This window comes from Cyprinodon tularosa, unplaced genomic scaffold (assembly GCF_016077235.1).
Source record: "Cyprinodon tularosa strain WSP-4 unplaced genomic scaffold, ASM1607723v1 ctg611, whole genome shotgun sequence".
NCBI lineage: Eukaryota > Metazoa > Chordata > Actinopteri > Cyprinodontiformes > Cyprinodontidae > Cyprinodon > Cyprinodon tularosa.
The window spans coordinates 134,791-198,346 of record NW_024039354.1 but is presented as its reverse complement, the minus strand read 5'-3'; the positions used below and the strand labels follow the sequence as shown (position 1 = coordinate 198,346).

Genomic DNA, 63,556 nt, shown 5'->3' with positions numbered 1-63,556 from the left:
CATTCAATTCATTGACACTTTTATTTCTCCATTTTACATTTGTTTTTCTCTCTTTTTGTTTCGTTTTGCACACTTTTTGGATATGCCCCCTTCTGTTGCACTGGTTACAGTCTTTGTCTTTGAACCAACATTAATCGGGGCTGTGGGATTTCTTTCCACATCGGAAACAAGCTGTCATCTTTTCAGCACGTTTTGTTGTCATTTTGTTTACTGTACATTCGCTAGACGAAGCTGTCTTCTTTTGTAATTCAACTGCATCCTTAGCAGCGGTCTCCACTGAGATGGCTATCTCCAGAGCGCGCGCAAGCGTCAGATCCTTCTCCGTAAGGATCCGCTTCTGTGTGCCCTCGTGCACGAGACCACACACCAAACGATCACGCAGCGCGTCTGACAGTCCCTCCTTGAACTCGCAATGCTCTGATAGCCTGCGTAATTCAGCCATGTAGTCTGTGACTGACTCATTTTTCTTTTGATTTCTATTGTGGAATCTAAATCTTTCTGCAATGATTAGCGGTTTGGGGTTTAAATGCTCTTGCAGCAGTTTCACAATTTCTTCGTATGATTTACTTGCTGGCTTATTTGGTGACATCAAATTCCGAAGTAAATTGTAGGTCTTTGGACCCATTACGCTGAGAAGCACGGCCACTTTCCGATCATTTTCGATTTTATTAGCCACAATGTACTGTTCCACTCTTTCAATGTATGTAGCCCAATCTTCCACTGTACTATCAAACGCACCAATCTGTCCCACAAATCCAGCCATTTTCTTTGAATCCTGACGGTTTCACTAGTTAACACAGTCCTCTTTTATTTCGTGTAAAGTTACTTCCGTTTTTTTTTTCTTTTTTTTTCAGGTTACTCACGACCTCGAATCCTTTTGTTGTCCTCCTTCCTTCTTTGCGAGAAGAAGAGGTAGAAGCGTCGCTTGGGGGTAGGCAAAAACAGCCGTGGAAGGTTGAAAGGAGACAATTTTCACTTCCAGTTAACATCCACTTCACGTTAGGTTCGAGACTGGTCGCCAATTGTTGTGTTCTCATCAACAAAATAGACGGGGAAAGTAGCGTGCCATTTAGGGAACTTTTTAATGGCTACTTGAAAAGATTCACAACTGATACAGCCTTCATTCCTAACTATACATTGTATCAATACGCGCAGTGCGCGACTAATTACTGCCGTATTACTACACAGAAAATAGTTCCTTTTAAACACAACAAACCGAAGTACCATCCCACTGAAGCAACTTTTTGAAAAAGTCGTTGGCCTAGTGGTTAGAGCAGTGCACTTGTGCTCTAAGAGATTTCAAGTATCTGGTTCGATCCCCACCGCCAGCACTGTGGGTCTCTGAGCAAGACTCTTAACCCCACACTGCTCCCTGGATGCCGTACAATGGCAGATCACTGCTCCCCAAGGGGATGGGTTAAATACAGAGAGTTAATTTCTACATTGTAAGATCAATAAAGTTCAATTTTTATTTTCTTTTTCTTTCAATGTAGGTGAATTTCTTTTTATAATTACACATTGCGCAATTTAAATGTTAATGGAAACACACTTTTTGGATCTGATCTTGATCCCCATGACCAGTTAGTGCAAAAAAAAGGGCACAAATCAAACAAAAATTAACTTATCCATCGTCCTTCTATCCAGCTGTTAAATTAAAAAATTCCAAATATTCCATTTGAATATTGTACTTAAAGTTGAGGCCGATTGCTGGTTGATTTGAGGTCTTTAAGTGTGGTTTTGACCATTTCTTGATTTGCTGCCATCTGATTAGCAACTTTGCTTTTTATAGCATAGTAGTACGGTATCTAAACAGCTGTAAAAATTGCCTGGTGTCGGCTAAAACTTAAATAAAGAGGTTTCAAGTAGTTGGGCTCCAAGTGAAGTTATTCTTTCACTTATGGGTCAGGTTTCATGCTCCAAATAAAATCCAACATTGTATTTAAAGCTGTTTCAGGTAAAGAAACATGGTTCAGTCATAAAAAAAATGGATCAGAATTTCTATTCACTATAATCATCTCAAGATGATTGATGTAAACATTTGCACGTCAGGATGAAAAAAAAGTTGTTTTCTTTCTCTCAGCATATTTTGGCTGCAAGTCTGACCATGCCTTATAACTGCTGTTGTAGCTCCTTCACTGCCACAGTTTCCATAGTCTTTCATTGGGACATACATAGTTATTAATAATGGATTCACAGCTGCCATTTTGCATCAGGTTTGTAATGGAATTATGATCAATGGGAACTAAAGAAGAGTCGGTTATTTTCCATCAACAAAGTTCTCTACAAAGGAAAGCTGGACAATTTTCAAAGAAGGACTGGATTACAAATATGTTTGGAATTCCAGTCAGGATGCCACAGTTTACAGAGCTCCAAACTGTTGACACAACGCAGAACCATCATTTATCCAGCTGCATTCTGGGATTCTCCTCAGAGAAGAATTGCATCCTCACGCTCCCCCTGAAGTGGAACAAAGCATACCGTCTTCTTTCATCTGTGTCTCTTTTTTTCAGTTTTAATTTCAAAATAGCAACCATATGTCCAAGAGGATCCCAGCATAAAGTGAACACCTTGGAAGAACAAAGCTATTACGTATGACTGTATAATGACAGACAGTGCATGTAGAGATCAGATTATTAAAACGAAAAGGTTAAGAGGGGTGAAACCTCAGTGGATTTGTTTGCATGTGGCTGTGTCTGCTTGTCTAAGTTTATCCATACATTATGCTCCACAGTCAAAATCTAAATCCTGAAGGAAGATTGATTGCTCTGTAAAGATAATCTTTCCCAGACATTTTGAACTCCCCCCTCCTTAAACCCCCTCCTTCTCCGTCCTCGTCCTACTCCTCCCTTTGGCATGTCCTTTCTTACCCATGCCTACCTTCCTTATCCTTTGCTCTTTCACTTACATCATCATCCTGTCCTTTCGTTTCTAATATATTTGTCTCTCTTAGGTTCTTGCACATACTTTTTTTTTTTTTTTTTTGTGACCAGTTTCTTTACTAGCTCTTGAACTTGAGGCTGTGTCTGAAGAATTCAAAGCTGGCAAAATACCAAGATGTTCCCATCTGGCTTTAACCTTTTATTTTAAATGGATCCTTTGACAGACAAAAGGAATCTCCTCCTGGCCTTCATGCTCAATTCCGATTTTTTTTGCGAAATCCAATTTATTTACGTCGCCGTTCTTATTTCCAAATATATGCAACTTGTATGTAATATCCTGTGTGAACTGCAATCATACAGCGCCAGTGTCCCGCATGCGCAGTAGAGGACGCAATGACATCACAGGCCAGCATGCACTTTTTTCCGGAAGTAAACATGGATGGTAGTGCCGGCACGCATCTAGCAGTCTTTTCCAACCATAAAAACACAATATTTTCAATATGGTTAAACATAAATACTGCTCTCTGCTTCATCATCTGCCATGGTTGTTGTTTTTCTTGCCGCTTCTGCGTAGCAAGACGCATAATAGTGACCTTTGTTGGGTATTAATGACGTCATTAATACCCTGTGGGCCGTTCACACACAGGACGCATTTGAAAAGATAAGATTCGTATCGGATTCAGGACCAAATAGCCAAGTGGCCTGTGTCAGATTGGAAAAAATCAGATCTGTGTTGTTCAGACAGCCATGAAAAGATCAAATTCAGGTCACATATGGGCAAAGAAATCGGATTTGGGTCACTTCAGGCTGCAATGTGAACGTAGCCTTTCTCTCCTGATACGATTCTGAAACTTGTGCTGTGAGTATTGGCTAATACTGAGTACCAATGACAGTATTTCACAAAAAAAAAAAAATATATATAATCATATCACGCCTGCATGACTGTGATACAATTATCATTGCTGAGGTTAAACCCTTGAATTGAAACATGAATGAATACAGGATGAACTCATCTTAAATGGTACTTGACAGTTATTGTTGAAATTTAAAGTGGGCAAAGACTTTACAGGGGTTCTGGGCTTGAGATACTCATATATTTTGAAAGATCGTGGGCAGAACGCACTTAAACTTGTTGTTGACTCCTCAAGTAACCAAATAAATTCTATAGTTCTTGTGTTGTAAGCAGAGTCCATAACACAATGTTTAAATTAGATGGAGAAACATAATGTTGCAAAGGGATATTTTTCAAGTTCTAGATAGAAGAACCACTTTGTCTACACTCTGAGCAAAAAGGATTATGCACTTTCTAAGATCACTACTTCAAGACCGGAGAAAGTGAGTGAGTTGTTTACTGGGCAGGCATGGTGCGATCAATGTAGGCACTTCCTGGAGTTGGAGGGTAATCACTACGATGCTTACACTGGTAAAGGCCACTTGTTTTCCAAAACAAGAGTTCTGATCAGACAGCAGAATTTATGGGGAATACTCTGATATGCACAAATCAAACAAAAATACCACTCTGTGCATGATTTTGACGAAAGAATATAATTTCAACATGTTTAAAAGGTCAAAAATTTGATTTTGCTTTATTACACCAAGATAACTCCAAACCAATTTTGTTTGCTTGATGTGGCTCAAAAAAACATGAATTAGTTCCAAATTAAATTAGTTTGGGAGGGATTGTAGAACTTTATTATTTATAAACAAACTAGCTTAAGAAAAGGCAGAAGTCAGATCAGTAAAACCTCTCCGACATAGATGGATTAACTTTATGTCTGTCACAGCTTAACAGAAAGCCGTGCTGCACCTTCTCATATAAGCAAACTGGTTCAGGTTTTTGTGTTTTTAGTTTCTGACTCAAAAGCATCACACTATGGTAAGTTTATACTGGGCTATCATCAGGTGAGGATGTAATACTGGCCTAAGTTGAGATGTGACCATATTACAACTTACAGCAGTATCATGATTAAGGCCTTTGCTTTTGACTACAGGGGACCTCCGTACTTACTGGAAGACTAATTGTGAAAATGAAGCCCTGCTTCCCTTGAACTCCCCCTGAACTTAATCCCAGACTTTAAATGATGCCCCTGTGTTTGTGTCTGACCCTGGTGTGGAAGCAGTACCTTCGTTATCCCTGGAAAATTGTAGGCTATGTGGGGAGCATACTACTGCCATTAGAGTGTGACTCTGCCTTTAACAAACAGCAGATGGGTTCTGGCATGTTTTATGTTCCCCCTGGTAGATCTGCGACAATGTTGATACAGAGATCCAAAAGTGGCAATTAGATTTGCTAAATAGCTTTTTAAGCTTGGTTGATGTTTCAAAGGTTTAGATTCTGTTTAACAAGATCGCAGAAACAGACTCAGTAATATTCAGTTTTTAAGTGGGAGCTTATTTTTATTTCCCATCTGACAAGCTCTGCTTTTTAATTTGAGACGCTGCATTAGATTGGTATACATTCACAATTATAGACCAGGATATATGTCAGCTTGTAAGAATAAGACATGTCAACATGTGTAGTCATTAAAATGCCGTTTAAAGTTTTATGGGAATTCATGTGGGTTTAAAGGCACATGTATCAGAGAATGAAGACATATCTCAGCTCCAATTCCAGTTTTGGGGGAGTTTGAAATCTTTCCCACCAGGTGTGCAGAATGAGCCATATGGATTGCATTTACTGTTGATTTTGCTCAAATAATAAAAGATCTGTCATGCAGACAGAGAAAGCTGCTTCCAAAAAAAACCCCAGATATATTCTAAAGATGAAAACGAAAGCATGCTGAGGTTAGATAAGTTGACACGCAACATAATCTGATTTTTAAAAAAAAGTCTCCTTCTAGTTGATCCCTCTTTCACACATGTGGTTTCAATTCTTTGGAATATGCACATTATTACTTTTGAAGCTCAAAAGGTGCAGGAGGATTATTTTTATCCTTATCTCATGATCCACATGTGTTCGAATAAAAATCATACCAACATTATTACAGCTTTGATGCAACAAATTACTCTTGAATTCCAAGTAGCCCTCTACTGGTAGGGGATAACTTATGCTGGCATGGAAATGTGTTTAGTCTAAAGCACACAATCTCTAAAGATTGTAGACTTGGAGAAGGGGATTTTCAAGATAACTCCTTGTTCTGGCCAAAGTTAAAAACTGTAACAAGGAATGTATGAAAAAAAAAAAACCTACTGAGTGCGGATTTGTAAAATACACAACCTGTCAAATGTTATTCCTTCAACATCAACACTGTCCAAGTTCTGCAAAATCTTATCTAAAATGAAAGCGAAAAAATCCACAAGGTCATTGTATTTCATTCATACTATTTAAGATTAAATTTAACCCCCTCAGCAAATCGATCCTGTCACAAAAACTGACAACATGATGACAATGTGTCTTTGGATTTTTTTTTCAAGAAAGGGGAGGCACCCTGTTCTGCACTTATGTTATATATTGAGGACAATCTAGGGCTGGTTTGTAAACTGTCAAAAAAAGGAAAACTGGGCAAGAGATAAGAAAAACAGAGGGATTTCATACCAACAAAATGAATGCAAGGGTTTTTTCCACCTTATGATAAATTATAAAGGGTCTCATCGTTATTTTTTTCTTCTTCAATTTTTCTGACTCAGTTTTTGTGTATCTTTATATGTATGGCACTTAAATTACGTAGTACTGTATCGTCAATGTCAAAGCAAAGACAGAGTGAGATCTGCTCACTAAAACATCTGAGTCCTTCTTGTTTTCCTGTAAGTCTGGTAATATAAGTAGGAAAACACAGATTTGAATGGTCGACTTCCTTGATTTTCAAGCAAGTGTAGGATTTCCAATAAATTGGCCAAATCCACTTCTCTGTTTCATAAAATAAATTTAGTAAACACATTGAACTAAATCATTTGAGTCAGCTGTGTTTTGAAAGAAGTTTCTCATCATATCAAGCCAATTTCTCATATTGTGTATTAAAAAAGATGTTTCTTACATTGGAAATAATAGAAATTCAGTTCATGGTTGAATGAAGTATTTGTGCATTTATTGCAATGGTGTTTTTCAGTGCTATGAAATGACATTGCTGTAGCTAGGCATATTTCACATTCTCAAGGAAAGTAAAGAAAGGCATCTTCACATAATTTGGATACATCTGCCTGCTCTGAAACTTTGTTCATATTCCTTAACTCCTCAAATACTTGGGCTTGTCAAAGCCACCTGTGCGTCACGTACTGACGAGACAGACATTGCCATATATTGACATTAAAGAACATTGTATAACCTGAAACAGGGGAGGGCAGCCTAGTGGTTAGGGCATAGGGCTTGGAATCCTGAGGTTCTGAGTTCGGGCCCCACTCCCACAGACTGCAACTCTAGGTCCCTGAGCAATGCCCTTAACCACACCTGGGCGCAGGACAATGGGAGCCCACTGCTCCCAAAGGGGATGGGTTAAATGCAGTGAGTTCATTTCATTGCATTGTACTTGTGACAGTTTAATGACAATACAAGCTTGAAATACAAATGCAGAAAAAAAATACAAACAGAAACGCATGTGACGAAATTCTTTTTTGATTTTAGACTCCAAATTTATTGTTAGTAGCTTTAGGACTGTATGGTAACATGTATGCTAGTGTTTCTTTACACATAGGGTTATAGTAAGGGATTGGTTAGTGTAGCTTTTTTACTTTACAGTTCATGGGAATTTTTTGCAAGTTCCAACAAATAACCATCATGGACCCTGTGCGTCAATAATTGACAAGAGGGGCACCCCTCGTCAGTATCTGACGTGCAGGTGGCTTGACCAAATATTAATATTAGATGAGTTGGGAGTGAGAATACATTGTGCAGTAACACAGACCAGAACCTTTAAAAGCTTTTTTATATGTTTTAATTAATACAATGTTGCACTAATACATTTGATTATAAGTCATTTAGCTACAAGCATTTCTAAAAATCAAATTTTCCTAAAACTCCTATGTATCTGAGGTAAAGCTAGGAGGTGAGGTGTCCAACCAAAAGAGTGAGGGTTTGTTTTTGACACAGACGCATGCTCAAATATATTTTATGCCAGGTGCTTAAGCCAAAATAGGGTTTCCATTGAAAAAGAAAGTTTGATCAAATATTTTATATTTAGAAAGGAGCCAGGTAATGTTTTCAGTATCCAATAATGTTAAGTATGGTAGTCTATTTTTGCGCCAAAAAATCTTGGGGAGGCGACCAACACAAACATTGACATGTGTCTGATGCTACAGGTCAAGGGGAACGTTTGGTAGCTGCAGTTGTTCGGTCTTGGAAGGAGGAAGAGGATGGGGCAAGGCAGGGTCTTGTGCGTGCCTTGGCCCTCCCTGTTTCTTATGGTACATTCACTGCAACCACGGTGTCCAAGATCATTTCCACCTGCAACGCAAGGATTTCACTGCACTTTTCATGCATCATCAAATAGGAAGAAATTGAGCTTCTATTTGATCTCAACATGGCAGACCGAGGTTTTATGGAGCGAGTGACAGAGCTTGCTTTGCTGTGGAAAGCCAAACAACGCTGTTGGGGCGATGTCTATGGCTCCACCTGATTCTCCAGAGACGGAAACAGTTTGGAGAGTACCACCAATTTCTCCAAGCATCTGGATGCAGGTCAGATTCTGCAGTACTTCCTTTTATCTAGCCAGGCAGAAAACTCTAGTTCTGGCGAAAGGCAAGGGTCTCAAGTGAAGGACAACAAATGGTAAATGATTCAACAGTTCTTAAAAGAGCTTTTTTCAAAAGCCTAAAACCACTTAAGAGCATTCCTTATTTCAGCCTTTGTCAACATTATTTTCTCTATATTCCATGTTGAAAAAAGCTTTGTCTTGGCTGCATTCTTTCAACCGAGGTCCAAACCAGTCCCTGATTGGTTGTCGTAACCAGATTTCACAGAAAAGTTCAAATTTTTTAACTTCAGCTCTCGCCCCTGGAACTTCAACGCTCTTGCCCATGCCATTTTCATAGGGATTTTATGTAAGGATTTACATACTATACAGAATTCTAAGAACCTAAGTAAATGAATATAAAATATTTTAAAACTTGTTGGCCAATAAATAACAGAGAGTCTAATTTTATTTTCAAATATTAATGCATGAAGAAAGGACGCTTTAAGCATCTATGGTAAAAGGGGCCGTGTTTGGACACTATTAGAGATGTACTGTATCGTTTGCATGACTACATCAATACATTGCTGCATAATATTTTAAGGAACAATTTGATCGAAGGCATATCGGATTTTATCCTGCTCGTTCGTGCTGTTTTAAACAATAACTAAGCCTTTGTGACATTCATAACAGTTGGACTCTCTTTCACTTCGATCTTGTCTATTGTTACAAAGGAATCTGTCCTCAATCAGCATTGCCCTGGAAGGGTTGGTTCATGATGAAACTGAATACTCAATGGTAAAACCTCAAGCCAGAAATGATAAACATCAAAAAACGCTTGTTTGTTTACTTGGCAGACAGATCTTGAACATGTGGCTGTGGTATTGTGAATTTGTGATACTAAAATGAAAAGAGCCCGACGCCTGTGGGAAATGGATTATTTGCAGATTTCCTCTTTTCCGCAGCTTTTTTCCTGCACATACAAATATGCATACCCTCACCACTGGCCACCAACATCTTCCATCAACAGCATTACTGAAGCTGGTCTTGTCATCTTTAAAGTAGCTGTTGTTACTCTATTCAAATGGCAGAGCTGAACTCCTATTCAATGTTTGATTCTGACTCTTTACAGACGACCTGTAAAATAAGACTCCCAGGCGGCAGCTATAAAAGGCAGGAGTTGGAGGGGAGTGTTCTTATATGAAATGGGTCTCACTTGGAGCATGAATATGACAGACACTTCACAAAACTTAAGGACCTCACAGTAGTTTTGACCTATATGTTGCCCACCAGAACTATGGTTGGAGGTCAGTGATTGCTCATAATCTGTAACGATTGACAAGATATTTCCATATAAGAACATATAGTTTTTTGACCACAAAAAAAATAAATAAATAAATAAAAGCTTTGACTGTAACTGAGTATAGTTAATTTTGAGAGTGGCCAGTCCTGCAGAGATACCAACCAGATATTTTATGCAATATGTTCACAAGATACTTTGTGGTTGTGCAAAAAACTCCCTGCTTACTTTTATGCCAGGAGAATGAATATCTGCAACTGGGCAGTAGTTTCCAGTACAATTAAGGTGAGTTATGTTTTATATGCATATTAGACATACTCTGTTTTACATTGAGGTTGGGGAAAAAACTTACCACAATGCATGATGTAAGGGTATGCTGCATTTGCACTTTGATGTCAGAGTTTTGAAACAATGATTTATAAAGCTGATTGCAATATCTAGACAACTGGATCCCATAATCCTGTCAAACTGTTTTGCAACCTCCTGTAGCCAAATTTTTTTATAGCATCCACAAAATGCTGGGAAAAAGTTTGTAATTAGTCTCTTCACTGGAAAAAAAAAAGGTAAATCACATTAATCACCAATTGTAATTGGAATTAAAAAAGGTACTAATTATTACACTTTAGCTGCCATTTTAAATATTACTCAAACACACTTTAATTCTTATACATGCACGTCTAAAAATTTAACATTCAAGGTACTAAAGAATCCAATATACATTCTCCCTTAAATGCTCCTGCAGCCCCTTCGTAGCTCGTTTTACTCAGAGATCTGATAATCATCTTAATCCAGTGAACAGCCTGGGCTTGTCTACTCTTACAACTTGTACACTTGTAGGGACATCAGTGCGAACCTACTGTATATAGTTGTCTGTGTGGGCCAGTTCTGGCAGAGGCAAAAAGGCACGTGTAAGGCCAGATCGCACTGCGTTGATCACCTGACCCACACTACCACGCTTGACTGGAAGTGTGGGAATGTGCCATCTGATATCATACCTCCAGAAGGACCTGCAAGGACAAAGAAAATCCTCGGGAGGAGGGTGTGGATGTGTTGATCTGATCAACAAAGTTAAAAGGGGTCTAAATCAAACGGTTCTATCATAATCTACATTGCATTGCTCTGCAACTTGCTTCTTCGAAGCTGGTTCCTGTTCAAGCAAGCTGAAACAAAGGAGATGTTAGACGCAGGAACTATGCACTAATTTACATTCTTTAACAGAGTAACAGCTGCTTCTTTTGGCATCTTGAGTTTCTGTGGAAATAGTTGCCTTCCTATGCTGGACCACAGCCCAAATTGCAATCAAAACTGTCAAATGTTCCTCGGTTGATATATGAAATTTTGTCCCTTTTTTTTATTTTAATCACATATATATGTAGCACCTCTGGAAATATGAATACCACTTTTTTTTTTACATTTCAACATGTTACTTAGCAAATACAGCTTTAAATCTGCTAGATTCTCTATGTATATGTAGATTCATTCTTATACGTTTTTTTTTGTTTTGTTTTTGATTTTTTTTTTTTTTTTGCCACATTCTTAGTTGGTTTCCATTATTTTGTCATTCTGGAAAATTAACTACTCTCAGGTCTTAAGCCACACTCTGAACGAACGGACGAACGAATAGAAGAAATTAAATCTCATCAATACGGGCAAATAAAGTAGCGTTATTAGACCGTGATCTAAATGGCATCATGTCAAAATCTAGGTGTTAGGGGTGAAAAACCTGTCACAAGTTTAACAGATACATTTTTTAGTTGCACCTAGAATAACACCAGGAATAGAAGCTCACAAGGCAAAAGTGAAAAACAGTGACATGTGTTGCATTTTTATGTGTTAAAGGATATTATACAATGGAAAAATACTTCAAATCAGCAGAATTAAATAAAAATTCATTATTTTCTAAATCTTATAACCAAAATAAGTCATTTATAACTTTGACCCACTTTTAATAAAATGTAGGTCAAGTTTGCTTTCTCATTGTGCAAAGTATTATTTAATAACATGCCCCTATAACATCCTGTGTATGTGTTTGAGATTTTTAGGTCATTTTATCTCTCAGGCAGAACAGCAACCAAGGTGGCGCCTAATTTGTTTTGACTGATACAGTAAGTGATGGTTCTGGTAAAATGCTTACTGTTTTTGTTTTGGGGATATTCTGCTGTCAGGTTTTGGTTTGGAAATGCTGTCCTATTTCAAGTGTTTTCCTGTTTGATATTAAACACACCTGCACACAAAGATTAACCAAAGTGTTTTTACTTGTCCCTCTCATAGTTTCACCATGGGACCATATTAATAGTAACTGTCCCGTTCTTATTTAGCTCTTTTTTCATGTCACGAGACTTGACCAAAGCATTTTACTCCACATTCAGTCAATCACCCATTCATGCACACTTTAATTGGGGCAAGTTACTTTATAGCTACAGCTTCCGTGGGGCAGACTGAAAGAAACAAGGCTGTTTCTCTCTGACCACCATCAGTAGGCAGTGTAGGTGAAGTGTCTTGCCTAATGACATTGAAAGCCAGAGCTGGGGCTGGAGCCAACAACTTTTCGGATTCAGTGCCACCTCCTGCGTTCGATGCCACTGTCTCACTTATTGCTCTTACAGGCAGGAATTCTGTGGTGGAAGATATGTCCAGAGGCTTTTTGTGCATTTTTGAATTGTGTGCATGTGTCAGTGCCCCCTCCACAAAATTCCTCTACACTGGAAATTAGTGTTGCACCGATACCGATACCAGTATCGGACGGGGCCCAGATACTGCCCTAAAATGGTGGTATCGGTATCGGCGAGTACCAACAAAAAGGGCACCGATACCATTTTGAGAGCCATACGTTTATTCAACTATTGTCACCCACTCCTGGTAGGCAATAAAAGGTTCTATTGGTTTCACCTTGTATTAGATTTTTTTCCTGCTTCACAAAGGTAGGCAGCAGCTTGACAAAGCCATGATGGCAATTATTTTACATTATTATGGTATCGGTATCGGCCGATACTGCACAGCCAGGTATCGGGTATCGGTATGTCGGGGCCAAAAAATGGCATCGGCACAACACTACTGGAAATGCCTTTGCCGGTGTTCTGTCAGATGACCATACCCCATCAGACCAGCATACCAGTCAATACGCATGCGCAAGATTTGCATTTATCCCTTTAGTTTTGTATGAAAAATAGACTTTAAACTATTTCAACAGGCATGTATCCCTTTAGTCATGTACAAAAAAAACTATTTAAGCTGAAATCACCATACGCTTCAAAAAACACCAAAAAGTAATTAATTAAATTATTGCTGTCATGAACTCTGGTGTTAGGAGAGAACGTTTATCTCCTTTAGCTCTTCACCCAGTTATTTGACACAAACGTGCATCCTGCAAATTGCACCCTAGACTGCCTCTCACATGAGACGTATTTTGAGACAGAGAAACACTAAGGGCAAAGTTACTGGAGCACATTTTCTTAGCTCCCCCACTAAAAGTGCAGCATTTGTTTATATCAAGAGATTCAACAATATGGAAAAAATATTTCAGATGTGGAATCAGACAGCTTTGTTTTATTTATTATTGAGATCTACAAAGTGGTTATGTTTTATCACTCCAAACATTTATGATAAGCAGAATTCGTGTTTCTCTTTGTGAGGCCTGTGTTGCTTTTGCTGTGAGCCAATTAAATTCAACCCCATCTGTTTTTTCTGTGCTCTAGAATGCCACCAGATGAATGTTTTTGTTGATTTGTATTGATGAATGATTTATCCTACTTCTGTTTTCTTCTGCTAACTGGACCAAGTCCATTTCCTTTGCAAAAGACTTTAAATTTTTCAGGCGACCGTACACACGCAGACACACAAATGCACATCAGGTTTTTCCAGATGCTCTCAAACAAAGGCTCAATTCTTGGAAAATTCCCCCTAACTCTAAATTTGATTAGACATATAAACCGGTTCTGCTTCCCAGCCCCTTTTTGTTTTTTTGGAGATCTGTGCTTCATTTGCAGGCAGTTAGTGTCATATTAGTGTGCAGCTCGGTTGAGTCATGCTTTTCTTTAATGGGTAAGAGAAGAAGTTGGTTCCACATGCTGTGTCTTGCATAGGATTATTTTTTCCAGGATCATAGTGCAGAATGCATGTAATCTAAATACAGTGCGGCTGAAGTGGGATACAACAGAAGCTGTCACATCATTATCTTTCTTTATGTCCATAGCAAAAGTCTGTTTAAAGCAGATTTAGAAATTAAGCGTTAATATTTTTAATTATAACAGGTCATAGTATTTATAAGCCCAGCTAAGGAAGAGGCTGAACACTAAGGATTTTCCTGTGTGAGACCTTTTATAATCTGGATGGAATTTGCATTTAGTGGTTGAGAGGAGCCAGTAGGTATATTTTGACCGTTCTATTATTAAAAACACTCTTTCTTAGCCCTTCTGCTGTATCATAGAACATGATGATAACAGATCCATTACATTGCTCATGAGTTAGGAAGATTACATTTTTAAAATCCAGTTGATCTTTACAGTTAACTGTCCCTAAACAAGCGTACTATTGCAGTTTTTACACAAAAGTACCAAATTTTGTTTTTTTTTAAGACTTGCAAAAAATCTTTAGAGATGTAACACATATAGTATATTTTATGGACAGTGAGCTTTCTCAAAATTATGTAGTTAAAAACTCTTTCAAAAAAAAAAAAAAACATCATTTCCATAAGAACATGAATCATTTCATTGATCCATATTGTAGACTCACAGAACTTGAATTGGAAACTGTTTTAAAGAGAAAGGTTTGAACACTCATAATTTCACACATTATCAACAAAAAGCACTGACTGACTTTGAACATAATAAATCTATTGTTATTAAAGCCTGCTAAAGGAGGGGCCATTATGGTAATGATTGGTATAATTATGAGAAGAATGCTCTAAGACAATTAGAAAATGTAAAAAAAAATTTAATGTGATCCCCCAAAGAAATATCTCAATAAATTCATATTGATACTTAAGGAGGGGTTCTCACACAATGAGATCTCTCTGAAGGAGAAAAAAATCCTAATGAATGAACACCAACTCAAAGCTTTCTTGTATATATATTACCAAAAATCCACAAAACCAAGAACAACCACCTGGGAGACCTATTATGTCAGGAATTGGAAATATAACTGAAAGATTGTCAAGTTTTGTAGATTTTCATAGTAAGAATTTTGTACCGACCTTAAAATCTTATATTAAATATAGCTTTTACTTTTTGCTCCTTCTTAAATACTTCCCACCTACTGATTCAGATGAAATTATATAAACTTTAGATGTTGAATCTCACAATATTATCCACGAACAGGGCTTGAATTCATCAGATTTTTATTTCTAGACCTAGACCTTCACTTGCCTTTTTAATTAAGGTAATTGCATTTGTTTTTGTAAGGGTTCTGGTAATTTTGTGTCTTTGTAGTGGCTTTCTGGCAGTGTAGAGTTTTTGTGTTACTCTTTGTTGCTCCCTTGTGTCAGTTTCTATTCCCCCTGGTCTCCCCTCTAATCACTTCTATCCACACCTGCTCCATATCAGCTAATTACCCCAGTTTTTGTTCTGCCTCCTATATATACTCTGTGCAGTTCCTCAGTGCTGGTTTGTTGTTGCTTTATTGCTGTGCTCCCCATGTGTTGTTTCTCTCTGGTATCTCATGGTTTCCTTTTAGTGTTCTTGGATCTATGCTTCTGTTGCTATCAACTTCCCATTAAATCAGCAAATTCATCTCTTCCTCCTCTGCATGTTTTAACAACATACCATAACTTCAAGTTTCTGGAAGTGCAATAGTTACAAAATGGCTCCCAGTTTTGCCTTCCTATTTATTGGTCAACTACAAGAGCAAATTTTATATGACCACAAAAAAAAACCTTCCTACCTTTCATTGTGTCTCAGAAGAGGTACATAGATGATGTTTTCTTTTTCTTGAAATTACCAATTGCCACCCTAACGCAGTTTTTAGAATTCTGAATGAAAACTTTGCAGGCTTATGTTTTACTCTTGAACAAAGCTATGAGGCATTCAATTTTCTTGAAATTAAAAGTCACAAAAACACGCAAACAATTGTCTTCCTCTCTTTACACAAAATCAACTGATCGGAATATATTAACTTTGCAAGTCTTTTTTTCACCCTGTAAAAAGTGTACCTATAAGTCAACTCACCAGTGATGTATTGTGAAATCCTAAAATATTACAAGAGCGAAGAAGAGATGTTAAGGAAATTCAATGAAAGATATTACAAGGAAGAATGGTTCTGCATAGAATAATATGGATTTGAGGAATTTCTATTTAGAAACTAAAAACCCAAAACAAGGAATATTTAAAAAATAATTTCAATTTTTTATCTTTCTTTTTCAACTATTCTAAAAGCAATAAAAACTTTTAAAAAATAACTTTTCTTATTTTTATTTTTCAAATTTCCTATTATTTATAAAAAAATTAACTTTTAATGTTTATTCATGTCTTTAATGTTTCTATGGTTGCAGTGTATATCAGATGATCCCTATTTGTATTTTTGTATTCATGGTTATTTTTGTGGAATGACGTACCTCTTTTGAAGCCAAAAAGGCTCTCTTCCCAGAGCCTTGTTGGCCACTCATTGTAAATAGCCAGGAAGTAATACGTCTTTATGCTTTGTCAGTTAATGTGTGCATATAAGATTGGTTCGTTAGAATTTTTTTCAGTATTATACCCTTTAATTGGACTTGGGGATGTATTCGAATTATAGAGGGTTAACATTTCTCAGCCTCCCTGGTAAGGCCTATGCCAGGGTCCTGGAGAGGAGAGTCCGGCTGATTATCGAACCTCGGCTTCAGGAGGAACATTGTGGTTTTCACCCTGGCCGTGGAACAGAGGACCAGCTCTACACTCTATAGGGTTTTCCAGGGCACTTGGGAGTTTGCCCAACCGGTCCACATGCGTTTTGCGGACCTGGAGATGGAGTTTGATCTGTATTGCCGGCATTAAGTCTTGTTCCCGGTGCATACTGGACTCCGACGGCTGCCCTCTGTCACCGGTCCTGTTCATAATCTTTATGGGCAGGAGTTCCAGGCGCAGCTGAGGGCTGCATGGGGTCTGGTTTGCGGACCAATGGCTCTCACCCCTGCTTTTTGTGCATGACGTGGTTCAGCTGGCTTCTTCCTACCAAGACCAACAGCATGCATCGGGGTGGTTTGCAGCAGAATGTGAAGTTGCCGCGTTGAGAATAAACTCCTCCAAGTTCGAAGTCATGATTCTCGATCGGAAAAAGGTGCTTTGTTACCTTCAGATGGCAGGAGAGTATCTTGGGGTCCTGTTTACGAGTGAGGAGAAAATGGATCGGGAGATCGATAGACTGATCGGTGCGGCTGCTAAAATGGTGCTCTACATCGGTTTGTTATGGTGAAGAGAGAGCTGAGCAAAAAGGCAAAGCTCTCGATTTGCCTGTGGGTTCTTACCCTCACCTATGGTCTTGAAATCTGGATCATGACTGAAAGAACGAGATTCCGGATACAAGGCTCTCCGTTAGAGATGTGGTGAGGAGCTCGGTCATTCGGGATGGGCTCAGAATAGAGCCGTTGCTCCACCACATAGAAAGGAGTCAGCTGAGGTGGCTCGGACATGTTTTTCAGATGCTACCATGGACGCTTCTCTCTGGAGATGTTCCAGGCACATTCAACGGGGGAGGAGGACCAGGGGACAACTCAGGGCACGCTGGATGGACTATGTCTCTTAGCTGGCCTGGGAGTGCCTTGGGCTTCCCAAGTAGAGCTGATGGAGATTTCTGCTGAGAATGCTGCCCGCCCCGTCACCCGGTCCAGAATAAAGTAGAAGATGACAGGCTGAGACCTTTTCAATGCAAACTTTGTGGTGACTTGTAAATGACCATGAAGAAGGCCACAGCCGAAAAGCTTAAGCCTCCAGTCTTGCTGATGTTTTTCTTCACCAGTGCATTAAAACGGTAACAAAATGTATATCATGCATAAAGTTCTGATAACCTCAGATGTTCATTCTGTTTCAAATTATGACATTGGATAATAATCCAGTACTATGGATGTTCATTTTGCTTCATCACAGTGACATCGGATGTTTGTTCCAATATCACAATGCGATTTCAATCCCTTATCACAGGAGGTTCAGGGAGGCATTCTGGAGCCCAGCTCCCGCTGATTGGTTCAAGGCACTGACTTACTGAGACTCTAAGCCAGAGCTGCCAGAGAACGGAACACTCGCTAGGCAGGTGTATGTCTGAGTTCTGTTAATACCTAAATGCGATGCTATAGTGACCCCTGCCTAAAATATAGGTGTTTATTAGCAGATGATGTTTAAACGAATCAGAAAATTCTACTGCAATGGACGCCGTTCAATCACTAAAGGCCAATTTATGCTTCTGACGCATAGCCTCTGCAACCTTCAAATCTGTCTCTGTGCGCGACCACGCCCCTCGCACAGAGATTCTGCAACCGTCATCGCACACCTCAAAAAAAATCCTGAGTACTTATCGGACGGTCGCAAACCTGCGCAGACCTCAAGTGGAAGTGCGCAGTCAAAAAGCAGCCGTGATTGGGCCTTGGCATGCCTTTTACGACTGTCTGCGTTATCGTCCTTCTCGATTCGGTGCCGGGGTGCACCTTTTTTTAAAACCGAGGAACAACTACAATGGACAACTACGACGAAAGGTTAATCTGTCTTTTTGCCAACTCCATTAACAGAACCTGTTCCTCTTGGATGTCTAGCAACTCTAGATCCATCTCCTTGACCGTGATATCTTGCAGACGCACCATTGTTGTTTTGGAAAATGAACACTCCTGCCGGAGCAGCCAAAATTCTCATGACCATCCACCAAAGTTCTCACAAGTTCTCAAACTGTGCTTTGGTGGGAAACTGCTGTGCGACTGTGCAGAATCATACGAGCAAAACTGGTTCGTAACCAGACCCAACCGACATTTGATGTGTGCGGTTGCAGTAGTATAATCTGCCCTTTAGGCGGCCCTGAGAAGGTTTTGATATAGAACTAAAAAAATCTAACATGAAGATGTAAGGAAATGCAGAGCCATATTAAAATTTTTACCCAAAAAGGTTAATCTGTTTATTGTCCCACAATGGGGAAATTCACTTTCTGCTTTTAACCTATCCCCTTGGGGAGCAGTGGGCTGCCATTGTGCGGCACCTGGGGAGCTGTGTGGGTGTAAGGGTCTTACTCAGGAACCCAGAGTAGAGGCTGTAGGGATCGAACCGGCTACTTGTGACCTTCTCAGAGCACAAGCGCACTGCTCTAACCACTAGGCCAACACTCCCCCTATATTTATACATTTAATGCAAAGGTGAGTGTGAGATAATTGACAAAAACAATGTGGGTATTTTATTTTTCCACATTTGCCAGTTTGCTTTTTGATATTTTGTTATCTATTATAAAGGAAATCGTTATATGAAAACAGAATTTTTGCACGGTTTTCATTTTGATGTGAAAATTTTCTTGATGATCTAATAGATCAAAGAATTAAAGAAATATGTTTGTAATATTTCAGAATAATTTCCACGTACTTATGCATTTATTTCTACTTCCTTAATCTTATACCTTCAAAACTGCTTTCAGCTAAAATTATTATGAACATTTTAACGTGTTTATGACTTTAGTAGGTGTGGAAAGGACTTGCAGAATGAACTGATATAAAAAGCAAACCCTAAATACAAAAAAATGCAATTATGCTTTTTGTGTTTTCAAAGAAGACATTGTATCAGCTCAACAGTGTTTTATTCTTGGATTTGGATAGAAAACAGGTAATGTGCCTTTTTCTCTCGAACAGCCGAGAGACGACATTAAAAATAATGAGCAAGCTCTTTTGCAGCCAGTCAACAGATTGTTTTACTTTGGCAAAAGACTGCTCACTTTCACAAAGCAGAGGTCTAACGTTTTTTTTTTTTTTTTTTCTGTAAGATTGAACATTGTGAGAAAAATTAATGGTATATTAGCGCACGGACAAACAGTTAACCACATGCCTATTTGGGTGGATTGGTAGTGGCGTTTGGGTAGGTAACATCATGGGTCACAAACAGGGCAGGAAATTGGCATTTTCCACTGACTGTAAATGATGCCTAGCTGGCCCTATAGAATACCCTCCCCAAACTCCAGATGTTTCACTACTTTTTCTTGACAGATTTTATTTGAAAAAGAAAACTTGTTGGTTTTAATCAGGGATTCAGAACCTGATTAGATCCATATCCAGAAAAGGAATGTGGCTAATGGTTACAACATTCATTTTTCAAACTGGATGAATTCCCAGTGTGCAATAAGTGATATTTGAATGTACTTGCAGGTAGGAAATTAACTATGTGAAATGTAATTTATTTTCATGTCCTTGTGCGCTTTAGTTGCACGTTCTGGTCAATGATTTTTAGTGGACGCACAGTATCCATGCTGCCAACACACTGCAGCAATAATGAAAGCATTAATCAATTTTTTTTCATTCAGATCTTTTTTTTTCTTCCTGTTTCCACTTGTCAATAGCACAGCTGCAGTTATTATGTCAGTGTATTTTCCACAGGCAGTATGTGGGACACTGACTAGAGTGCACTAAAGCGATGATCGGGTAACTTCTGGGCCAGAATAGAGGTCAAATGGTTTTACACAGATCAAAAATGAAAAAATCTAAAGATTAAAGACTTGCTTATACATCTATCAAACAATATTCTATCTTTATCTTTTTATGTAGGCGAACAAATATGAAGTTTTAAGTAAATGGAAAGGTGATTTCACCTTTCTACACAAATGTTACCTTGGCTTAAATAATAAAATCTCTAGCAAAAGCAGGATAGCACAAATCTTAAAAAGAAATTCACCTGCTTGAGCAATTAAATGTATTACATAGCACATATATGCACCACTACCTTGGAAGATATTTATTAAAGGTATAGTAGAGGATGTTCTTTTTCTGCGTGGTTCATCAAAATAAGTGGTCCTCCTAATTGTAAATCATTCTGGTGATATGTTTATGTAAGGCCGTCCTACGTGCTCGTTTTCAATTTCACTTACCAGTGGTGAGTCTGACATAGTGGAAAAATTGCCAATCTTCTTTTGGAAAGTAACCATGTATGAGCGATGCAAACAGCTACTTTTAAAAAGAGCGTGCATGAGGAGAAAGGGCTCGTGCACGCTCTTGCACGTCTAAACAGGTGTTCCCTCTCAGGAGAAGGTACAGGGTTGTGCATGTGCACTTTTTTTTTTAAGTGGAGAGGGTGGGTCTTTTCAGAGATTCTTGAAAATCCTCCACTATACGTTTAATATTTGATATATTTTTGTATTTCGCCAAATGTTGCAGCATTAACCCAAATAACAACATTATTCCACCAATTACCATCCAGACTCTTTTTCTACTAAACATACCTCAGCATGCAGAATACTTGAATCGTCAGCGAGATGGGATCTGGCTGTATTTATTTAAAATTTTATCCATGCTTTCTTTAAACATTAATATCAAAATCTGCTGTTGATCCAAAATGCATCAATATAAAGATACTTAATGTAAAAATAGAACATAGAGAAGACATTAATTCACATACTTAGTGTGCAAAACTGGAGAAACCAGGCATAATTTGGCAAAAGTTTATAATAAAAAAAAGAATCAACCAACAAAATGAGAAAATGCCCTATATTGGGTGCTGTCAACACAAAACCAGGCACTAGGTATCAAACAAGCCTCTTGATAAGATAGAGGTTTCCATTCTTATGAAGAGGCAGCAAAACCTACAAAATTTCAAATTTTTTTTTTTTTTTTACATAACCTCTGCCCTGTGGCAGTTGCATGTGGAACAGAAATATTGAAAGTTTACAACAATAACCTGCAGGGCATCATGCAGACAATCTTTCTGCATTTATTAAGATTCCCTCACCTCACCGTGCTGAATGCTTGCAGTGCCGGACATGGCGGGGAAGGAACCTTTGTCCTAAATGGTGAGGCAATCTTTCAGTCTTCAGAGTGAAGTATCATGTAAGGCATTGCAAGATTACTTCTGCTCAAAGTGGAAATGAGGTGGCTCTTTTAGTTGCAAATCAGCAGAGGGAGAGGAGCTGTTTTTTTTTTTTATAAAGCTATAGATAATATCTAGGTCACCGAAATGTGTTTTTGGCTTTGAAAAGTCTTAACCTTTGTCCAGCCTGCCTAAATATAGCCTTTATTACCAGAAGTGTCTGAACTTTGCTACTGGGAGCACTCTAAAAAATATGCAAGCTTATTTTTCTATGTGACCTGTAGAGCTTGATGAACGTCGGCCTGAGATGAATTTTTAAAACTGTCTTGATTTCTACAAACAAAAAGACTCGATGAGGAGTCCAAAGAAGCAAATCCATCAACCCTTGCTTAAATGTAACAATACTGTCCACTTAGCTAAATATAAATCTGTAATAGTGTGCACTACAGTTTCAAGCACACGTGTTTTTGTTCAAACTAAATAACTTGTTATGACATGCTATGTATGTAGGATGTCATCATGACAGGGGTGGGAAGGTCTCACATTGTTGGAAAATGACACCAGATACAGTAATAGTCTATAAAACCAAATGCAATGTTTCTTTTAATGTTTATCCATATAGTTGACTTTCGAAGGCTTTAAAAACACTCAGTTGCATCCCCAAAATGTTATAGCCTACAATAAGCATGCAAACTGATTACAGCAGATGAAGCAGGACTTGATAATGAAAAAAACGGGTCCTTTACACTAATTTTAAGCCAAGTAACAAAATACAGCACCATAGGTAGATAAACAATAGTGTGAATGGAGCATTATAATTTGTCTCTACGCCCGTGTTCAGTTTCAAATTTTTGAATATGGGACAAATTGATTTTTGAAAGGTTCATTTTCCTTAATACTTTATAAACCAATGAAACATGTCTGACAATTTGGCAAGATGTGTTTATTTTTTGGAATCAGCTACTTAGGCCTGGATAATATCAAAATCATTTCGAAAATTTTCCAAGGTCTGGTTTTAATAAAAACTCTGCTCCCATTTGGTCTTTTCCTGGCAATCAGGAGGCCGAAATTCCAATACAAGATTATATGTATGTCCAATTTTTAAACTCAGTTTGTCATTTAAGTAAATGGGTTGAACAGATGCATGAAATCTATGCTGTAATACCTGACATCCCAAATCCCTTCACTTCTTTTTCTTTAGATGACAGGTGAAAAATGAAGTATTACGCTAAAGATCTGCAGGGATCTTTTTCTGATGCCGCCTAAAATCAGTTTTGGTCGTTCACAGCCACTTTGTTTACACATTCTGTCATGTCTGGACAGTACTGCGCTTTGGCTCCTGCTCCGACACGGGTGACAGGACCTGGAAGCAACAACAAACACACACTCACACTTTACTTTCAGCAGGCAGAGACAAGCTCAAAACACAGAGGTGAAACGTGAGTAAAAGTTTCTGCACAGGTAAGAACAGCAGGTACGGGCTGATGATCAGCTGAGGCAACTCAGACAAGATGAAGGCCTGCAGATTGTTTTGGGGATTTACCATTATTGTTCATTCGTACTTTAACCTTTTTGTAACAGGCAAACAACAATAAATGTAAGATGAAACTGGTGCTTTTGTACAGGTTTACAAGAATAATATAACTATATATTGTGTCTCTTAAATTATTTTGAGTTTATGTTTAATTAATGTAAACAAATAAATCCCACAGTCAAGACGAACACATTTATATGCAGAATTTATTCATTAGAAATGCAGATGAGAGACAGACTTATATGGAAGTGGGCACATGTTTTAAAATCTCAACCCTTATTTGTAAGACCCAATAATTGCATTATTGCACACATTTTAAATTTTGCATCAATTCAGATCAGATTTTGTGCTTTAAAAAATAATTAATATAATATTAACCTTAGCTAGTTGCTTTGATGATGTCTGCAAATGCAAATCCAACAGAGTAAAGTTCTTTTACAATTTCTTACATCCATTTGCTTTGCTTTCACTTTCACTGGGTCAATATTTTTCCACCACTGGCTGGATGAAAGATCTTCGCCAGAGGCGAAAGCGAAAGCGGAAAAAAAATCACTCCCTGTCTGTGTGTATAAATTAAGGGTGACAAAAATATCCTCCATTCAGTTTGGCCTGGAATGTGAAATTTGGATTTCGCATTTTTTTTAAGGGAAACGGGAATCAGACTTTTACAGATCCTTCTAAGCAAATAAATACCCTTCTAACCTTTCAAATGTCATGTAATGGCCACACTTGTGAATGTGTTATGACAACGTTTCATTGAGCTGTCTCTGTAAAGATGAAAAGTCAAAAATAGAAAAACAAAGTTGCACATTATATTGAGGTAAAAGGAAATGTACGATACAGAATCAGAAAACAAATGTGGCTCTGATATTTTAGGAAAATTCTGCTGTATTTCTTAGTTCAATCTGTTATGCTCTTTCTGCCTTTTCTCAACAGAGTAGCTTCATCCCGTGTGTTCTTGTTTCACTGTGACACCATCCTGTAGGGAAATAGCGGTTGTGCTGCTGCCATCAACACCTTTGTTTATGGGTTTTGGAGATTGGCCTGTTTTTCAGTATAGTCCTGTTTCACTGACTGCACATGCTCTCTTTCATCCTCTGACATGGGAGCTGGCTTGGAGCTCGTCTGCCTGGCTGTCTTTCCTGGGCCGGGCTGCCTGTGGAGCTGGTTGACAGTTGTCTTTTGTATCTCTGCTTCTGTCTCCTTGAACCCCAGTCGGCCTCGGCCGATGGCCGCTCACACTGAGCCTGGTTCTGCTGGAGGCTTTTTCCTCTCCACTGTCTCTACAAGCATGCTTGGTGTGAGGAATTCCTTTTTAAGCCAATGTGTCGATGCAATCAGCTGGTTTTCCTTGGATAGAAAACTTTGAACCAATCTGACTGTATGATCTGGGTCAGTTTTCTCTGTAAAGTGCATTGAGATGATATGTGTTGTGAATTGGCACTATATAAATAAATTGAAATGAATTGAGTCACGTTTTCCTGTAGTTACAATTATAAATTTTTCATGAGGATGAACCTAAACCTCTTGTCACAAGTCTTGTGCAGCCTGAAATAGGTTTTCTGTGGTTTAAGCTCCATTTAACATCTCATAAACTCTGGCAAGTCCCCCTATCCATGCTGAAGAAAAAGAATCACATTTAAAATTATTGCAATTATAAATTACAACAAACTTTCCCTCTGCATTTTACCCATCTGCTAAGGATAGTAAGTTCGCTTCATGTTCACTTGTGATTTAAAATAACAGGAAAGAAAAAATAAATCTAGGAAAACATCCCTGCAGCATTACGTGACACATCCGTGTTTCATGGTGCCTATGGTTTGTTAAGAATAATCTCCATGTAACATGTATCTCTCTTCTATCTCACCTGGCCAGAGCTCTGTCTTCCACATGTTCTGGCTGTCCCCTCATGACTCTTGTTGCTTTTTTTTTTCTTATGCTCTAAATCTGGTTGTAAAAGTTGAAGTGGAATATTTTTCTAACTTATTTGATTCTTATCTGATACTGATTTATTCTAGAGACATGATATCTGAAAAAGTATTTTTTTCAGCTTTTTATTAGTTTTTTTGTATTTCAAATCAAAAGGGCACATGAGAAGAAACTAATTATTACTAATGTGTCTCACTGTCAGAAAGTTTAGCTTAGAGGCAGGTACTCAATCAAGCAGCGCTTTAGTCTGATGACAAGCTGCATGTCAGAACCAAGCTCAAACTGAAACACCCTCTATCCAACTTGCTTTTCATAAAGTATAGTGTTATTATATATTTATATATATATATATATATATATATATATATATATATATATATATATATATATATATAAATGCAGAGGTTAAAAATGTCTTTTTAAAGGTGTTGGTAGTCTAACTTATTATCTAGGACCTCTTTTCTGCTACTTCCACTGATTTGCTCTCTCTAAAAAATGTATTCAGTCCCTCCTCTGCAGGGCCATGACACTGGTGTAAGGCTTTGTCTATTAATTGACCTCATTCACGCGTTTTATGTCATATGCATTGCCAAAAGTAAAGTGATAAACACTTTAGTAGCTATGCTTATCCCTTGTGAAGAGCTGAAATATCTTTGCAAGACAAAAGCTACACAAAATAATGAAAATCCATGTGTTTGCTGCCATCTAGAGGATATTAGCGGACAATACATGAGTCAAAAAAAAAGTTCTACAACCAATACACTACAATTTAAGACAAGCTGTTTTGCTGATTTATAAGGGAAAATGTATGACATTAAACATAGAATGCCATCTGCATACATTGCTTTGTATTTTATTGGTGTTAATTAGTTTTTGCACTTAAGACAGAATTCATGTGATTTGGATACGGATAGAGAAAAATTCCAACACAGACCTGCTGAATGTGTTTACATAAGGATACTAGATGAAATTCATTTTGTGGGTAGGACAATATTAGACAAAAAAAAATCTGCTTTTTAAAAGAAAAAAAAAAAAGAGCAAAATTGGTAAAAAATAAAAATAAAATACAAATTAATCTTTGGCTCTCCATGACCTGTCTGCTGTGCTCCTTGGTCTTGACGTTGTTTGCTTATTGATGTTTTCAAAGAAACCCCCTGAAGCCTTTACAGGACAGCTGCATTTATACTGATTTTACATTAAACACAATTGGACTGTTTATAATCGCCAATCAGAGGCTAGTGGTTTATGAAAATAATGGCGTTTGATTTATTAAGGGGAATCAGAGTAAAAAAAGGCTGGCAGTAATATAAACAATCAGATTTCTTATCATTACAGCCTCAGGATCTATATGAATACAGACATAAACTACATTTCTGTAAAGCTACACCTTCTTTTTAGCTGTCAAAATGTGTTTGGGTGCAAGGGAGACCTTAGTCCTCAATGCAGCATCAAGGTTACGTTGCTGCATATCTTCCTATTCTATGTCCAATTTCCTTTCTACCTACTTCCACAAATAAAAATAAAGGTCACTAAAAGTGTATGTTCAATTGTTCCAATGTGCAAGTAAAATAATACTTAAGCCAAACTTTAATCTATTTTTTAAAATAAATTGTCTGTTTATTCTTACATTTTTAAAATAAAACAATAAAAAAATGCTGGAGTTTTCACTACATTGTTTTACATAGATAATACAGTTAATAAAGGACTTATATATTTGATTATAGCCATTAAACACTGTTAGAAATCTCCATTAATTCTCCATTACTCCACTTACCTTAACATTAGAAATAACTAAAAATTTTACAAAAAAATGTATACAATGTTAGAAGTCATATGTGAAAGATTGTTTTTTTTTTAATAACAGCACAAAGGATAACCGTCAACATTTTAACATTTAAAGTTCATGTTTGTCAACCTCAACTCATTATCATGCTTTTTAATACAACACCGAACGAAACAGTTAAAAAAAAAAAAGAAATAGAACAGCTTTAACTTTTGATTTCAAGCCTCACACTTCATGATCTCTCGGAGGCAAATAGTAGCATAGCAAGAGGAGTCCAGGTCAAAGTTCAAGCTGAGTATTAGAGACTCCATGGCTGATTCTTGATTTGTTGCGCCACGGCTGCAGGCTGCTCTCTGTAGCTGGTAGCTTAGGTTGTGTGGGATGGCCAGCAGGGGGCGGTAGCAGCCAGGAAGGTTCAGTTTAAGGCTGCTCACTCTGAAGCGGCATTCTGCCAACCCGTCTCCTGCCAGTCTCTCCTGGTACCAGGTTCTCATAGCGTTTTCTGGATATTTAACAGAGTTTCCTGGCATTGGTAATAACACCTGAGAGGATGACAAAATATTATTGTTTCAACAAAATAAAAAGAAGCTTAATATAGCATATGACCAGCAGTATAAGAGAACGCCATACTTGTTCTAGTGAATATACTCCTGCTTGCTCCTCCTCATGTGTCACCACATGGACCTGAAAAGGTAAAAGTAATAAAAAAAACTACTTCACTGAGCCCTTTTTATCGTTTAAGTTACAACCATAAATCAAAATTGAAATCTACCAAACCACTTTTCTTCATAAAGCACTTCATAATAACAAAAGTCATCAAAGGGCTATACATACAAGTGAAAATAAAAACTGTTAAGAAATTAAAAAACACATAAGAACTAAAACAAATCCTAAAAAATAAAGGCAATCAATGCGGTACATACGATCGGCTTTCATCTTAAATCCTAGATTTGTTATAACTGACCTAAAATGCCCCAGAGAACAAAGATCTATGTTGAAGATGTCGAATGTGCCGACAAAAATCATCCCTTCTCCTTTTCGCTCAATCGAATAAAAAGGTTTGAAGCCATCCGAGCCTTTATATCATCAACATTTGAACAATTAATCTAATAAGAGGCTCTGGGCTGTTTCAAGAGGGAGATAAACCTGGGAGTCATCTGCAAAAGGGTGGAAGGAAACAATGTTTCCTAAAAATAAAGTTTAAATCTAGGTTAAAAACAGGTTAAAAATTACAGTGCATAAAAAAACTACTTGGCAGTTTAAAGTTCAAACCTAAAAAGTATAAGTCATACCTTCTACTTTTTGTGAATGAACAAAACTAAATTAAGACGAAACGAGAAATTCGAGAAAGTCTCTAAATGATTCAACTATCTGAGAATATTTCATTCATAAAAGTACAATTTGGAAGGAAGTTTTCAGAATTTTGAATTCCAAATATTGCCTGTGTTTGGGTAAAATAATTTCTGGTAAAGTTAAAATAGCATTTAGTCTAAACAAAAACATGCTCTCAGTTTAAATGAATGTTTCTCCTCCGTTTCAGATCTTACCTGTGGAGAAGCCGCCTCTCCAGGCTCCTCTGCTTTGTTTTCCTCTCTCTGTGTCCAAACCAGGTCGCCTTCTCTGACACCAAGGCCCATAGTGGAGAGCCTGTATGCCGCTGCTTCGTTCCACACCCTGATGACCATAAAGACATAATTGCAGGACGGATTCACCTATTTGGAACTTTAACTGGATATATCTAACTTATAAGATTATAAATAACACATTGTGATTTATCAGAATACCATCAGAGAAGAAAAAACGGAGGAAAATCTGACTTTCTTTCACAAGTGTATGTAGTGGTTTAGCTGACCTGCTGCAATAGGCATGAGGGTAGAAAATCCTCATGCTGTGGGGCAGACTTAGCCACGCTTGGACGCAACCATCCGGGCCGTTACCGTAGCGATTCAGAGCGCGGAGCATCAGCCGCTCCCTGGGCTTGGACAGAGGCATCAGCGCCAAAGACTCCTTTGCATTATCTGTTGCAAAATGAGCAAAATTATGAGAAAAGGCTTCCTAAAATATTCAGCTAACACATATTACAGCATTTCATGCAATAAAGCAATGCTAGACATTCTGTAATATTTGTAGCAGGAAATAGAGATTCTTGCACAAATAACTCGTTTAAAGGAGACGAAATAATTACTGAGGCTGTAATGAAGGAGACTACTGGGCAAGATCATAGCCTGGCATCATATATTTAAATTCAAATCATCATTCTTTTGGAAAAAAAAACCTTCATAACAGCTGTCATAAAAATATATATATCAATCATGTAAAATTTTTCTTCTGCTTCAGATTTATTATCACTATGTCAAAAATATGTTGTCGTAATCTGAACAAGTGAACAATATGAAACACATTAGGGTTAGAGGCTTATGGGAGGCACCTTGTACATACATAGGTGAAAAAAATATATATATATATTTTTTTAGGTATTATTACATACTGTATTAATGAGAGAGGACTGAAAATTAAACAATTAGAAACTCTCTGGTCCAAAGGAATTATGAATTACTACAGCAGCTTTAACTCTAATCCCTGTCAGAGGTATTTAAAATCAAAACTTTTACTTGTTTGGAGGAAATGTCTCTTTGCAACGCTCTGAGGTTCCTCATTTTCCTCGTGAGAAAAGAACAGACGTACGGCGCTGACCTGAAAAAAACAAAAATAAATAGAGATAGACAAATGTCTTAAAATCCTATGCCAGGAGCTCTTTACAAAATTTGAATTTAAATCAAAGTCATGTTTAACATTTGTCTCTAAGTGGCTTTGAAATCAGGCATTAAATATAGATGCATATAAATGTACAGTGCTCAAGTTGAGGGGGGATGGCATCCCCCCCCTTTTTAAAAAATCTTAAAAAAGAAAGATATAAATATAAAATAAATATATAAATTGAAGCATCCGATGCAGGACCTGCAGATTCCACAACGGTTTCTTCCCCACTGCCATTAGACTGCTGAATGTTTTCTAAAATGGGTTATTGTATTTTATTATTATATTTTATCTTTATATATATATAATTAAAAAAGGCTAGAACTATACATTTACAGTCATTTTTACTATTTTTCAAGATGAAATTGTCCAGTGAGCTGTTTCCAAACGAAATTTCTTTTTTATTTTACACTTTAGACAAAATCTGTCTAAAGTCAATAAGAAAGAAGGTTCATTTTCCAAACTTGATGATGGTTCTGGATGGTTTATTTTCCTATTTCAGCCAACAATTACCAAGTTCAAACTTTGCTTTTGTCCTTTCTGCTGCCTCTCTTGCTCTGGTAAAAACCATAGGCCAAAAATGCCTGTTGGTCCTTTCAGGCTCCTACACTTATGGAAAGCAGACTGATCCACATCACTTCCTGTCTTACCTCAGAACAATAAATAAATAAATAAAATAATAAGGCAAAGATTAATAGAATCAACAATTATTAACCTGTAAATAAACTCTGTAAATAATACAAAAATATTAATTTAGGAAACAATTAACACAATTCAAATGGATGAAGATATAAAGGATAAATAGCTCCAACACACACACACACATATATATGTATATATATATATAAAACATGTGGATTACTCTTCTTTAAGTCAATTTAAGTGCAATTAGAGGGTAAAGGGGTATAAACCACTTTTCAAAGAATTCACATTAATTGATGTCACTTCTCTGGCTGTATATACTGACAGCTTTATTTGGTGCAGGTTTTTTTAAATATTTATATTCAGGTGAATTTATTTTGTTTAGAAATTGGTGTTTGGTTTGCTTGTTGTTAACTAGTCTTTTTGTGTATTTGGCTGATTAATTTATTGTTGTTTTTCAGATTGTCTGGCTGAAATAAATTCCTATTAATTCATTCGAAAGGATCATATAAAAAAAGGAATAAAATATTATTCATAAAACGTATTTATGTAATAAGGTTTATAAAATAAAGAAATGGAAAGTTAAAAGGTCAATAAAAAAATAAAAAATAAAATCTAAAAAGAAACTTTCAATAAATAACTGAAGATGGTGATTATAAAAATTGCAACTAAAGACCAATATCCCACAAACATAGATTATACAAAGAGAAGGCTGTGGATTTCTTACCATGTCCTCTTTGAGCAGAGCCAATCCTACTTGATCGGACAGAACACTCTGTCCACTTCCAAACCTCTGCGGCCCGTAGTAGTTGACAAAACCTCTCCTCTAAAAAGACACACAATGATGCTAAATGGTAGCTTCTGCAGTGACAAGAAGCAAGCTACTCTACTCTATATTAAAAAGTGTTTCTAGTGCCATAAAATGTATTTTGTTTGAACACATAGCCTCAAACGAGGGTAGAAAATACCTTAATAAAAAAAGATAGCTAATTATAGGATAAATGCAGCATATTTCTAACTATACTAATAGATGGAATCTAGCTCATTTATAACTGCTTAACACTATGGTTGTAGTGCAGTAAATACAAAACTAAATACGCTAGAAACCAAACATGTTGAAATAGAGATAAGATTGAACTCAAAGGACCTTTACGTTCTCCACTGCTTCCTTTATGAGAGCTGCCAGCCGAGCGTGAACATCAGCGTCGGCCAAGTGTCCGTCTAAAGCTCCGTGTGGTCTAAGGTTCCGGACCACAAGGTCAAAGTGATTCCCCCGCAGTCGCCCCAGCTTTAGAGGCTCGCCGACGGAGCGGATCTGAGACAGACGCATCCCTCTCTTCTCAAATTCTCCTGCTTTCTCTTTCAACCTGACAAAAAAAAAGATGTAAACAAACATTACATGAGAAGCAGACAGCCTTAATCCACAAATTGACCAGATTTATAAAGAAGAGGGTGGATTACCGCTGAGACGAGACCTTCTTGACCACCATGGACTGGTAGGTGATGGCTCTCTTATCTTTGATGCCAGCGTAAGTAAAATCTGACGGCAGGACCCCGAGAGCAGCTGCCATGTAGCTGATGGCTTCCAAAGTCTCCAGATTCTCTTTACACAGCGTGAATGCTGGGAAACACAAACAAATCACATGAGTAGGACATTTCAACTGAATAAATCAAATACAAAAAAACAAAAAAACAAAATTTGGTTTGCACATATCAGTAAGTAGAAAGTTCAGTTAATCTTGAAAGCTGTTGATTTGAGCATTGACGTCTTCCTTCTGTTTTAAGCTGACAGGGATGTTCCAGCATTTCCCGAAAAGACGTTTCTTTATTTTTGATAGAATTTGTATTCATCAGAAGGTGACATTTTGGTTAGGTGGGTAATATTATCAGGGCTGAAACAATTAATCTGATTTATCGATTTATTGAAATAATCATCAATAAATCATTAAATGAGTTATGGAGACTGTAAAACATGCCTTTAGCTAAAAGAGCCACTTATAGCAGTAATCATATCAAAATTGTAAAAGAAAAATATGTAAACATTTTGCATTTAAAAGTAAAAAAGTTTTTGTCTGTCAATATGTTCAATTCAGAACCCCTCAAGTGGAAACTTTTTTAGTTTCATCTGGTGTAAATTAGTAAAATCTCTTCTTTAATGAACCTTTGGTTATCGGATTATTAATCGATTTATCAACAGAATAATCAATTTGCAAAAATAATCATTAATTGCAGCCCTAAATATTATTACAAGGTTGGATGCTCTAAAATGGAAATGATCTCCCCCTTATGTTCAAACATGCTTTCTGATGGTTCTCAGGCACAGCAGTAGAGCAGAGGAACCAGCTAAAGAGGCTACTAACCCTTTATACAGCCTTCCAGGGTTTGATGGTTTGGATGCAAACCACTTCTCTCTTCCACTTTCCTCAGATTATGGTACTATAAAATACCACTATTGCTACAAAATATTGAAAACCGAAAGTTTAAAAGGGTAAAAAAAAGGATAAATCTAAACCCTGTGGTTTCCTAACAATAAAGTTTACATCTGAGTAGGGATGCAAACGGTTAATCGACTTTAGATTAATTGTCGATCAAGAGGTTGCTCGATCAAAATGTATTAATCACGATTAACCGCTAGAGGGTGCTAGCGCTTTACTGTAACTTTAACACAGCGTGAGAACGAGAACACGCCTCGTGTCGCGAGAGAGACCAGGGTTGAAAACCAAATGAAGCGGGCGAAAAGAAGTGCGGTGTGGGACCACTTCAATATTGTTAATTCAGGCAAACAAGTCAAATGTTCTCTTTGAAATGCGGTGTCGAAATACAACAGTTCCACTAGCTCACTCAGTTATCATTTGAACACCGTGCATGCTGCTGTCTTGCATGGCACCACCAGTTCACCTGGTCAACCTAAAATCACAGCTACCATTGGAAGGCGAGCGTGTGATGAGAGAAGGGCGGAGGGCATTACAGAGAAGATTTGCTGCATGATCGAGAGGGATTTGATGCCAATCAACACAGTTGACGGTGCAGGATTTCAGGATCTCATTGGGTTCATAGAGCCAGGTTACAACATCCCTTCGAGAACATCAATAACTTCTCGCCTCGAAGCTCGGTTCGAAAAAAAGAAAGGTGAGCTAAAAACAAAGCTCGCTGCTGTTACAGCTGTAGCATTAACAACAGACTGTTGGACGGCTCTCACAACAGAAAGTTACATCACAGTTACCTGCCACTACACCGACGAAAACTGGCTGTTAAAATCTGCAATCCTGATTACGACAAGCATTTCTGACAGACACACCGCCGACAACTTGGCTGAGAAGCTGAATTATATAGTGGAGACTTGGGGACTTTCCGGCCGCGTTACAGCATGTGTCCACGACAATGCTAGGAATATTGTCCAAGCGAACAATCCTACACGAGTCAGCTGGAAATCAGTAGCGTGTTTCGCGCACACCCTGAATCTCGCTGTCAATGATGGTTTTGCTTCTGCTGGGGTAGACAGAGCAATCGCGGCAGCGGGAAGGTTGGTCAAACATTTCCACCACAGCACAATCGCAACCAAAGCCCTGGAAGAAAAGCAACACCAAATATCGCTTCCTCCGCATCGCCTCATTCAATCCTGTAAAACCAGGTGGAATTCAGTCTGCGACATGTTTGAGCGCCTGGTTGAACAGCGATGGGCTGTGTCAGCCGTGCTATCAGACCGATCCGTGACAAAACTGGCAGATGCGAGGACGCTGGAGTTGAGAGACGACTACTGGCAGCTAATGGAAGATATGGCACCCGTGTTGGGAACATTGAAGTGTGCAACTACGGTGATGTCTGCGGAGTCGGAGGTGTCAATCTCAAACACGTACCCCATCACGTTCAGTCTAATCAACACTCACCTCAGCGCTTCAGATGAGGACAGCCCCAAAGTCGCAGACTTCAAGGAAAAAGTGCGAGATTCGCTGGGCGAGCGCATGAAGGTATGCATCCATTAATTATTAAAACTACCTATAGGGTCTATCCAATAGACTAATAATAATGATGAATAAAATAAATAATGATGCAAATAGGTCGTAATTGTCATTCAATTGTATCGTTTTCATATGTGTAATTGTAGGCCTATGCCTATTCTTTCTATTTTCAACAGATTCAGTCTGATGACCTCAACACATCCACCCTATGATCGCAACAATGCTTGACCCTCGTCACAAACACCTGGGATTTCTTCCTCCAGCTACCAGGAAGTCAGCTCATTCCACGCTGCTTCAAATGGCTACAGCTGAACGCGACAGCATCACTGCAGGTGCCGCCACCGCTGGAGACGACGGTAACACTGTCCATACAGGGCCTCAGCGACATGGGGCTAAGCCTACATCTGCTATGAGTTTACTTCTGGGTGAAACCTATTCCGATGCCCGCAAAGATGACGTGGAGAGTGAAGTGGATATGTACTTAAAGGACCCTCCTGCACCACTTGAGTCGAGCCCCACGTGCTGGTGGAAAGTGAATGAAAGGAGGTTTCCGACGCTGGCAACACTAGCAAAACGGTATTTGTGTACGCCAGGCAAATCAGTCCCCTCTGAGCGTGTGTTTTCAGTAGCTGGGCTCACTGTAAACAGGCTACGTACACGCCTTACCCCAGAGCACGTTAACATGCTAATTTTCTTGAACAAAAATATATAGAGCCTAGGTCAAGTTGTGATGTGCCACATTTCAGTTAGGAGAGGGTAATATTGAATCACCACTTTATTTGATTGTTCTGGTTTGAGGCCCTGTAATGTCATGCTATGTTGTTGTGTTCAGTGACCCTGTGAACGTTTCATTCTATTTTGCTGTAACCCTATACAAATTGAGGTAGAAATATGTTGTGGATGTTTCATTTTAGGATTGTTGAGGATTACCCAATTAATAGCCTATGCAGTTTCTTTCTAACCTATAGGCTCAATAATATTCTGTTTGGCTCTCTATTTAATTTCTTCTATTCTCTTTTTATGTCTGTTTCTGGACGGGGCCGCCTTTTACAGCTGCTTTTTGTATCTCTGCTTCTGTCTCCTTGAACCCCAGTCGGCCTCGGCAGATGGCCGCTCACACTGAGCCTGGTTCTGCTGGAGGTTTCTTCCTGTTAAAAGGGAGTTTTTCCTCTCCACTGTCGCTACAAGCATGCTTAGTGTGGGGGATTGTATTTGAGTCAATGAGTCAATGCAATCAACTGGTTTTCCTTAGATAGAAAACTTTGTATCAATTTGACTGTATGATCTGGTTGAACTGTAAAGTGCCTTGAGATGACATGTGTTGTGAATTTGGCACTATATAAAGAAACTGAATTGAATTGAATTGTTTCAAATGCAAGAACTGAGCCAGGTTTTTTTTAAATTAAAGATTTTGTTTTATGTGGCACATCAAGTTGTGATGTGCCACATTTCAGTTAGGAGAGGGTAATATTGAATCACCACTTTATTTGATTGTTCTGGTTTGAGGCCCTGTAATGTCATGCTATGTTGTTGTGTTCAGTGACCCTGTGAACGTTTCATTCTATTTTGCTGTAACCCTATACAAATTGAGGTAGAAATATGTTGTGGATGTTTCATTTTAGGATTGTTGAGGATTACCCAATTAATAGCCTATGCAGTTTCTTTCTAACCTATAGGCTCAATAATATTCTGTTTGGCTCTCTATTTAATTTCTTCTATTCTCTTTTTATGTCTGTTTCTGGACGGGGCCGCCTTTTACAGCTGCTTTTTGTATCTCTGCTTCTGTCTCCTTGAACCCCAGTCGGCCTCGGCAGATGGCCGCTCACACTGAGCCTGGTTCTGCTGGAGGTTTCTTCCTGTTAAAAGGGAGTTTTTCCTCTCCACTGTCGCTACAAGCATGCTTAGTGTGGGGGATTGTATTTGAGTCAATGAGTCAATGCAATCAACTGGTTTTCCTTAGATAGAAAACTTTGTATCAATTTGACTGTATGATCTGGTTGAACTGTAAAGTGCCTTGAGATGACATGTGTTGTGAATTTGGCACTATATAAAGAAACTGAATTGAATTGAATTGTTTCAAATGCAAGAACTGAGCCAGGTTTTTTTTAAATTAAAGATTTTGTTTTACCTTAAAAACGTGTCTGCTTTCTTCTCCTAATGCATAATTACTTGAGGAATGTATAATATAATACAATATAATTATGGTATCATAATGTTGGCTAATGTAATATAATACCTCAATTATATTAAGGCCCTATTGAAGTCCTGAAATTCAGGTGAAAAACGCCGCTTATCAATTAATCGAAAGTCGATCGATAAGATAATCAACTAATGATTAATGAATTAATCGATAATTTGCATCCCTACATCTGAGTAATAACTGATTAAAAATGACAGGCAGGTTAAAGTTAAAACCTAAAAAAAAGTATGAGTCATCATTTCTACTTTTGTACATGATCTCTTCAAAATTACTAAAGCAAAACTTGAAGTTTAGACACATAAAAATACATCCTTAAAAATGTAACCAAATTCTGCCTTCAATTAAATCCTCCTCAGTTTCTGATCTTACCTGTGGAGAAACAGCCTCTCTAGGCTCCTCTGGTTTGTTTTCCTCTCTCTGTATCCATACCACGCCCCTAATCCCTACGTTTGATTGACAGTAATTTGATTGACTGCTGCACCCTAAATGCACCATGGAGTGTTATCACAGATCCTTCCTCCCAGCAGCTGTAAGACTTTATAACCGTCAACCTGAATAAGTTTTTACATTCATTCTGATTTTGGAGTTTCTACCTTATTCAGTTAAATAACATGCTGCTGTCATTTTGCACATCTCTGATGTTGCTGCCATTTTTAAATATCCATTACCTTAAACATATCCATAGCTGTCAGAGTGCACAGTATTTATATTGTTAAAACACCTTACAGTACACTATTATGTTATTCTTATACATTTTTCTAGGGTCACATTTTTTTTCTATAATCTTTTTGTTGCTGTAAACACCAGAATTTCCCTAAAAATGAGGGTATAAAGCCAACCTGTATAAATGTCTTCTTCTCTGCGTTCTTCTGCTGTTCTCTTCTTGGGCTTGCCGTGCTCTCTCAGCCTAACTGAGATGGACGTTCTCCCCTGGCTGCTGAAGCTCTTTGTCTCCACCAGCTTCCCAAACCTTCTATTTAGAAAGTGGTGAACCGCAGTCCTGTGCTCCTTGCTGTCATCCGGTCCAAAAGTGTAAGACGACCCTCTCACCTTGGCGTCAATGAACCTGAAGAAGTCCTCAGCCTCCTCCTCTCTGACCAGTCTGGCCAGCTCCCTGTAGTCAGGGTCTTCCCTCACCCTGATCTCTGGCTGGATGGTGACGGTCAAGAGGAAGGGAAAGCGGTGGCGGACGGCCCGGTGGACGTTGGCTCTCTGGTGCTTGTCAGAGAAGGAGCCCAGAGAGAGTTCTGGACCAGATGGCCTTTTTTCTCGTAGGGTCATTACAAACTGCTCCAGATCTTCACTCACAGAAGGACCTAAAATAACATCTAAATCAAAGCTTCCTAAAGAGGGCAGAGGGGTGTCTGAACCTGCCCCCCAGTCTGATGAAACTTCAGCATCATTTGAGCCTGAAGAGTAAAGGTTCTCCTTTGACTCTGCTTTCATTTGGTTTTGCTGTGAGGAGGCGCCTCCTGCTGTCTGCATGATCTGAGCTGTTTTTACTCTCTGTCCATTAATGTCGATCTCTGTGACAACAAAGTCCTCCATGAAGGTTTTGATGCTTCCAACAAAGCCTTCATGTTTTGATATGAAGTATGCAGGAACCCTTACAGCCTCATCGCCCTTCATAGTCACCTTAAAAAAAACAAAGCATTTACCCAACAGAAGTGTTATAATAATAATCTAATTACAATATACAATATATATATAATCCCAAAACATAATATAAATGAAAAATTTATTATTTTATTCTGCTCAACAGATTATAATTTAATGACTTTATATAGAAAGCTTTATTGATACACACCATCAACTGCTCTATATTTAACATCTATAAATTTCTTAACAAAGAAATCTGACCTACCTTTACAGGTGACTCGAACATTCCCCGAAAAAATGCGTCTACTGCTTATCTGATCATTTCCAAATGAAACCATAAATGGATCGTAACCTTATTAGAATTATTTCATTATTTGTTTACGGAACAACGCCGCACACACCGTGTAAACCAGCAGCTTGTAAACACGGCCACGCCGAAAGACAATCTACGTCTACTTCCGTGTCATGTGACTGTCACGTGACGTTTCTTAAAGAGATAGTATTTCTTTAAAAATAAAATAATGATTGCCATTTAAAATTTTATTTCAGTATAATATGAGAAAAAAGTCAGAATTTTGACTTTAATCTCAGAATTCTGACTTTTTTTCTCAAATTCTGACTTTAATCTCAGAATTCTGACTTTTTTTCTCAAAATTTTGACTTTAATCTCAGAATTCTGACTTTTTTGACTTTTTGACAAATTCAGATTTGCAGACAACACTACGGTGGTGGGCCTCATCAGAGACGACGGCGACCAGGAATACAGAGAGGAGGTGGAGCAGATGGTGGGATGGTGCAGAGATAACAGCTGGATCCTGAACGTGGAGAAGACAATGGAGATCATCGTCGACTAACCATGTTCCATCGGTCATAAACAGCTCTGCTGTAAAGGTGGTCAGCAGCACGAAATTCCTGGGTGTGCACATCGCAGACACACTCACCTGGACTAAGAACACCTCCTCAGGTCAAAAGGTCACAACGGCTGTACTTCAGAGGATGAGGAGAGCCCTCCTGCCCCCACTCATCCTCACAACCTTCTAGTGAAGCACCATAGAGAGTGTCTGACCAGCTGTCTCACTGTATGGTGTGGAGGCTGCAGCGCCTCAGATTGGAATAACATGACAAGATTGGTGAGAACAGCAGAGAGGATCATAGGGGCACCTCTTCCCTCCTTTAATGATATTTCACCCCAGACCTGCATGTCCGGAGCCTCTAACATCATCAGTGACCCCTCACACCCCATCATGGACTGTTCTCCCTGCTGTCCTTTGGGAAGATGCTTTAAAGCATCCAATGCAGGTTCAGCAGATTCTAAACGGCTTTTCCCCTGCTGCCATAAGACTGTTGAAGTGTTGGAAGCTCTAATAGGTTTCAAATCGAGACTCTGCATCACACTTATAACATCATACTTGCACTACATGGTGGATCTGTATATGTTTCTACTGCATTTTTGCACTATATATATTTATTTATTTCTCCACTGCTCTTAACCTTTGACAAACTGTATAAACAAGCTGTAATGTACTCTGGGTATACTAAAGCACAATTTTTTTTGGTAGATGCATCCCTTTCACAGATGTGCTTATAAACAGACTTTAGTGCGTCAGTCATTTCAAAACAGTGTCCGTATCGGTCATATGACTTTCTTGGAACAATTCCCCTTCTAACACGAGTTTACTGTATTAGCTCGAAACATGCTGCCGATTAATCAGTGTTCCTAGAACCATCACTACAGCAAACTAAATTGGCTAACTTTGTATTGTTCACACATTGGTAGATTTTTAGTTCAAATAATATATTCACTATTAAAGTGGAAAACAAAACATTATATTTGAATTCAAGGAGCTGAAAAATAATGGGAGACAAACACAAAAAAAGGCAAGAAGGAGACAGATGTCTCAATCTACTCTACAAAGCTTAGGAAAGAGTAATTGTGAAGTATAAAAAGTCCGCTTAGAAAGCAGCAGCAACATACTGTAAGTCAAGCAGAGCTCAGCTCTTCAAACACCCAAATCTTTATTCCTTTTTATACGCAGGAGTTGTTCCAGATTTTTTCCAACTGCAGAATGTATCCTGAACCAGAACAGACTTTGTTGGACTGAAATCCTGTTGGCAGTTGGAGCAAAATTAAATCATTTTCATCCTTCAAATGAAATGAGAATGTGACAGTCCATTCTGATGGACGGAGCTATCATAGATGAACACCATCAAAATGGTTACACTCTTATGGATAGATATTGTCAGAGCAATAATAAAGCAGGCCTAGTAACTTAGTTTCACATCCTATTCAGAGAGGACAGAAGTATCCACATCCTTTGCAGGAACAAATGTTTGCAACCACAACTACTTCTACTTTATTTGTCTTTAATATACTTTTAAACAACCACAGATGGAACCAATAACTGTACATATAAAAATCCGAAAAAATGTAAAACATTGAACAAGGAAATAATATAAGATCAATAAAATAAAAAGGGCAGATTTAAATTTGCCAAAGCAAAGGATAAAAAAAAGTGAATATGTGACTTCCCCTAAACTTTTCGTCTGAATTTAAGATTTCTGGTTTGTCTCCAACTTTTGTTTTTCTCTAGAAGGCATCACACAGAAACTAAGACGGGAAGCCCCATTTACTAATTCTGCTTAGGTAATCAGTCTATAAGGAGAAGTGAAAGACTGTTGCAGTAGTTTTTTTTTTCATATAACACACCCACATTCTCCTTTTTAAGGGGAAAGGGGGATGATTACCTGAACACATCTGTTCCTCTCCATTTGTTTCTTCAAGAGCAAACTGTCAAAACGCTTGGTCTGTGTTCCCTGTTTGCTTAGCCCAAGTAGAGGAAATGGGGAAAGTTAATATCCATTTGAAAAGGAGCTTCCTTTGTTCAGTTGGTGTGATTGCGGTAAGTGTTTACCTTTAAATTCAAGAATTGCCTGATAAATAATACCAATATCAGATTTAATGACTTATTATAACTGATTCTGTTTTTGTTGAATTGATGAACTATTGCGTTAATTTTCCTTCTGATTATTTTGGCTGTTTTACAGGCTCTCAATTTGCTGATGTTGGGATCCGCTATTTTTGCTCATGCGAACATACATTATGATGAAAAGGTAACACCTATGTGTGTGCTGTTATAAAAAGATAAGTTGTTACCTCCAAAGAAAGCTGGAAAGGTTATAGTTTTAGATTATTTAAATGCCTTAACAGGGCACCAAAATCTTAAAATGTTAATTATTTTTACATAAACTCAAAATTCAATTAATGGTCTCTTTACTGCTGTTAACACAAATGCAATAGTAAAGATAAAATGTTAGATAAAAGGGTTTAAAATAAATCTCCTCCACTTATTTGTTTAACTACTCAAAAAAAAGAAAGGAACACTTTGTAATCAGAGTATAGCATCAAGTTAATTAAACATCTGGGATATTGATTTGGTCAGGTAAGTAGCAGAGGGGGTTGTTAGTCAGTTTCAGCTGCTTTTGTGTTAATGAAATTAAAAACAGGTGCACTAGAGGGGCAACCATCCAAACAGGAATGGTTTTACAGGTGGAGGCCACTGATATTTTTTCCCCTCATCTTTCCCTGACTCTTTTCTCCAGTTTTGCATTTGGCTAGGGTCACTGTCACTACTGTTAGCATGAGCCGCTACCTTGACCCTACAGACAGAGGTTGCACAGGAAGTCCAACTCCTGCAGGATGGCACATCAATGCGTGCCATTGCCAGAAGGTTTGCTGTGTCTCCCAGCACAATCTCAAGAGCATAGAGGAGATTCCAGGAGACAGGCAGTTACTCCAGGAGAGCTGGGCAGGGTCGTAGAAGGTCTACAACCCATCAGTAGGACCGGTATCTGCTCCTTTGTGCAAGTAGGAGCAGGAGGAGCACTGCCAGAGCCCTACAAAATGACCTCCAGCAGGCCACTGGTGTGAATGTCTCTGACCACACAATCAGAAACAGCCTTCACGAGAGTGGCCTAAGGGCCTGAGGTCCTCTAGTGGGCCCTGTGCTCACTGCCCGGCACCGTGGAGCTCGATTGGCATTTGCCACAGAACACCGGAATTGGCATGTCCGCCACAGCCGCTCTGTGCTTTTCACAGATGAAAGCAGGTTGTAGGTTGATAATTTTCATTTCCATCAAATGATGTGGCATCCTTTCTTCCTAACACATCACCCAGTCCTTATCAGTATAAATAAACAGCATGATTTTTTCCCCCATTGAGATCTGATGTGTTTTCAAAGTGTTCCTTTAATTTTTTGAGCAGTGTATATTCCCTAAGCAACATTCTTTTTAGACCCATTATTGATTGGAGTAAAAAAAATAAAATAAAATACTTTCAGAGTCCCGATCTGATGCAACCTTACAGTGGACAAACAGTACTGTTGAACAGCTTATTTATAGTCAATTAAAACAACAACAAAAAAAAAAGACGGAACATTTTTCTCTCACTGTCTGACGTAAAAGTTAAGAAAAACCTTTCCCTTTCTAAGGCACGAAGCTATAGGCCTACCAACAATACTTTGAACTGCTAAATGTCAGAATAATAAGGGAATAAACTCTTTGTATGTGTTTACTGTTTCCATTAAGCATCACTGTAACTAATTTCATGGTATGCTTAGGGTCATTGTCTCAACCATTTGCATCCAAGTCTTAACTTCCATCATTCTGCTACCATGTAATTCAAATTTGGGAGGACATACATTGAACTGAAAGCTTCAACTTTTTTATCCAATGTAATGACCATTATGGCCACCAGTTTTTTTTTTATATATATAGTCATAGTAAATTTGTCTGGGGCTGCACCTTACAATTATTTTGCAAATTGATAAGCTGCTGATTATTTCTTCAATTAATGGATTAATAAATTTTCCAATTAAGGTTTTCTGGATAGAGCATATTGACGGAAAATGTTTTATTTTTTTAATATCTTAAATGCTAAATTTATATATAGTTTTTTTTTTTTTTTGGGTATAATTGTTGCCCTAAGTCTGTTGCTCTGTCAGCTAAAGGCATGTTTTACAGTCTCTATACTTCATTAATGATTAATCGATTCCTAAATTAATTGATGATTATTTCAATAATCGATTACTTATGATTAATCCGATTAATTGTCTCCGCCCTAAATGTGTCCATAATATCCCAAAATCCTGAGTGTATATACAAACTGCAATCAGCTTTTTATGCTGCCATTTACTGACTAGCCCATGTAGGAACTGTTAACCAATATATTTAACTCTGACTATGGTGTCAAAGCTTTGCTTTCATCAATCCATGGCCATTCTTCAATAATATGTCATCATTATTGACCTACCTCTACCATCTAAACATGTCACCTAAATACAATAATTGAAAACATCTTGGCTGATTTAGTTAAATATTTCCATTATCTTTTTTTTAGCTGTTTCCCTAAATAGCAAACTCAAGGACTGTGGATTAATCTATCAGAAAGGTAGAAAGCCTGATCTGCACCTTTCCAAGTTGGGAAACTCATTAGATAATTTGCACAGCCTATGAAATATTTTAGTAAGTGCATGTTGGAATGGGAAATTATATTTTAAAATCAGTGACTTATGCTAAAGATGCTGCTAACAAAGAAATGTCCTTGACGGTACATCAACAACAGATTTATTAATATTTAAGCTGCAATTAATTTTCAATTCAGCTCAGTTTCAGATTGGTTAAAAATTTCTATCTAAGAAAAAACAGCCGATTGTATTTAGTTAACGACTTTGCAGAATTTGCTTCTCCTGGATGAGTATGGATTTGCTTGCATTTTTAGTTGACTCTGCAGCAATCCCTCACTCCAAGCATGCATACAGTGACAGTAGAGAGCAAAAGTCCCTTTTCAACAGATAGAAACCTTTAGCAGACCCAGGCTCAGTGTGCACGGCCTTCTGCCAAGGCCAACTTGGGGTTCAGGAGACCCTCTATGTTAAAAAAGTTAATGGTGGCTCTGTCAAGGAAAGAAAAAATTAGGCGGCTGAGGTCTGAGCCTGTTTACTCAGGATGAAAAATGTGGAAATGCACCTTGATCAGGTCAACAAGCCAATGCCAGGGGTCAAATGAGAGATCCCTACAATAGAATTATGCAATAAAAACCTGTGCGTAGAAACATTTATTTCATTTCATCCAATATCAATACATCTCAGGATATTTTTCTCACATTTTTTCTCAATAGACAGAGGAAACCACTTTGTGGCTGAATGTATCTTGTGTGTTTTGCACTACAACACTTGTCCTTGCCTTCTTCGGTGGGTTTGGTTCCTTGAAAGAAAAAAAGTGGCCATTGATAGTGGTAAGTAAAAAAAAAAAAAAACGTTTAAAGCAAGAATAGAAATAAATATAAATCGTTAAAATCTCAACATTTTGTCTCAGTTTGCAGTTGGAATGAGCGCAGGCTTCCTGTCATTTGTTGCTTTAGAAGTTCATGCTCAGGTTATAAAAACCCAGGTATTTGAAAATTATAATTATATTCATTCGATTTTGTGTTCATGCACTTCGTGAATTTTAAAGTCTGAAATCCTAAAATGATACATTATAAAAAATGCAACTCTCCAGCTTTCATTGTTTTTTACATGCTGTATAGATGGAAGATCATATAAGAAGTCACTTCCTGGACCTGCTGCCTCTAACTAATGCCTCTCAAGACGATTTAAAAATGCTAAACAACGCACAGATGCAAGTAAGTCACTTTTCAAGGATTTCTTACTATCTACACAACTTTTTATGCTCAAGCTTATGGTAATATAGCATAAGGAAAAGACAAACATAATTTGTAAAAAGCATTGGTCATTACTCTCTCCGTTCTCAGGCTGTTGTCTTGTTTTCTGTCCCATGTGTCAGTACTGAGCTGTGTAAAAAGGCCTTTGCTTACTCTGCCCCCTTTACATGGAATTTGCTGCAAAATAACTTGAAACTTAGTAAATTGGTTCCTTTGAATACTTTTAAGCTGAGAATTAGATGTTTTGAGCTGGACTCCCTCACATGTCAATGTTTTAATTGAAATTTTATTGTAAGTGCATATTTGGCTTTTATGTGTGTGTCTTTGTACCTATGTAATGATGTGATGTAATTTTGATGCCTATCTTGGCCAGGTCTCCCTTGCAAAAGAGATTTTTAATCTCAATGGGTATTACCTGGTTAAATAAAGGATAAATAATAATTAAAAAAAATTAATATAACATACAGAGTTAAACAAAGTCTTTTCGGTTAATTCGCCTCCAGATAGATTGTTTATAGATAATGATGCCTTAGGTACCTAAAGAGCACTTGCTCATACAGTGGTTTAAAACATTCATCTCCTTTCATTTTCTTGCAATGTTTTTTTGTAGATTAACAAATGTGTGACCTAGTTCTAAACTTAATGAAATAAAGCAGATTTTGTGCAACATCAAGTTCTGTCACATGTATAGCTGCTGCATGTTTAAGTCTGATGATACTTACTTTAAATTCTTTATGTTCATTACCATAAGAAGTAGCCATGGGATTTCTATTCAAATCTATCCTTTTGGAATCTCAGCAGCCAGTATTATAACCTTACACGACTAAAAATGCCTTATCACATTTCCAAAACTGATAAGTTATTTTTTTTATGTTTTATGAATATGTTTATTTTTGTTCTCTCTCAGTTTCAGTGTTGTGGAGTCGAACAGGGTTACCTGGATTGGAAGAACAACATTTCACAAACTTGTCTGTGTCATAATATGTCAATAAATCCATGTGTAAGTAAAAAAAAAAATCCTACCAATATACATATTATTTTGGTATTCTCAAATATTATAGTCTTTTAATAAAAATGAAGCTCCTGTAACACATTATTATCTTTGGTTTTGATGCAGTTGTAATGGGGAATCATGTGTAAGCTTTATGAGTGTCCTATCCAATATTAATATAGGATATCGATTCAATATTAGCAAAAAATCAAATATCAGATTTTATCAAGCTATATCTAACATTGCAAATATTGTCATACTGATAGATTCTTTGGCTCATTGGTTAATATTGCATGTGTTAGTTGTTCTCTCTCCCTGTTGCTGTTGCCTATTGTTGTTTCTTCTAGTAATATCACTTGATCAAGCCTTTTTTTATTTAGAGCCTTAAAAACTTAATATTTAAAATTTAGACACAGTTCTCTTGAAAACATATATTTTGTGACAGACTTTTTTGTATGCAAAACATAGACAGTATTTTTAATTAGAAAAAACATCCATGCTGTAATCTTAGGATTAATGAAAGGAATAATCCAAAACCAAGGGATGAAGAGACAACATAGTTTTTTAGCCTTGACTGGACACTGTGTTGTGCATAGATGCCAAAGTTCACTATCAGAACATTTGGCATTTTTTTTCCTGAGTTATTTGCTGTCCCACTTCTTTTCCACTTGTTTTTTAGAAACATTCATCATCACACAATTCAACCAATAAAACTGACCTGTAAAATCTAAGCATATCTGAAAACAAAAAGGGGGTTTATCATTGAAGATATATGCATTGTAACATTTTATCAACCTTGCAAATGAAAATTATTCATACAACGTGATGCTTTTATTGTCACATTTGCCAGTGAGAGTAATCTGGGGTAATGTCAATTATTCTCTTTATGTAATAAACCATGTTAATGTTTTCTAGGTGCCAGCTCCAAAAGGCAGCTTCCAGTTTACAGTGGAAGGTCCTGAAGATCAGCCCATCATGATTTATTCAAAGGTATTGATCAATAGAAATAGAAACATTATTTTTGCATTCTTAAGTATTCTTCTGTTAAAACCAGTAAACACCATTCAAGGTGTCCACTTATTGCACTTTCTTATTATATTATGTATCTTATTTGAGGAGAAGAAAAAAAAACAATTTCTTAATATCTACAAGATGGATGGATGGATGGATGGATGGATGGATGGATGGATGGATGGATGGATGGATGGATGGATGGATGGATGGATGGATGGATGGATGGATGGATGGATGGATGGATGGATTGATGGATGGAATGGGGAACAATAGTTGTCTTACAATTGGAGAAATAAGTTTTATTCCAGCTTTCTCCTTAGTGGGCCTTAGTGGGTAGAAAGACATTTAAGCCCAAGTCACCTAATAGTATTTAACGTATATTTTAATATTAAAGTAGATCATCTTAAAGGTGTAGTGGAGGATTTTTGCGAATTTTTTAAAAGCGCCGCCCTCTTTACTTAAAAAAAAAAAATAATGCCCACGCACTACCCTGCTCGCGAGAGGGATCACCTATTAAACATGTGCGAGAGCATGCGAGAGCCCATTTCTCCTTTTTTTTTGATATGCAGAGTTGTAAAATTGATTCCTCCAAATAGCATGCCAAACTTTACCTGTCAACTAGAAACTTTGCGACTGACAAATCAGTGGGAAGCCCGACCTGTGCTTTCAGTGTACGCCATCATCTAAAAGAATCTCCCCAAGAATCTCTCTTCTGAAGCCTTTCTTTTCTTTTAAACTTCGTAGACACTTTTTCTCTTACGACCCTCTGCCATTTTTATAGAAAAACAGTGAGAAAGTTGAGAATCAATGACTGGCTGAAACCGCACATGTATGCCTTAAAGTAAAAAGATAGCTAACTGGGGACGGCCACGGCCAGCCTTATATAAACATATCACCAGAATGATTGACAATTAGGAGGACCACTTATTTTGATGATCCACTCGGGAAAAGAAAATCCTCTTCTATACCTTGAAGTAAGGAATGGCTTAAAACATTGATTTAACTTTTTTTTGTTTGTTTGTTTTTTTCCCTGTTGTAGCCTTGTATTCCATTGATTATTGAAGAAACCTATTTTTATCTTAATATCTCTTCTTGCATCCATGCGGGATTCATGATATTATGGGTATGTATTATGTTGACCTACACAGTATACCTCAATTTATGTATTGTTTACCAATCCTTTTTTCCAATGTTAGAATTAATCTGTGACACCTTTAAATCAGTCAGTTTTTGTTATTCCAGCCTATTTTAGCTGACAAGCATATGACATAACACATTATTGCAAACTCTATATTAAACCAGGAGATTAGAATTAGTGTTTAAACTCCTCACCATAAGAAAAGCTTTCTTACGTCTCTGCAATAATAATAGAGCTTGATCATCTTTTAATTTGTAAAACAACAAAACTCTGTATGAAGATGCGCAAGACATGAGAACAGAAGGTAGAAGTAACCTTTTTCTTTCTTTCACTATCTTATAGATGTTGCCAATAGGGTTGTGCATTGCGATTCTGTGTCAAATCAATAAGAAGCTGGAAACTCCTGAGGTGGTCTACAGTAAGGAAGCAAGAGCTGGAAAGTACAGTTGTCTTGTAGAGACCCCAGATGATTACATTGCATGATTTCTGTGGTTTCATTTCCATTTTCTTCTCGACATGACTGAAGGTACTGTATAATTAGGTCAAAATATATGAAACTTTGCAATATTAAACCAACAATCAGGTTCAGCTTTTTGTAGAAATTTGAGCAAACAAATGTATTTAATATCATATCATTTAAGGGAAGGGTGGACTGGATTGTGATTTAATAAAAATTATCGTTTAAGGACCAGATCCATTTCAAGAAATACACAGAATCATAATAACAAACCCCTTATAGGCGTCCATGGTCTGTAAGGCTAAGGTTTTCTTAGATCTAATTTCACAGCCTTTATTTCAGCGAAAGAAATGTGATTTTTGTCAACGCACTAATGCATAACTTTCTGCAAGAGAGGAGGGAGATATTTAAGAGTTAAAATTTTTCTTTTTTTTTACTTGTTAGTTTTTGTAGTTCTACTTATACAAATGTTTTTTAATATTGTTCTATATTCTAACACATTTTGTAATAACTTTTTTTTATATTTTTGAATGCTTGAGAAAAAAAAAATTAATTTCACAGCTGTGAGTTGCTTCTGGACTATTAATAAAGCTCATTGTGCTGCAGAATACTTGTACTTGGTGAAGTTCTTCACATTTTCCATATATAACAGCAACAGATATAATTCAATAATTAGTCTGGCATTATTAAGTGGAAAGAAATGGATGCAGGTAGCAATTTTACAAAATGTGGACTGGATTTTAATTAGCCCTCTTATAATGCTAATAGTCCTAAAATTACCTTAAAAAGTCACTTAACATGTGAAAAGAGTTTGGCATGTTTTGCTGTTTCTTAGTAAAAATATAGTAGTTCTGTATAGTCGTCAGAGATTTGTGAAAGGTAGTAAAAAGCCTCCTGTAGACTATAAAGAAGATGGCAAATAGCTCAGGGATACATTTGTCGCACAGTTTAAAGGACACGGAAAATATAATTTTTAAAGGATTTCAAACCTGAAAGCAGAAAAAACAAGATACATACATATAAGATTCTAGGCTTTACCTCTTTTGATTGTAAATGTAGTTACTTCCGTATCCCACTGCCTTTATATTCTTTATTTCTTTGTTTTAAATAATTCAGATTCATAAATTCCCTGATACTAAGGGTTCATCCAGTAGAATACAACATAAACAACACCAGAAAGTGTGCGTTAGTCAGAGGAAATAAGGGTCATTGCCTAGATAGAAGAAATTAATACATGCATGTTTCAACATTTCCTTCTGCTGAATAAAAACTGAAGAAATATATCTTACACCAAAGTAAGAATTTTAAAGTTATCACTTATCTTCAGTAATTACAGCAAGCAACCACCAATCATGATGGACTCAGATCCTAACCTTGGGAGCACACAAAGACATGAACAAAGTTGGCCTTCTATCACCTAAAGAACATCTAATGTCTCAGCAGGACCTTTAATAACTTATTTATGTGTTTATATTTAATAGAATTGATTTTACAGGTCTGCCTCAAAAGCCAGTTCTGACTAAATCATTGCTTCTTCCTATCAGCATTGAGCAGCCAGCTTCGTGACCTGACCCTGCTCCACAGACCCCATAAGAAGTTTAATCTCACTGGAAGTCATGGAATTTTGTGCATTATCCAATCCGGTCACTACTTTCTCGCTGGTTGCTTCAATGCATGGAAGCTCCAGCCTAAATTTCTAAGAGACTAACAGGCAGCGGGGAGATTGTGTCCAATAGAGGATTCAAGAGCTAATTAATGCACAACATACTCATGAATTTAGTCCTTCTATTATGATCTGACCAGCAACTATTTAAGTTTCCCTTTGTCTCATTAAGGGAGGTCAGTTTTTTTAGTTACATATTTTGAGTAGTTTTGGTTCCTTTGACCTCTTTTTTGGATCTATTTTTGTACTTGTTACGTTTTATTTTTTTTTGGGTTAAAGCTACAGTGTGTAATAATTACAGGGATATACAGTCAGAAATGTAATATATTATACAAAACTATGTTATTTATCATCATCTACGGGCTCAGCCTCTTAACCTTAATATTTGCGTTGCCTTAGAATTCATTATTTATAATTACATAGGAGCGGGTCTCGCAGTCATGGAGACATCTTTGCGCTACGGCAGCACAGAGCCAACAAACTAGCGATTGCGAGATCGCCAAAACGTCACAACAATGTAGAAAAAATAACGGGTATATTTATTATCTTAAGTCTACATGAAATCTATACCCTACACAGACTAATGAAATACTATCTGTAAAATTATCTATGTAAACAAACCTCATCACTTGAGAAGGTAGGTGATGCGGACGTCGTGGAAGACATTTTGTCCCGTAACGCTCACCGTACTGTTGGGGGGGAGAAGCGGTGGAGGGGAGATGTTCATGTTGCTGCAGTCTGCAGTCTGACCGCTAGATGTCGCTAAAAGTTACACACTGTAGCTTTAAATAAAAGAGCAGTTTTTACCACCCGTACTGCTCTGCCCATCAAAAAGATTATTTATAAAGAAATTGAATGAAATTATGACTCACACTGAGTATTATGAAAATCTCATTAAGGGACTGTAATATTTATTCTGTATATTGTGTAACTCTTGTTTTTTGTGTGTCTTATTCATATGATATCTTCATAAGTTTGGTTTATTTGTGTTTATAGCTGAATTCATCCAAATAACCCACATAAATACATGTAATGAATAAAACACATCAAGAAAATGATGCTCCTTTCTAGCCGTGTCTTCCCTTTTACACTCAAAATGTCTTATATTACCTACACATGGGGTTAGGTATACTGCTGGGATTCATACTGCTGTTGGTAATTGCTTCACTCATTTTCATAACTGCACCATGTACATACTTAAAAACTGGGCACATTTGTGGTAATCATGCAGAAGCTCTACTTTACTGGTTCAGTTGCAAACTGAAAAAGATTGCAGTTCCCCACTCCACAATACAACAGCACCAAACAGTAAAAAAAAAAAAACTGTTTCTCTCACTTTTCTAAAGACAATTTCAATAGGGTTGTTTATTGCTATCCTGTGCTAACTGAACAAGGTTTTCTACAGCCCAGAAACTAAAGCGGTGAACTACAGCACTCACAATTAGGGTCTGGAAGAGGCCTGACGTTGCTTTTCTTTTTGCCACGCCCTCATATGGGGGAATTCATGACAAAAATATGGACCATTACTTTAAAAAGATTTGTTACACACAACATGTTTTAAAAAGCACATATCTGGGGATGTTTTCACATATAGAAGAAAGGCTTGAAGATTTCTGAAAGCTCTTTGTGTAATTCAGTTGTGTGAGATTTTATTTACTTTTGTTTTGCTTTTTGTTGATGAGGCATCTAAATAAATATGTATGTAGTAATAATTCTTCAAAGCATTTAATGTCATTATATGGAGTGACATATTTGGATTTTCTTTCTGTTAATGTTAAGTTTTTTTGGCCAACAGCTAATTAAAATCCATACTCTAATTTTTCCTTTGAAAAATCAGGAAATTACCTACACTTATCTATACACTCATTGATACCCAACCTTTTGCAGCTTACCTTCATTGTGGAAATGGTCCATGATTAAATAGTTACTGCCAAGGCAGCGTTTTAAAACAACAAGTTCATGATTTGTGTACACAAACTTGACCAAAACAGCATATTCTGAGTGTTTTAAAAGGTTACCTTTAGCTGACAGCAATTATCTTCAATAAAATTAATAAACTTTTAAAATATTTCATATTTTTTGAAATATTTCATAATTACTAAAGTTAAGTTTTTTATATTGTTTCTTGCACACATATTTATTCCTCTGCACATATACATAAAGAAAAGATAGAAAGTACTGCACTGTACACTTTGCTGACTGTGTGAACTTTATAACACATAATATAAAAGATGTGACTGCACTTTTTTCTCATTGTCCTAGTCTCTAGTGTTTTTGTGCGTGCAAATAAGTAATAATAACAAAAAACTACCATGCCTCTTGTTTGCTTAATACATTATTCTCCTCCTCTCCCATACCAAAGAATAGTTTAAATCTGAGTCTAAATTTCCTGTTCTGAACAGAAATGCTAAAATTCTGACAAATCACAGTAAAATAGATTTAAGCAGAAAAACAGAAATCATATTTTTATTCCTGCTATTTACAAAACAGTATATCAAGTTCACATCTAGAATCAAAAATGAACAGTAAAATGCAGAAGAAAAAAAACCATAACTGCAAACATACAGCATATCAGGCATTTATGGTTTAAGTGCACAGGTAGATTAATTGTATTTTACAATATTTAAGAACAGGAGTATTTCTCACGGCAGGCAGCTCATGCAGAAAAATTTTTATGCTAGTGAGTTTTCTATGGAACAGTGACCTCAACTGGATTATAGTAGAAAAGCATTGACTTATTTTCACACAAGAGCCAGACTGCCGCAGTTTCCCATTTTTACCCCCAAACTCAAACCAAAGAATGATCTCAGCAGCATGTCTACAAGATGTGCAACAAAAACAAAGCCACCTCCTCAAACATGTGGTTTTGATTGAATATCACTCATTCATTTAATGTGCTTTTCAAAAAACAAACTGCAACGTCATCATTTCAGAAATATACACTGTGCATAACAAGAAGTCAAGACATTCAATGAGAAATGCATCCCATTCTGATGGTCTAACCTGATTATATATGCAAGAAATACTGGATTATATTCAATAGAAGCACTTTGTTAACACAGTTAAAAATGTGCTGCATGAAGCTTTTATCTAGCAATAATCTAATGTAGAAAGTTGTGTGCTTTAAGACAAAATAATTGTTTAATATGTGGTTATACAGATGGGACGTTAGGGTAGTATAGCGAAAAAAAATCTGTAGTGTAAAATTAATCCGATTTCTACCAAGATACCTGCATATAATCCTAGCAAATGAATTTAGCTATGCTAACTTTGCTGATAGCTTTTCAATTAATACTTGACAGAGTTGCACCAATCAGGTTTTAACTGGTCAATGCCGATTTCTGCTTATAGTTAGAAGCCTGACCAGCTGATTCTAATAGTTATTTTCCTACAGTTACACGTTGCCCTGATTATTTTAAGAGGTAAATATTTTTTTATTAAGATGGCAGAAGTTTGTAATTGTTCGGTATGTGTTTTTAACAATCCATAAATCAGTTTTTTTTTTTTATATACTTGACCTGCCCATGTCTGTAACATACTGTTTGAAAATCTCTATTGGTAATCACTTTATTTTCTTCTAAAAATACTTTTCAACAGAATTATAGTGACTTTGTATTTTGTTGTGTATTAAAAGAAAAGAGGAGAAATTATGTGGAGAAAAGTGCATAATCACTGCATGGGTCCCTTGTATAAAGTATTCATGGGGACAGGTCAGAACTGGATCAGAAATGGAAATATCTAACCTTATTGCAGTTATAGTTTTATACCTAACAACGGATTTTCTCGGAAGTATTGTTTGCCCACTGTGGGGAAATAGAGTGGGTTCCTTTTCACAGGATAAACTACCAAATAAACCGTATCTAAAGGAACTCAAATTGGAGCTTTTTACTTTTGTCTTTGCTGCTCACTGTAGCTCACTCGTCTAAAGCAGATTATAATCCGTCTTTTCCAACTTTAAGCCTGCTCCTCGGCTGTCTTTTTATTCCTCACTTTTATCATTCAATATTTGTTAAACATATTTCTATAGTTCTCAGAAAGTAAGACTATTATTGTGAGCTAAAACATATGCAATATGTAAAAGGAAAACATTTTAAACAGACTTGCATGCCCTTTGAATAACAAAGACACATATGAAAGTATTGACTGAACTTGGTTTGAATATGGAGGGCGCAGAGTGCCACTATTCAATAAATAAATAACCTATGGAATAATTATTCAAATGTATAATTTTTGTATTAAAACTGGCAATAAATAAAGAATTTATTTAATGATAAATATCTAATCAGATGTCAGTTTTTACACAAGGTGTCTTAGTCCTGCCTATTTGACTTTGATGGATGTGTTACAGTTTAAATAAATGAATGCAATGCTTCAACACAGGACAAATGTGATAATTCATTAAATCTTTAAACAATTATATTTCATAAAAGTTATATATTTAAACAAGCGTGTATAATTAATCATATGTTTGTTATTAGTTAAAGTCCGTATTGATTTTCAGTTTTAATAAATTAATGTCACATTTAAATCATTCTTTCATGTTATTTATCTATTCTATAGTCGCACTGGTCGCCCTCTATAGACCTATACTAAAAATTTTGTGCAAATTGTTCAATATTTCTATTAAATCCAGGGTTTAAAAAAGCTGAAATGAATCCAAAAATCAGACTTTTTAAAAAATGATGGGTGTAAGTACAGTAAATATCCCCATTTTGGAGGCCAGACAGGTTTGACTAAAGAAACTAAGAAAAAATGAAGAATTTACTACATTTCAAACATTTTGGACGCATGAGGTAAAAAGAAGGTTATTATCTGCATATGGAACAAATGAAAAAAAAAAAAAAAACATGAAAGGACTTCCCTACATATCCCATCACAAAACAAAAGAATAAGCACCAGATAAACCGCTTATTTGACAAAATATTCTTTGAAAGCACAATCTTCTATACGGCAAAAGCATGTAAAAGTGTGAATATAATTTCAATACAAGTAAAATTGCATTCAATTGCTTTGTTTTACAGCAGTAAGGCTTAAAAAAAGCAATGATATAAATCTAACTATGTAGATCACTTGTCAACATCAGTTACATGCAGTAACATGTATAAAATTATAACATATTGCTACAGCACATAATAGCCTTATTATGGTATGCAGCTTCAGGTGCCAATTTAAACCATTTATGCTTGTAGTGCCAAGTGCACATTTAAATCATAGTAGTGTGCAGTGCTAGAAAGCCCCTGGAACGTATCTGTTGGACTGGATGAGAGCTATAAACTCTTGTTTCCTTTTTATCTGTCCCATCAGTTTGATGCTCATTGCGAGTAAAATAATCTGAGAACAGAAGGAGACCAAAAAAAAAAAATGCATTAGATTTAATCTCTTTGATTATAAATGGAATAAACCAAAAGCTTACCCAAAACACTCCACTTCCAAACTGTATGGCCATCACTAAGGAGAAGGCCAGCTTCAGCTCGGAGAGATAAATCGGGAGGCAAGGCTGTGGGATGAAACATCACAGCTACATAAAGGCCTAAAGCAGCAGGCATAAACAAGATATTGATCTGGGTGATGCTAATGTTGTTTCCACTGTGTCCAATTACACCGACTGAAGTTTACTTACTGGCTTTAGTTGCTACACCTACTCAAGTGTTTATCATGGTCCTCTCAAAATTGGGAAGATTATTTTGCTTGTATCACTAGCAGGCATTAGTTTGGTTGTTGCATTTTCACTTTAACTTTGTGGTCATGTCAATTTTTGATGTCAGGGGTTAAGATATGAAGGGTTTATTTTCAGGAGACAGTGATTGTGTACTACACTGGAAAAAAACGAAATCTAAATAAGTAATTTTTTCTTAATATAAGTGCATTTGTTCTTGAATTGAGGAGGTAAAGGAGACATTTTGCCAAAGGAACAAGATAATTTACTTCTAAAATAAGAAAACCCAATTACATTGTCTTATTTTCAAGTGCATTTTATCAAAATATCTTACTTTAAGAGTAAAAATACTAATTTCATTGGCAAATCCTCTCATTTACCTACTCAAATTAAGGGTAAATTCACTTAATTTAAGACATTTTTAGATTGTTTTTCCAGTGTATTATTCAAGCTGTACACTGAATACTTTATACTGAATCAATCAGTTATTTTGATTTTTGAGAGTGCATTTAGTTAACTTCCTGTTTTATTCAGATAAACTCTCCTCGCTGTGGATTCAATAAGAAATACTTTAAGTTATGTTTTTTACGGTTTCTAATCTGCATCCCTGCAAAGAAATTGTGTTTAACATTTCCCTGACTTCCTCAAAAAGCTCCACACTGAATTTGAATCTGTGTTATATTTGCAACAATCTTTGCCTTGCAGCTTTATTATGACGTTAGAAAATATGTTGTTTTTTTCTTTCATTTGCCACATTACAAGGGTATAAAATGCTAGCAATCACTATGATAACACCATTATACTTAATATATGTAATAAAGTTAGCAATCAAATGGACATGGGAATGTGTTTTACCTCTCGATAGACATACTGGTTCTTCGGAGCTCCAAGAGTGGCGATGCCTCTTAGTCGAACCTGGTTAAAAGTGCAAAGATGAAACTTAATTATGAAATGAAACATTTTGCATTTCTAATTTTCCTTTAATTACTTTTTTTATGATTTTCATGAATTGCACATAAGAAACTCTGCAAGTCTAATCTGCAGTCATATTGCTTACATATTTGCATAGCTACTGAGAGTTGCCGTCATGGTTCTCCCCTTTTGGACTTCTTTTTGAGTTTTCAGTTATTTATGTCATTCTCTTCTGTTGTCAATTGATTTTTTTTTTCCATTCTGTGTTATATTTAAGCAGTGTTGCATTTTTTGGGTTACTCTCTGCTGCCCCCTTGTGCCAGTCTCCTTTGCCCTAGCTCCCTTCTAGTTACTTCTATCCACACCTGTTCCATATCAGCTCATTAGCCCATTCTTTATTCAGTCCTGTTTCTCATTGCTGGATCCTCTTCATTGGTTAGCTCCTCATGTGTGTTTCTCTCTGCTGTCTCCTGGTTTTGGTTTCTTTTTTTTATTGTTCCTGCATTTAAGATTTTGTTGCCATCTGCATTTAAATTCAATCTGCAAGAACTCATCTCTGCATTTGGGTCCTCATTTAACATCCACCAAACCTGACAGTTGCAGTATTTTAGCATGGCAGTGCATATAGTCAGAATCAATTTCATTTTTTAAGTTTAATCTTGATCTTTATTTTTCTAATGAAATTAATCTATGCTTTTGTTTTTGTAAAGAAATTAAAGTTGCATGATGAATACAATTTAAATGGTTGACCAAAATGCATTGATTACATTGATGAGAATATGCGATGTTGGGAATACTCACACATTTTCCTGGATAATGACAGTTACAGGAGGCGGGAATGGATGCACCCCAGTCCTTGTAGCCTTCGATGAGACCACAGCATTCCAACTAGAAGGGTTACAAACAGGACGTCATTCATGTTATCTTTTATTAATGAAGGAAATAAGATTGAAGCTTTAAACAGGACAGCTAAATGAAAATGAAAGTTTGTGACTGGCTTCTGATCAGTGGTGCAGTAGTTTGTTGCTGCCATTAGGTGGCGATATTAAAACGATCTACATCTTGGCCACCCAGTGGAGTCTCTTTAGTACTATAATTAGAGAGAAATACTTTCTGTTTTCTGCTTTTGTACAGGCATATTTATGTTTTTGATGCCAATATTCCATAATTTCTCAAAAAACCCAAAATATTTTCTTTTAAAAACATGAGACATGGGTTACTGTAAAAAATGCTTAGATATATTATGAAATTCCAACAAAAGATTAAACTCTTCTAAATCTTTTTCAATGACATTTTACAGCAAGTTTAAATGGATGATGAAACCACAGGCCTAGGCTTACTTCCTCTTGGATATTATGGAGCAACGTCCTGTTGGCTTTGTTCGGCCCAGTGAGCGGCATCATGGCCAGCAGCTTGGACTCCTCACGGACAACGCGTTTCTAAAGCCAGAAAAAGGAGATCTCTAAAGAAAATGTTGTTAAATATGCAAACACATGGGATTTAAAGCTCATACCTCATAAACATCTTGATAACTTAATGCCGTTCTGATAATTATAGTTTGACTTGCCACTGCCATGCCAGCTGCATACTGCAAAAAGACACCAATGTTATAATAATTATCATAAATTTGTACAAAAAAACACTTTTTATGTGTTTGTTTTACCAGAATCAAACACCATCTCTTTCCTTTGCAGGCTCCGAACACACCGAGCACTGACAGCAGCAGGCAGCCGACTTCGATCACGTACATCATTGCTACAGAAATACTGGGCACCATCTTAAGAGAAAATCAAAGTGTAGTCAGTGGGTTGGAAAAAAAAAAGCCTACGCTGCACAAACCAGAAACTATATTGTGTGGTTATGTGTACTGTTACTTTAAACAAAAATTTTTGGCATGTTGATAATAAAGTAAAGACAAATTTGCATGTGGAAAAGAGGGCAATGCATTTTTCCAACAACGCCCTACTTTTTGAATTTTTTACTTTTGAATTTTTCTTAATATTCCCTAAAATAATCTGTTTCGGGTTAATATATTAGATTGCAATCTAATATGGGCAGTTTATGTTATAATTGTCTTATATTTTGCTTTGCACTATATAAACAAATTAAATGTATCTTCAAAACCTTTAGAAGACCACTCAAGATGTTACTCTAAAATATTTCAGCAAGCATGTCATTCCAGGAAGATTATATAAAAATAATGCTGCCATGGTAAGTTCAGGTGAAATCATTGGAGAGGGTTCATTAATAATCCCTTTTTTTCTGCTTCCTTGCTTTAAAAAACTACATTTATCCAATTAAAATAACAAAAACTGACAAACATCAAAATTATATCTTACCTTGCCAGTTTGTATAAGGTCCCGATGCCAAATCACAGTCAGCCTCAACATGAAGAAACACAAAGCCTTGAAAAAAAAAACATCTCAAAATGTTTAATTTCAGTTTTTTCCCCCTAAACAAATAAATTCAAATCCTCTTTAATTCAGACTCTCCACAGAGATTATGCATTGCAGCTTATAATGTCAACCCTCAAAGGATAAGTATTCTTGAACGCACTGCTGTCACTCCTTAAAGGAGCAGGAACTTATTTAATAAGAAAGGAAAAACAATAATAACACCAGGCATCAAAAATATTGACCAGCTTGCATTTAACGCATCTGGAAATCATTATTTACTACAAATTTAGCATTATTTAATATTACAAAAAAAAAAAAAAAATGTCATTATAAATTTTAAGAAGGTATCAAAACAGGCCTGTTCGGATAAACTGGAATGCACCTACCATATGTACAGCGTTAGCGAAAATAAACGGCCTTTTCAGACTCGTTTTATCCGCCACCACGACCACTGAGCTCTTCTGCATGATCTCTGTGGACGCGCTTCAAAATGCCTTTTTCTTCTTTAATATAAGGAAAAAACACATCGGCGAGGAGCCCGCAGTGGAGGCAGTAAGGGCATCTGTCTGCATCCGCAGGACGTCACGATGACGGGCTGGATGCTGACTCTGTGCTGCCTTCAAGTTGCCTGTGGAAATGTAGGAAATACGAGACTTCTGATTTCTGATATGCCATTCATTGAAAAGCAAAACTGTAAATGGGGAATATGAAATTAGAAATAACTGAAATCTACGGAACAGGATTAGGGACACTGAAAAAATAAAAATGTTGACTAATTTTTAAATTTTATTTCAGTTTAATATCGGAAAAAGGTCAGAATTCTGACTTTAATCTCAGAACACTGACTTTAATCTCAGAACTCTGACTTTTTTTTCTCATAATTCTGACTTTAATCTCAGAATTCTGAATTTATTCTCACACTTGTGACTTTTTATTCAGAATTCTGACTTTTTTTCTCACAACTCTGACTTTAATCTCAGAATTCTGACTTCAAAATTTTGACTTTAATCTAAGAATTTTGACTTTAATCTCAGAATTCGGTCTTTAATCTCCGAATTCTGACTTTAATCTCAGAATTCTGACTTTAATCTTAGAATTTAGGATTTTAATGTAGATGGGCACTATGAAGACATAGATGTATGAGCACTCAACTTCACTGACAAAGATGTGAGTTGTTTGGAAGGGCCAGTAACACATTGGTGGAAAATGACGGAATTAGGCAACTTTTTACATGCCCGAGGGTCCCCGGTGATGCTGTTTCATTAATGGAAGAGCAGAAGGTGATTAAAACAAGAGAGCTAGTCTCTAACACAGACATGGCTACTGCTTGATGCTAACATGTTTGTTAGCTGTCAGAATTCAGTCAGAAATCCGAGAAAAATGTCAGAATTCTGAGATTAGAGTCAGAATCCTGAGAAAAAAGTCAGAATTCTTAGATTAAAGTCAGAAATCTGACTTTTTTCTCATATTATACTGAAATAAAATGTAAAAATAAGTTAACTTTTTTTTTTTCAGTGGCCCTAATCTTCCTCTGGAGAAACCTACTCTAATTTAAATTTTAAGCTTATTATTTTAGGCTGTATTCTATAAGGCATAGTTTATGCAATGTCCTTAGATTTTTTTTTCCTTCAATACTTGGATTTTTATTTTTTACTATTTTATAATTATATGTTTAACATATATTCAATTTAATTTAAATCCAGTGAATTGTATAGCCGCCTTTTCATTCCTTCATCAGTTTATCTTTTACTTTAAGAAACCATTAGTGTTTTTATATTCAGGCCATGAAACCAAGCTGAGTCATAATCCACCATCACTTTGTATTCAGTGAGTTTGTTCAAGCACATTCTTCCTCCTTACAGAAATCGCAAGGAAATGATCCAATTGAAGAGATTGTTAATCATCTGTGCAAGATCTAATGGTACTATAAATAAGTGCTTTAATTTTATTGATTCTCTTTTTTTTTTTTTTTTTTTTTTTTTTTTTTACAGTGTCCTGTCTGGCAAGGTGGCAATAAGAATAATTGTCTTGATGCCAAAAGGAGCCCAACAGATTTTACTTTCACAAGTGTAGCGGTATGGCAATTGCCATACTGCTCCACTTGTTTCATGCCCCCCAGCCACCGCCATGCCGGCGCCCCGGGGAGCCGCGGGGACGAGTCCGCGGGCCCCGCCGGCAGCCGGCCACCCCGAAGTAGGGCCGGGCACCGAACACCAGCCCCCCCACGGCGCCGACCGAAACGCCCCAGCCCCACAGAGCACCGAAACACGCCCCGCCCCCCAGCACCAAGCCCCGGCGACCGGCCGCAACACCCACCGCGACCGCACCACCCAGGAAAACACTCAGGCGGCACCGCCCCCGGCCGGGGCCCATGCGCATCCCCCGCGAACCGGCCGCGAGCGCCGCGGGACCCCCCCAAAACGCCCCCCCGGCCAAAAGCGCAGCCCCACCCCACCAAGACCGATGCCAACAGCGCGCAACGAAACATCGCGCACAGAATCAGCCCGAGAGCAGAAAAGCCACCCGGCGCAAAACCGCAAGAAGAGCAGACCGCAGCCGGCGCAACCACCCCCCCCAGCAGCCCGAGGGGCAGCACAAAGCCAGAGCGGAGCGAACCGTGCCGCCCCCCCACCGGACGAAGCCAAAGCAGCCCAGCCACGTCCGCCGCCCCCCCCGCCGCCCGCACCAGGCCCTGACACGCGGCCAGAGCAGCTCCGCCGCCCCGGCCCCCCACCACGCGCTGGCCATAGCCACTCCAGGCCCCCACCCACCCCGCAGCCCCACCCGCCGCGATCAGCGGGAACAGAGCAGCCATGCCTCCAGGAGGGAAAACCCACCCGAATACCTAGCCAGCGCAGCCAGCCCGCCCAGACCGGGCCCCCAACACGACCCCCCGCCGGAGCCGCCCGGACCCCCACACACCAGCGGCGCGCCGCCAGCAGGACCCCCACCCAGCAGGCCCGCCCGCCCCCCGAGAAAACAGACATGCCAAACCCCCCAAAGGAAGAAGAAAAAAAAAAAAAAAAAAAACAATGCCCCCACAATGCGACAGCGGACACCAGACACCGACCCACCCGCAACCGCTCCCCCCCACCGAGGAAGAGAAAAAAAAACATAAATAAATAGGTAAATTAATTAATTAATTAATAATTACAATTAAAATAAATAGGCAAGAGGAGAAGTGCGAGCGGAAAAACCGGAGCCCAAAACAGGACCCAAGACCCGCACCCCACCATGCCGTGCAGCTCCCCCCCCCCCCCCCCCCCCCCCCCCCGAACCGGTACCACAGAACCGGCATAGGAAAGAAACACCGCCCAGGAACCGGCATCGTAGCGAAGGCACCGGCACCGACCCCGAAAATCCCCGAACAACACCCAGCCCCACCCCGAAGCGGATCCAGTCCCAGGCCCCAGGGATCCGAGGCCCCAAGGGCACCCGATCCCCAGACAGGAGCCCCAGCAAAGCCCCGGCCGGCCGGGGCCAGCGGAGAGGCCGCCAGGAATGAGCCAGCAGTCCCCCGGGCATCCACCCCCAGCTCCACCAGTGCACCGGTGAGCCCCGACGCCAGCCAGCGGAGGGAGAGCAGGACGGGGGGAATGGGCTCCGCACTTAGCGGAGACTTGAGATGTATTTGGGAGAGGGTGCGGTTGAGACCCCAACCTGGGAGAAAAAAAAAAAAAAAAAAAAAACACACCATCTCAATCATGCCTTCCCTCCCTAGTGCCCCCACTCGTACCACAGGAAAAAAAAAAAAAAAATTGAATAAAATAATAATAATAATAAATAAAGAAAATAACAACGCGGACACACATTCACACATAACACTCACATCCAATAATACCAGGACCAAAAACCCGGTGACACCGGTGGTCGGTCCCGGGACTATCGGATGACCCCATAAGTGAACCTAAAATCCGGATGTGAGGGGAGGGGAGCGGCGACACCGCCACACCAACCCATCTCTTTCCTGCTTCAAGCCCGGCCCCCCACCCCGCACACGGACCGGACCACCCCCAGCAAGAGCCCCCCCCCGGGACCGGGGCCCACCCATCCTGCGCCGGCCACCCAACCAGAACCGCCCCCCCCAGAAAGAAAAAAAAGAAAAAAAAAAAACCTTCAACCAGGCACTTCATGCCCCTCCATCCAACCTTCTTTGGGGAGAGCAGAGGTGACAGCCCCGCCACCAGCAGGCCACCTAGGCCCCGCAGCCAGCCCCAGCCAAAACCACGGACCAGGCGGCCCGCTCTTCCTCCAGGCCCCAGACTCCAGGCGGCAGCCGGAGAACAGGGGTGTGAGAAGACCCCGATCCTCCCTGCGCCCGCTCGGATGTGGTGTTTTTGCGTGTTGCTCTCAGATGCAATTAAAACTGGGAGTACCAAGAGGGGGTGTCCGGCACACTCCACCCCCCCTCCAGGAGATAGACGGTGCCAGCACACCCCCCCCTTCGACAACCCTCAACCCTCAATGTCTAGATGCGAGAG

At 37.9% G+C, this 63,556-nt stretch overlaps 3 protein-coding genes across 5 annotated transcripts; 1 reads left to right on the top strand and 2 right to left on the bottom strand.

The window, feature by feature from the left end:
• Positions 1 to 26,792: 26,792 nt before the first annotated feature.
• pus7l (pseudouridine synthase 7 like) lies at positions 26,793 to 38,598 on the bottom strand. Its single transcript, XM_038307520.1, has 10 exons — positions 38,396 to 38,598; positions 37,371 to 38,166; positions 31,834 to 31,993; positions 31,520 to 31,739; positions 31,100 to 31,198; positions 29,586 to 29,667; positions 28,826 to 28,991; positions 28,521 to 28,647; positions 27,604 to 27,657; positions 26,793 to 27,515 (listed from the first exon to the last, which is right to left on the bottom strand). Exons 1-10 carry the CDS (start codon positions 38,414 to 38,416, stop codon positions 27,192 to 27,194), a joined length of 2,049 nt encoding a protein of 682 aa, XP_038163448.1. The 5' UTR covers positions 38,417 to 38,598; the 3' UTR covers positions 26,793 to 27,191.
• A 2,272-nt stretch (positions 38,599 to 40,870) lies between these two features.
• LOC119798145 (tetraspanin-8-like) lies at positions 40,871 to 49,056 on the top strand. 3 transcript variants are annotated; one of them, XM_038307499.1, is made up of 9 exons: positions 40,871 to 41,030; positions 41,176 to 41,241; positions 44,306 to 44,422; positions 44,503 to 44,577; positions 44,714 to 44,809; positions 45,756 to 45,848; positions 46,755 to 46,829; positions 47,893 to 47,976; positions 48,334 to 49,056. In XM_038307499.1, the coding sequence occupies exons 1-9, from the start codon at positions 40,971 to 40,973 to the stop codon at positions 48,472 to 48,474; spliced, it is 807 nt and encodes a 268-aa protein (XP_038163427.1). In that variant the 5' UTR covers positions 40,871 to 40,970; the 3' UTR covers positions 48,475 to 49,056. The 3 variants fall into 3 exon arrangements, with proteins under 3 accessions (XP_038163427.1, XP_038163428.1, XP_038163429.1); XM_038307500.1 differs by lacking the exon at positions 47,893 to 47,976; XM_038307501.1 differs by lacking the exons at positions 44,306 to 44,422; positions 44,503 to 44,577.
• Positions 49,057 to 53,584: 4,528 nt separating this feature from the next.
• Positions 53,585 to 59,665, bottom strand: LOC119798140 (tetraspanin-8-like). Its single transcript, XM_038307493.1, has 9 exons — positions 59,462 to 59,665; positions 59,019 to 59,084; positions 58,343 to 58,456; positions 58,193 to 58,267; positions 58,020 to 58,118; positions 57,481 to 57,567; positions 56,623 to 56,682; positions 55,525 to 55,608; positions 53,585 to 55,442 (listed from the first exon to the last, which is right to left on the bottom strand). The coding sequence occupies exons 1-9, from the start codon at positions 59,540 to 59,542 to the stop codon at positions 55,338 to 55,340; spliced, it is 771 nt and encodes a 256-aa protein (XP_038163421.1). The 5' UTR covers positions 59,543 to 59,665; the 3' UTR covers positions 53,585 to 55,337.
• Between the last annotated feature and the right edge of the window lie 3,891 nt (positions 59,666 to 63,556).

What these genes read in the sequence shown, in the direction of transcription:
- pus7l (XM_038307520.1), bottom strand. Translation starts at nt 38,416, where the DNA reads ATGTTCGAGTCACCTGTAAAG. An exon ending in CTCTGCTCAAAGAGGACATG is followed by an intron (nt 29,668 to 31,099) that starts GTAAGAAATCCA and finishes TGTTTTTTTCAG; the next exon opens with GTCAGCGCCGTACGTCTGTT. An exon ending in GAGTATATTCACTAGAACAA is followed by an intron (nt 27,516 to 27,603) that starts GTATGGCGTTCT and finishes TCATCCTCTCAG; the next exon opens with GTGTTATTACCAATGCCAGG.
- LOC119798140 (XM_038307493.1), bottom strand. Translation starts at nt 59,542, where the DNA reads ATGCAGAAGAGCTCAGTGGTCGTGGTGGCGGATAAAACGAGTCTGAAA. An exon ending in GTTATCAAGATGTTTATGAG is followed by an intron (nt 58,119 to 58,192) that starts GTATGAGCTTTA and finishes TTCTGGCTTTAG; the next exon opens with AAACGCGTTGTCCGTGAGGA. An exon ending in GTCATTATCCAGGAAAATGT is followed by an intron (nt 56,683 to 57,480) that starts GTGAGTATTCCC and finishes ACTTTTAACCAG; the next exon opens with GTTCGACTAAGAGGCATCGC.
- LOC119798145 (XM_038307499.1), top strand. Translation starts at nt 40,971, where the DNA reads ATGGGGAAAGTTAATATCCATTTGAAAAGGAGCTTCCTTTGTTCAGTT. An exon ending in ACATACATTATGATGAAAAG is followed by an intron (nt 41,242 to 44,305) that starts GTAACACCTATG and finishes TTTTCTCAATAG; the next exon opens with ACAGAGGAAACCACTTTGTG. An exon ending in AAAAGTGGCCATTGATAGTG is followed by an intron (nt 44,423 to 44,502) that starts GTAAGTAAAAAA and finishes ATTTTGTCTCAG; the next exon opens with TTTGCAGTTGGAATGAGCGC.